Source organism: Rosa rugosa, chromosome 1 (genome assembly GCF_958449725.1).
Source record: "Rosa rugosa chromosome 1, drRosRugo1.1, whole genome shotgun sequence".
In the NCBI taxonomy this organism is placed as follows: domain Eukaryota; kingdom Viridiplantae; phylum Streptophyta; class Magnoliopsida; order Rosales; family Rosaceae; genus Rosa; species Rosa rugosa.
The window spans coordinates 21,764,339-21,836,427 of NC_084820.1; the positions used below are offsets into that span (position 1 = coordinate 21,764,339).

The following is a 72,089-nucleotide window of genomic DNA, read 5'->3' on the forward strand; positions in this document are numbered from 1 at the left end:
TTGAAACCCTTTCACTGTTTCCCGTGCATGGTGAAGACATCTTTGACAACATGAAGACTACTTCCGATGAAGGTGGCGGTCACGGTGGTGGCTCTCACATTTCCCTTGAGCTCAGCCTTTCCTGCGAAGGCAAAGCTGGAAAAAGTTTCCGGAGCCGCTGACACGGCTTAGAAGCTTCGCGAGTGTAGGAACACTTAAAATTGCCCCCTAAGAGTTGTATTTACTTTATTTTATTTTATTATTTTTATTTTATTATTATTATTATTATTTTATTTTTATTTTTAGCCATAATTTTGGAGACAAAAAACTCAACATAGACAATTGAAAGGGCATCCTAAGACTCAAAACAAAATAAAAACAAGAACAACACATAAAATGACGCAACAAACAAGAAAAAACGTTTTGGACTTAGGGATATTTCTCTTCTCCTTTTGGTAACTCCTTTGGAATATGACTAGGTGAAGAGAGGAACGACTTTGGCGGAGCTCAGCTCACTTGATTGACAGGGGACGAGACCCTTTGTCAGCACTTCTCGTATCTAAACTAGACCTTAGACATTACATCCCATTGGATGCGCCTACTATGAAGAAGATATTTACCCAAAATTCATTTTGACTCTAATAATAATAAAAAAACAACCAACGAAATAAAGAACAAAGAAGAACAAAAAACCGAAATATGAATATAAACAAACAATTACTATTGAAGTGTCGCTAGGCTAAATGGGCTTAGTATTGTATAGTGTTGCCCCCCTAGTGTTGCTAGGCATAGCAAAGAAATGATTATGGGCCTCAAAAACAGGCCTTCATGGATGGGCTTTGCGAGTGTAGGAACACTAGAATTGTCCCCCATGTCTTATGCGAATAAACTGTCTACGACTCCTCCGAGTCCCAGACATTGGGAAAGTATTTCTTCAAGTATCTCCCATTGATAGGGTTATGATGGACATCTCCATCCAGGTCCTTGAGATGAAAAGCTCCTTTCTCTAAGATTTTATAGATGATGTACGGGACTTCCCATCTTGGAGTCCATTTGCTGCGACCATTTAATTTTTCGCCAAGCGGGAGAACTGCTTTCCAAACCAACTCTCCTTCGCTGTAACTCCTTCCCCGCGTCCGCTTGTCATAGGCGCGAGCGACTCGTTGCTTTTCCATGACCAAATTATCTAAAGCCTCCAAGCGCTTTTCGCTAAGGTCTTCATGTTCCTGCCACATAGCCTGAACGTAGTCTTCTCCAATGAGATGAAGTTGCTCTCGAACTCGTAATGATTGGACGTTGACTTCCAACGGCAGGACTGCATCATGGCCAAACATCAAAGCATAAGGTGTTGTCGCGGTGGGATTCCGCTTAGAGGTGCGGTAGGCCCAAAGAGTTTCATAAAGTGTCTCATGCCACTGTCGTGGATTAGCTTCCAACATTTTCTTCAGCAAATTGATAATGATCTTGTTGCTGGCCTCCGCTTGACCGTTAGACTGAGCATAATATGGACTGGAATGGATGAACTGTATTCCCCATTCTCTTGCCAGTTTATCAACTTCACCACCCATGAAAGCTGCCCCCTGGTCCGAAACAAAAACTTCTGGGATCCCAAATCTGCAGATGATGTTTCTGAAGAGGAATTGTCGCAACGTGCCACCAGATGCTTCCTTCAAAGGTTCTGCTTCAACCCACTTTGTAAAGAAATCAGTCGCGACGATGATGAACTTGTGTTGAAGTGATGAATGTGGGTGAATGATCCCAATTAAATCCAGCGCCCATCCTCTTGCGGGCCAAGGCTGTATAATGGGTTGCATTGGAATATTAGGAACATGCTGGACCGGCCCATGAGCTTGGCAATCCAAACAACCTTTAGCGAACGCGATACAATCCTTCAAGATACTGGGCCAAAAATATCCATGTCGTCTGAGCAACCATCACATCTTTCGACCTGCTTGGTGAGCTCCACAAATGCCAGAATGAACTTCGCGCATGAGTTGTTTCGCTTCGCGGCCATAAACACATCTGAAATCCACACTATCTTCTCCTCGTCTACGAAGTTCATCACCTCTAAGGAAGTAGTTGAGGGCAAGATAGCGAATCCTTCTATCTGTGGTCTGATCAGGATGCTTGAGATAATTGATCAAAGGGATGCGCCAATCCACGTCAATGGATTCCAGGGTCGCGACTGAGGTATCGTCTGGAGGATCTCTTCTCGCCATCCATGAAGGAAGCGTGCGACGCTCAACTTCAAGGATTCTCTCCTGTACGCCATATCTTAATGTTACCCCTGTTGCCAGTTGGGCCAACTCGTTTGCGGCAAAATTTCGCTCGCAAGGAATGTACTCAAGATGTACGTTATCAAATTGGTCCAACAGTTGTAATGCCCTGTTCCAATAAGGGATCAACGTGAAGCTATTGCATCTGAACTCATTGCACAACTGATTGATAACCAAAAGAGAATCGCCAAGTATTTGTACATCTCTGATTCCCATTTCCATCAGTACTTCTAGGCCTATGATTAAGGCCTCATATTCTGCCTGGTTGTTGGTACATCGAAACTCCAATTGGAATGAGTACGAAAAGTGATCTCCAGCCGGATTCTCCAGTGCAATTCCTGCTCCTACTAGTGTATCCGTTCTTGACCCGTCAAAATATAACACCCAGGGCTGGAGTGAGATTGTGCCTTGATGCAGTACAGCGTACTCTGGTACGCACGCCAAATCTGGGTGATCTAAAGTTGTGGCAGCGACCTCTAAATCTCTAACCGCGGGGACATCCAACATAGGGTGATGTGCCAGAAAGTCTGCGATGGCTTGCCCCTTTACTGCTTTCTGTGGGACATACTGTAGTGAGAATTCTGATAAGGCGAGCACCCACTTGCCAATACGGCCTCTCAGGATAGGTCGCGATAGCATATACTTGACTAGATCGGTTTGAGCAATGATGCAAGTAGTAAAGGACAACATGTAATGCCGCAACTTGCATGCTGAGAAGTATAATGTAAGACACAGCTTTTCCATTGGAGTGTACCTTGTTTCGCAATCTGTGAGTGTCCTACTGAGGTAAAAGATGGCATGTTCGACACCCTTTTCATCATCCTGAGCGAGGAGGCTGCCAATGGAAGCCTCAGCTGCTGAAGCATACAACTTTAATGGAAATCCAGCTCTGGGAGGAACAAGCACTGGTGGGCTCGCCAGATAGGCCTTGATTTTGTCGAAAGCCTCTTGATGTTTAGGTTCCCACACAAACTCGTTCTGTCCTTGCAACTTCAGCAATGGGCAAAACGGATGGATTTTGCCCGCAGAGTTAGAAATGAATCGTCGCAAAAAGTTGATCTTACCCAGTAGTCGCTGTAATTCTTTCTTCGTTCGCGGGGGAGATGCGTTGATGACTGCGTTTGCCTTATCCTCAGGGACCTCAATGCCCCTTTGATGGACAATGAATCCCAGGAAATCGCCTGCCTGAACTCCAAAAATGCACTTGGCGGGATTCATCTTGAGCTTGCGTAGCCGCATGCGCTCGAAAACGTTTTTGAGATCCGTGAAGTGATCTCCACTCTTCTTAGACTTCACGACGACGTCATCAATGTAAACTTCTAAGATCTTCCCAAGTATGTCGTGGAAGATCAGGTTTATGACTCTCTGATATGTTGCTCCGACATTCTTCAATCCAAAAGGCATGACCACATATTCAAAAACTCCAGTGAATCCAGGGCAGCGGAATGCGGTCTTGTGTCTATCTTCTTCCACGACCGGAATCTAGTGATATCCCGCTGTGCCGTCCATGAAAGACAACAGTTCATGCCCTGCAACTGCGTCTACCAACATGTCCGCAACAGGCATGGGGTAGATGTCTTTAGGTGTAGCCAAATTAAGGACTCTGTAATCCACGCAGATCCTCATCTTGCCATTCTTCTTGCGAACATGCACTATATTGGACAGCCACTAATTGTACTTGGCTACCCTGATAATGCCCGACTTGAGCATCTTTTCGACTTCCTCTTTGACCAGAACTTGGGTCTCCGAGTTCATTCTTCGCGGCTCTTGCTTCAAAGGCCTCTTATCAAGCAGCGTCGATAGTTGGTGGCATACCAAGTCTGGTGATAGGCCTGGCATGTCCTCGTATTTTTCCGCGAAGCAGTCCTTGAATTCCAGCAATAATTCGACGAGCCTTTGTTTCTCGCTAGGCTCTAAGTAAGTGTTGATAGCCACTTCTATAGGCTCATCAGTTGTTCCCAGATTGACCTTTTCAGTAGGGTCCCTAACCTTCGGAGGTGTGTCATCCAATGCCACTGGAGCAAGCTGAATCTCTTCTTCCTCCTCTTCTTGGTCCGTGACCTCTTCATTAACAATTTCTAAGGTCGCGACTCGATCATAAGCCTCTTTTTCCACCATGTATGAGGATAGCCTCTCGTACAAGGAATGGAAGGCCTCTACCTCTTCCTCCATGAGTTCGTGATCCATTAATTAACATTTGGAGATGGTACCGCATATCCAGGCCTTTCGAGGTCGTTTTTTGCGACCGCGAGCCCCCATTGTGCCAATTCAGAGGTCGTCACCCCTGTGGGGCGGCCCTTATCATCAATACCACCGACTTGTAAAGGAGAGATTGGTTCTAGGTAATACCTTGCGTCCACGTAGCTGGCGGACACCGAAAAAGGTCGCGGGTCTGCTTTAACAATTTCAGCCTTGTCTGCGAGTCTGTCCCACATGATCATCTCCTGATGAAGGGTGGATGGGACACAATAACTCCTGTGGATCCAGTCGCGGCCCAGAATGGCGCTATATGCCGCATAGCAATCTGTAACAAAGAAAGCGTAAACCCCTTCTACTGGACCCACCTTGACTCGTAGGAAAATCAAACCCAATGTTTTGGTCACAGTCCCTGCGAAGTTCTTTAGTGTAAGGGACGTGGATTGGATCTTCTCTTTCTTGATCCCTAGCAGATGCATGGTTCTGGTAGTAATGACATTCACAGCCGCGCCGGTATCAACCATTATCTTGCTGACCTTAGTCCCATTAATTTCTGTTGTGATATACAAAGGTCGCATGTGTTGCACCATGGCGGGTGTGGGTCTTGTGAAGCTCATGAAGAAACCCTTGCTGTTAGCATCTTTAGTCTCAAGGAACACTGCTTCTTTCACCTGCGTTGTTGCGGCTGAAGTGATCTGCAACTGCTGTTCTCCAATCGCGTCAGCTTCTACGCATTCCTGTGCAGCGACTGGTAAGGCATACTTAGCAGGGAGCACATAAACCATATTGCAAGAGGTATCCACCATTTCTATTTCGTCCATGTCATCATCAAGATTGAGCTTGGGTTCATCTGCTGGGATATCGGCGTTGAACCGTTTAACCATGAAAGCAACCAATGATTCCTCTGCGGGGATCACCGCCTTGGCTTGTTCGTGCTCCTGTACCATGGGAACCTGGTTCAGTGACTCTAAAATTTGTTTTGCCGCTGGCACTTCCTCTAGGAGAGCGACCACCAAGCTTTGAACTTTCTGCACAATTGCTGACCGATTGTCTTTGCCCCCCAGCCTGTCAAAGATGGAAGGCTCGCTATTTCTTCCTTCGCGAGATACTCTCCGCCAAACATTGACTTTACGAGCTGGCGGTGGTTCTTGCCTCGCGGGAACTAGGGACTTCTCCTGAGCGCTGCTCTTGGGGGCACGTGGCTTTTGCTCTTTGTGCGATGCTTTGGGCTGCTGTTTCTGAACTTGCGGGGAAACGAATCTCTTGGAGGCCAGTGCCTCCAATTGTCTCTGATACTCTTCTGGAGGTTTCAGTGACTGCGATGGTTTAATCAACCCCTGATCCAGCGCTTCCAAGGTTCGCTTTGCTTCTCCAAACCTCCGCTGGAGTTTTCTCTTCCTTGAAGAGCTCATTTCCACTGCCTTTCCCTTCTTCTGGGTATACCATCTCCCTTCCTTGATAGTGGACGTCGGCACCGGATGAATATAAGGTCTGGTCATAACGTCTGACCGCTCGTTTGCTCTTTCTTCTTCCCTCGCAACCTTCAATTTCTTGAACAAATTAGAGTCCCTTGGATAAGAAGTTCCTGACCCAGCGTGCATTCTCGGACTACTTGGTTGGAAGCTTCTAGAATGTGCTAGTAACTTTATTGGTGGTAAAGTACCAAAGCGAACGGTCTGTTCTTCCTCTTTGTGCAACGCCTGGATATCACATTCCTCCTTGCACTTTGAACATAGCACGACAGGTGGAGCCGGCTTTGATCTCCGCTTCACGGACTGCTCCATCACCTTTTCTAAGCCCCCAGTGGTACGATTTGGGCTCAGCCTCTGTTGATCCTTTGTGTCCCAAACTACGCCAACCATGTTGACTCCAGTGTCTGGGAAAGGATTCAAATCTACCAGCGTCGCAGTTGCTGCTGGCGCTTCAACCTGTAAGCTACCATTATTCAACCAGATCTGAATCTGATCCTTCAACTTGACACAGTTGGCTGTGTTGTGATTCCACAAATTGTGGAGCTTACAATATTTTTTCCCCCTTAATTGCTCCGGTTTGGGGAATTGTCCGAAGTCGGTCTTCACCATCTTCGCAGCGATCATCTCATCTAGGATCTCATGAGCTTTATTCGGATTATAAGTGTAACTTGCGAATTCAGGTTTGGTGAAGACCACCGACTTGAGTTTCATTGGCTCTTTACACAGCTTCAGCTGCTTTAGCGTTGACGCCTTCTTCCCAGTGAGCTCGAGCGCTGCTACCTCGTCCTCTTCGGACTCTTCAGCCTCTGCCAGGCCGGATTCCTCACACTTATAGTAAGGATCAAAGGAACTTGATTGATGGCTGAGCGCAGCCACTATTCTATGCTTCCCAGGCATGTATGTTCCCTTCGAGGAGTTTTTCATAGCGTCCATCTCCCTGAGCAAGTGCTCGAAACTTCCTACTTCTGTGATAAGTTCCCCCATGGAATTGAACATGCTTCCATGCTGTTTTTTGCGTTGGCGGGGCTCTAAGCCTTTGATTGCCAACTTCACCAGTTCTTTCTCCGGCAGAATCACGTTCAACTTTCCTTTCTGGATCTGAAAGCGCTGAAGGTACATGACAGCGGATTCAGTTGGCTGCTGAGCCATCTGAGTGAGTGAAGCCAGATCTACTTCCGGCTCGATAGTCCCGAAGGTTTCCTTGAACAGCTTCTCTATCGCGGGCCAACTCGCAACTGATCCCGGTTGCAGCTTAGTGAACCAGGTAAAGGCAGACCCCGATAAAGAAGTAGCGAAGATGTTACACTTCAGATTGTCGTCGTTCTGGTACTGGCCACACTGTACTCGAAACCTAACCAAATGGGCCGCGACATTTTTGACTTCCTCTCCCGAGAAAGTAGAGAACGTAATGTTCTTATATCCCCTAGGATAAGGCGTCTGTGTAATATGCGGTGGGAAGGGTCCCTGGTAGGCCTCTGGTTCGCGGCCCTGATCATTGCTTCTACCTCCTCTCTCCTTATATATCTTGGATCAGGAGGAAGTGGGTGAGCCACTGTATCATCAACTGGCCAGCTCAGCGATGGCTCCTGTGAAGCCTGATTAACCAAAGATACGCCGCCTCATTGGGTCATTTTGTGTCTGGTTGACGTCTGTGACGTAAAACCCACTGCTGGCTGACCCTTTGTGACCTTCGTTGGACTTTCAACCTGGTCGATACCATAATGGCTTGCTGGAGGTTGATCGTGGTGCACGTATTCAACCCCGTCGCTATCGTATTGGGGAAACAGGCTATTATATGAAAGGGCCCCTTCATTGATTTTCAAAGTCCTGGCCCCTTGTGTGACTGATGACGCGGCGTTGTTCTTCCCACCCGTTGCCGGAGTAGTCTCTTTACCTTTGACTGATGCGGCAGCAGCGGATGTGGTCGTACTGCCGCTGCTTGCTTTTTCTCGAGCATTTGGTGGTATGTACTTGCCAGATATGGGGGACTGACCTAGAGAGCCCAGAATGGTGCTAGGATCTCCCAGTGTTTTATGTAGAACCTCTCTGGCCTGATCGAGGTCAGTCTTCTGCATGGCCATCTGGGTCGCGACGTTGGATCCTTCTTTGCGAATCGTCGCGACTTCTGAAACGATGTGTTTGCTTACGACCAACAGCTCTTCGTGGTTCTTCTGCATTTTTTGGTTCATGCCATCCAATTGACCTTGTGTTTGTTGTGCCCCTAGCTCAAGCCTCTTGACCGAGATCGTGAACTCATCAAGCTGTCGACGGTCCTCTGCAAGGGCTCTTTCCATCTTCTCATGGTATGCAGCAGAATTCTGTTGAAGGATATTAAGCCGTTCTTCTATGGTCGCATTTTCTGGAACGAGAATAGGCACAAAGTCAATAGTTGTAACTGCGCTCGCGGCTACCTGGGTGATGCTAGACGTATCGCCAGCCTGATTAGGCTGGGCGGCGGGAACTTTCTTGCCTTCAGCAGTAGGATGTTGATTTCCTCCTCGTTCAGTTGACATCTCTGTCGATGGAGGGTGGGGAGAAAATCTTTGGATTACTTGTTCTTCGGAAAGACCACGACAGTCTGCACGCGAGTGCGGTCTGTAACTGGAGGTCTTATGTTTCGGGCAGTTAACGTAAACCTTTTGATAAGGGTTTGCGCTTGACTTCCCAATGGCTTCTGGAAGTCTGAATTGAAAGTAGCTAAATTCAATAAGACACTGTGAATCAAGGTTTAGACGTGCGGCCCAAGTATAGTCGCCTAGACACAAACTTTCTTTCAAATCCTTTGGGCAACCTTACTGAAATGGCCAGGTGGGGGAGGGCGAACAAAAGAGGCAGAATCCATTATGACATGAACTACTCCCACATAGTGGTTTAGGCCCATTTGTACGCACTTCTGGATTCAATAACCTGTTATGAACGTTGTCCATTTTCTAGACACCATTTCACATAGGCTATACTTACTAAGATGAGAAAGATGATAAGTGTGAAGACAGTTAAACAAGTGTTAATAAAAACCTCCCTTAACCTTAAGGGAACTGAACTAGGTACCAATAAGGAGTTTAGGTCAATATTAACAAAAGAGACTTCACCTATTCCGTTATGATTCACAACCCCTTACTAACCTCAACTTCATAATTAATAATGGTGTGATTTACAGCTCACAGTAAGTCCCACTGGGCGTGCCAAAATGTTTGGCTCCAATTTTGCTGCAGCTGGCCAACAGTCTCTTTTCTGCGCGGGCGTGCCAGCACCGTTCGGGTGCGGTCGTCGGGGGTGTCCCTTGACCTGACTTCTTTCAAGCAATTGTAGACGAGGAGAGCACCAACCTCGTCGTGGGATTCTTTATGCCTCGTGGTGAGGACTTTTGCTAATCTTCTTGAAAATCACAATCGATACTCGATGTTATAGATCGAGCAGAGCGAGAACCACTGGGAAGTAGAGAGAACTTGCTAAAGCCTGACTTTAGCTTGGCTGGTTTGCGAGGGCGTTACCCTTTCTTGGCTGGTTCCATAACCGTTGTGGTCGTGGTACTACAATCGGCTCCCGAGGAGACTAGGACCGAAGTACGTTGACAGAGGGTTTGGTGACACTGAAAGTCGGCTTCTGAGAAGACTAGGACTAGGAGTGTGATCACCGGTAAGAGAAAGAGAAGGAGAGGAGTTGCTCTTAGAGAGGTTTTCTCTAGAGAGACTTAGATCATCTTAGAGATGTATTGATGAGTGAATTGTGTGTTTAAGTGTTTCATTGTAACCTCTATTTATAGGCTACCATGCCAAGGTGTTTAGCATTAAACAAATGATAGTGGAGCATTAATTGGAGATAAGAAATGATGAATTTTGGAGATAAGGAAGCATAATTGGAGATAAATCATGATGAATTTCGGAGATAAGGAGATAAGGAGGCATAATTGGAGATAAGGAATGATGAATTTTGGAGATAAGGAAGCACTTTCTGCTCCTTTATTCCTTCAATTTTATCTCCATCAAGCACTCAGATTTTGATTGTGAATTCTTCATAAGAAATGTTCCACTATGAGTGTAGATCACTCTGGTAAAATTGCAGAGCTTTTGATATAGTGGTTGGGCCGAAAACGCTGCTGGACCTCTTACAGGTCCAGTTTTCCAAGCCTCTCTAGACAAGAAAATTGGACTGATTGTTTGAAGGTCTTCCACTCAAAACTAGCTCTGGAACTCTTCATAAGAAATTATCCTTGGGATTTCTAAATTTCATCTGGAAAGTTTCAGCTCATTTGAATTTCGTTTGGTAAGTCTGCCGCCCCTCCTTCCTTGTTTAGCTCGGTTTCTCCTAGCCGAAGTAGGAAAATGTGCTAAAGTTGACTTTTCATGCTTTCATGCTTCCATGCTTCCATAGTAGGCTTTATTTAGCCTCTAAATATATATTTCGAACTTGTCGACAATATATAGCTTGAGCCACTGACATTGGCTCAATTTCTCCAAGACGTGCCTTGTCAGGCCAAAATGCTCATTTTGGGTCCAAACAACAATTATTGCATAAGAAACTAAAGGATTGAATTAGATCTCATACTAGTGTAAAATAGTAAAAATCCTCAAATTCTTAAAATAAGGATGTCCTCTCTAGAAAGGGCCTCTATATAGCAATTTAAGGATGTCCTCTCAAATCCATTTTTTTAGCAATTTAAGGGATAACTTGTTAGACCCACATTTCGATCACATATTCACATCTCCACCGTTCAGTGTTTAGGTCTATATGAGTAGATCACCTCTACAAATTTTCAGCCAAATTGATAATCATTAAGGCATTCAAAAATGTGATTTACAATTATAAACATGAACGGTTCAGGTTAGACAGTTCAGTTCGTCCATTAATTCAAACTAGTTCGATACCCTAACAATCATCAATTTGGCTGAACATTTGCAGATTTGATCTATACATTAGGATAAAAAAACTGAACGGTCGAGATGCTGAAATGCTATCAAAAAGTTGGTCCCACAAGGGATCCCTTAAAATGACTAAAAAAAGAGATCCATTAGTGGAATGGCTCTATATAGGGAACTGTTAAGAACTTTTCTGTGCCTTAGAGCAAACAATCTGGGTAATCTATCTTAAGTAGTGATTTATTGCGCGTTGAGTTGAATATTAAAGAGCATGCTATAGTAGTATAGAATGGTTTATCATCAAGATCTAATCAAAGCCATCGTTTTTTCTCCACAAAACTCGGACCGATCTGCGTCTAGGGTTTGCAAATTTCTTCTTGTCCGGCGGCGCTTATGGTCGGTGTTGGTTCACCTCACCGGTAAGGGGCTACTGTCGAATGGGAAATTGAATACTATATGCCTGGGAGCTCCTTGGAGAGGGTTTGGCTCGGGGTTTGGGCTGGATGGGTTTGGCGACGAGTACTAAACGTAGTCTTAAGTGCGGTGATTGTGTGTACAAGGATGGCGCGCCTTCCAGGTCCGGCGAGGTACTGGGCGGGGATGAAGGATGCTGGATCGGAGGGCACGATAGCGTGGTGAAGCTGGTTAGTAGCGGCGCGGCTCTGTTGTGGGCGATGCGGCTTGGGGCGTGCAGGCGAGGGTTGTGGCTGGGTGGGTCGGGACGGAGTTGGGTCACGGCGGAGGGGACCGATGGAACTACACTGGAATTGTAAATGTGGCCAGAGGAAGATGAAGTTTGGGCTTGGGTCAAGCCAATCTTTGTTGGGCCTGAGTTTGGGCCTCTTTTCTTGGGGCTGCCCTCTTGGGCTGGGTGTTTCTGCTCTAGTCCTTTTTTATATTTTTAGTTAGTCTAATTACAACAATTTCCTTGTATTAGGAAGCTTTGCATTTTTATACACTCTATGTACTTCTAGCGCCTTTGGAGTAGTACCAAATGAGAGTTCTCGCTATGTTTACGTTTTAAATGTCTAATGAGTGGGTCTATAGCTATGTACCACTGTATGTACTACAACTATCTTCTTGTCTACTTAGGGGCTGTGGGAGGCAAGGGCCCACTGAGTCATAATATATATATATATATATATATATATATATATATATAATATTAATATTATATTAATATCAGGTTTATATTATATATTTTTATATTATTTTCTCAACCTGATGAATGTACTCTTTCCATCATCTTCACATGCTCTTCTTTCTTTTCTCGTTTTTTCTTTGATGGGCTTTGATGGGATTGTTTGAGGTCCCATGTTTGACCTTCTATTAATATCATATAATATTTTTTTTGTACGAATCATATAATATTTTTTCTTTCCTAAATCCTTTTGACATCAATATATAATAGAACTTGTTATAATTAACGATTTCTATTTCCTTATTACTTACAGATTTCCAAGTAAGGGTGTTTCTATTCATACCTCCATATTTAGTATGTGGACCTCTCCAAATTTTTGTAAAAATTTATTTCCTATTATCTTTAGAAAACTGTAAAACTATCTATTTAGTTTAGGGGTGGTTCTAGTTGGACCTCCAAATTTGCTATTTAGACCTCACATACTTAGTACACCTCTAATTTACTTTTTAGAATACTTAAAAAGCTAAGTAGACCTCTTTATTTTTACCAAAACGCCCTTGAACATGAGATATAACAATTTGTTACTCTATTTTTTATCTTTCTTCAACCACGAGAAGAAGAATGAATTAAAATCATATTATATTGCTCTCTTATGAGTAAGTCTCTCCTCCACAAAAATTAATCAGAGGGTTGGTTCTCGATCTTGATATGTTGTTGGAATATCTTTGAATTTGCTAAAAGAAGGATTTCAAGGGCTTTGGGTTAGAAGATCGAGTAATAACTATATCATAATATTCAATTAATTTAGTTTTAAAAAATTCCAAATCAGATTGTTTTGAATTTATTTTTGTATTAAATGATGGGCCATGTATAGAAATTATTATTTTTACTTAATTATTTTAGGTAAATTGTAAAACTACATAGGCAATATAAGGAAATTTTGAAGAAAAAAAAAAACAATTTAATTGAATGTTATATTTGATTGGAGGAGGTAAGAAGAGTATTTATTTATTTATTTATTTATTTTTTTTCTCTCTTTGTCCTTATTTTTCTTTTTATATAACTTGACAAAGTCTATTAATAATTGAAAAAAGTTGGAGGTCCAACTAGAATCACCCTTAGTTTAGTTCATCAAAACACAAAATGAAAAGCTGTTTAGACCTCCACATTCCTTGAGACAAAAAAGACCTCCATATTCTAATAGTCTTCTTTCTTTCTCCTCTATTTCTCTGCTCTCTCCCCAGCTCACTCTTTCTCTTTCTTTGTATTTATGTTTGAGTTCAAATGATCTGGAATTGGGTTAATCTTGAACCACATCAATTAATATAGATGATTCATGTATATTCTTCATTCCACAACAAGATGTTACAATTTTACACAAAACTAGAACTCCAACTCGTGAAATCCAGCATCAATCGTTGATAAATATTTCACTCTAGCACAGTTTGAAAGCTTCCCAATTCCTAAATTAAAACGCTCCCACACCTTTATGAAAACCTAAAATCAAAGAAGATGATATCGATGAAGATAGTGAGTGAGAAGTTTTTGTTTAGAAAAGACTATTGGATTCAAAAGTGCTTTGGATATATACCAGGACTTTTGCAAAATTCAATCACCCAATTCTATAGCAGTTAGTAATCACCAAGACACCACCAAGTTCTTACTGAGAATTTTGAGGCAAACTAGTGAAACAACAGAGAGAAAGAGGTCTCGGAGAAAGAAAAAGAATATGAGAGAAAACCAACAAAGAAAGATGAAGAATCATGGACATGAAGATGGTATACATGATTGGTTTTTTTTCTTGTTAATTTTTTTATTTTATTTTTAGATTTTTAGAGGGTAAAATAGGAAACAAATGTTTACAAAAATGTAGGGAGGATAGATACCAAATGTGGACCAAGTAAATAAAAAATGATTAAAAAAATATTCTATTACTTCAATAACATGTGTGTGTGTGTGTCATCAAGTAATGAATCTCAATCAATTCTTTTGTGAAGTGTATTGTTGTAGTTGCTTCTTTTGGTTCTAACTTCTCCTCTATTTTTCATTCAACTATGTTAAGATACTTTAAAAGAAAAGAAAATCCTGGTGTAGAGGAGTTGTCTGGTATAAATTCTAGTATGAGATACTAGTATTTATGGTGAGACTATCATGCAACGATTTCAAAATATGAAATCTCATTGAGGAAAATACCACGCACGGGAACTAGAACAAAAGAAGGAAGGAGATAGGATCCGCCTGCACGTCCGAAAGGAACCAAGACCAGAAGATGCGGCATCAATCAACTCCTTGAGTTGCTTCCTTAGCTCTGATAGGTCAGGGGGCGGCACAAAAGGAGAATAGTCATTTAGTCAGTTCATAAAAATCTCTGTAAAGCAAGGGGCAAAGCTTCGTAGACAGCTTCCCCCCTTCGTCTCTTCTGGTGAAGATGCGAGTTCATGAGAAAGTGAATGAACGAGCCATGTTCCTAAAAAGGGTGAACATCTTTGTGTTTTCTTCCCTTCTCCTATCCCTTCAAAGCCTATAGGTTGACCATTGTAATATATACAAATTACATTTATTGATTTTGTATATTTTTATATTTATATTTTTTTTGTGCCCCAGTAAACCTAAATTCCTGGCTCCGCCACTGTGTCTATTGCGGAAATGTATGTAATGGCCTATTCTGCCTTGTGATGCAATATATTGGCACCCGATTTTGGGTTGATTCAAAAAAAAAAAAAAAAATGGTTTATCATCACGACTAATAGATAAATTTTAGGGGAAATGATCATTTACCCAATTTTAGCTTTAAAATTGCCCACTTACCCAAACAATCTAAGAGATTATTGCCCTAATATCCAATTAAGTATTTTTTTTAGTTATTTTTGGGACAATTTTGCCCTCTCCTTCTTTGTCACTTAGAGAGAGAAGTGATCGGAGACCTTGCCGAACTCCGGTGACGGGACTCCGGCGACTGGTGACCGGAATCCCGAATCCAGCTACCGGACCGGTGACCGGATTCCGGCGTCTGATTTTATTACCCCCCAATAATACCCAGTAATCATATTATTGCCCCCCAATAAACATATTATTGCCCCCAATAAACTTGTTATTGGGGATCAATAATTAGTGAAAAATGAAGATGTTTTGAATTTTGAAAGCTTTCGGAGGTTTATCCAAATAAATAATTTTATTATTGTCCCAATAAACATTTTATTGCCCCTCAGTAATCTTATTATTGCCCTCAAGTGAATTGCATAAACTCCCAAAACCAAAATGAATACACTACAGACACAATTGATCAATTTATATGTTCAATTGTACACGTTCACTTTTTTTTTTTTTCCTTCCTCATTCTCGGAGCTCAAAGTATACCAAAAAAAAAAAAAGTGCTCTGGGCACCCATCGGAGTGTGAGGCGGGCTGGTTTTTTCGCCGATGCTTCCCCAGCGGCGGTTTGGAGGTCGTGACTGGATTGGGCGGCGGAAGATGCGACCGGGTTGGGTTGGAGAACTAGCCGGTGATTGGCTTATCTCAGGCCGGGAGATTGGAGTCGGGTCGTGTTCGTCTTTCTAGGTTGGAAGGAGTGGTCGGGGCGTGGTTGTGTAAAGGGAGCGGAGTTGAATCGGGCTGGGATCGGAATCGGATCCCTGTTGGGGCTAAGTTGTGGCAATGGGCTTTGGATCGGTGGTTTGGGTGACGGCGGCGCTTGGAGGTTCAATTCGGATCCGGATGCAGTGCTCCGATCTTGGGGCTGGCTTGGGGTGGGACCCATGACGGTTGAGATCGTCTCTGATGGCGGTGGAGACTTGATGGATGTGTTGGCCCGAAGCCGGTGGTGGGGCGCTGGAGCTGCCATGGCAGAGAGAGAGAGAGAGAGAGGACCGTGCAGATCGGAGGGATGAGAGAGAGAGTCTGAGAGAGAGATATGAGTGTAATTTATAAATTAAAATGAGGGCAATACTGTCAAACACTGTTAGATTGGGTAAATGAGGTTAAAAAACTCTTGGTGGAGTAAGTGTGCAATTTTTAAGCTAAAATTGGTCACGGCTAAAATTGGATATGATCATCCTTATAAATGTATAGTCTTTGTTCCAGGATTCGATCTTTATGTTAGACAACATCACACATAACTCACCATCTAACAAAATAATAATTATACACTGAAATCTCAAGAAGAAATTGGTGGATGCTCCTTCTTCTTCTGAAATAGTTTGGTAAGATTTGCCTCAGCTTCCCATAAAATTGATGAATGATTAATTGGACTTCCTTGAGTTCATAATTATAAAACTATACTTTTCTTTTTCTTTAACACAAAGAAATGTTCTATATATGATTTTTACATGAATTAAGATGGGTCAGAGAGATATTGAAATGAGTCGAAGCAAATCGATATAGCACTGAGGTATGTATAGAAAGACTAAAGACGAGATTGATGATCAAGATATCTATCGTCTTTTTTTTCTTTTTTTCAATGAAAGAAATCTTATTTTGATGAATTGTAATTACATTTGTGGGGGTTCTTATTTTGATGAATTGTAATTACATCTGCGTCTCCCTTCTTATAGGGATTGGAAGATCTTCGATGGAGGCATAGGAATGGTAGCAGAGTCATTGTTGAATGGAGCCGGAGCCTTGCTTTAGTGGAAGGTCATAATACTGTGGCTGTTGTGGGTGCAGATCGACGGCGGCGACGGGATTGGTCAAGCACTGAGTCTGGGTGCCTTGTTCTTGGGTGTCCAGATCAGTGTGATGGGGTACTCACGAGATCTCTAGAAGATCTGGGTTTGGGACCCAGGAATTAATGATATGCCCTTTTGTTTTGCCGGATTTTGGTGGTGTTCCTCCACTGGGAGAGTAGTCTCAGGTCATATTCAAGGGCGAGGAGGAGAGGATCGAGCTTAGGTCGTTTGGGCCTTAGTTCGAATGTGGTGGTTTACTCAAGTGCAGGCTCAGGACAGTGGACTGGTGGCTTGGACTTGTCTTCATCAAATCATATCTCGTGACCTGCTGGATCTTACATTTGTGGGAGGCACTTTGCAATCTATTAGTATTTTTGTACACCAATTGAGGTCTTTAGGCGAACTTACTTGTTGTTCAGTTGCTTCGAGTCATGTATCTTCTACTAGGTTGCGATTTTCTCTTGTTTGTCGCTTGTCTAATTGTGCGCATTTGTTTACATTCAATGAGGTTTACTTGTTATTTGTTCAGCGGCTTGTGCCATCTAAAACTTTTGGTATGAAACAACTTATGATGTACGTGCCTTTTAGCCATAGATAAGTAATGAAGTTATCTATTTCTTAAAAAAAAAAATAGAATTAGTTTTGATGAAATTAATTTAGTCATTTTTGCAACTAATTAGTTACTGCCAATCAACAGGCATTTGAACATAAGACCAATATGAAACCATATTATCTGTCCACGTATTGTATCTTAAACATTACAGTTAATTAATACCTTCAGGTTTGTCCAGTGGCGGAGCTATGTGAGGACCTACTGGGTCCTGTGCCCCAGTCAAATTTTGGTTTCTAACTATATATGTGGTTCTGCTATATATCACAGCCACTAAACTATTAATTGTTATTTGTTAGTGAATTTTGTCTTATGCACCTACCTAAAGAACTAGTTATCTTTATTGTTTCTTCTTTTTTCCTGCTAAGTAAAATATTTTGCGTGTTAGCTAACTAGAGTTCTATTGTATGCATGTATTTGTATAATTGCGGAGAGTTCTTATTTCCATAAAAGTGGTTAAGAGTGTTGATGAACTAAAATAGAATGATGAAACTATTTTATTTAATAATATAAGTTTAATGAAAATAAAAATTTAAGTGCCCCACCTATACTAAATTTCTGGCTCCGCCTCTGGGTTTGTCCTCTACCAAGTTTGCTAATCCTCCACGAAATTCCAGCTAGTAGGAAACAAGCGGGAGCATATTGAGAGTTGAATTAGTTTCCAAATCATTGATTAAGATTCTACTTAATTGACTTCTTTGTCTTAACCAAAACTTCAACTTGTACCTACATCTATATCCTACATAACCAAACAAATCTCCAAGCCATTTAATTTGAACACATATATAGCATAAATTTGACCACTGCAGACTAGTTTAATTAGGGTCCTTTTAAACTCTCAACTTCAATTTAGACAGCTAGGTACCTAGACCCTTCCAAGTTCAAAGTTCTACCCTTTTCTTTACGCATTGTGCCATAACCTGGAGACAGGCATATAATTAATTAAACTCACTAATTCACAGTGTTCACATACAAATTGCTGGCGTAGGACATTATTATGTACAGTAAATTTGATTCTGGTTTAGGAGAATAACTTGTGCACTTAACATATATATATATATATATATATATATATATATATATATATATATATATATATACAGCGCTTCTCCGGTGCGGACGTCCGCACTTTTTGCTTAGGTGCGGATTTCCGGTTTTGACTCACTTTCCGATCACATTTTCACATCTTAGCCGTTCAGTTTTTAGGTCATAATGTATAGATCACCTCTACAAAATTTCAGCCAATTTGGTGATCGTTAAGGCATCCAAAACTGCAATTTACCATTATAGATACGAACGGTTCCGGTTCGACAGATTCGGTCCGTTCGTGTAAATTGCAATTTTGGATGCGTTAACGATCATCAAATTGGCTGAAATTTTGCAGAGATGATCTATACATTAGGATCTAAAAACTGAACGGCTAAGATGTAAAAATGTGATCGGAAAGTGGGTCAAAACTGAAAATCCGCACCTTTTTCTTCGGTGCGGATATCCGCACCTGAGCAAACTTATATATATATATATATATATATAGTACAACGCGTCCTTGAGAAAAGTCCAGATCAGAGGAATGGAAATAGATATCTAATAAATTGTAGCTTCTTTAAGACGTAAATTAATGATAACATTATCTCATTAACAATCAATCATTGAAGTTAAACATGCACTTGAGAGAAGCAAATTATATATGTCCCTATATTAATTATTCTTTAATGATCATTGTACTACTATTTGTGAGTCACAAAAAAACACCTCATATTCCGGTTGTTGCAATTAATCATCCAAATCGAAATTTTTAGAGAATGACAACTGACGTAGACCTAGATAATCATTTTGAAGATGAAATCTCGTACTTAAACTCCGTAAGATAGTTAATATCACCCTAAATATATGATGTGCATTGTGCAAGGGAGACCGGCAGAATTTTTGTAGGGAACATCGTGTTTAACTTTGATTAAAAATAAAAATCTTATATTCCAGCTAACGCTTCAATTTTCAAATGAGTGCTTCTCTTCATACCTCCCATATGGTTATTTGGACCTCCTCTTATTTTTAAACATTTTAAAATCCTATTTTGCCCTCCTAGTAAACTGAAGGGAAAAAAAAAACTATGAACCTCAGGATCCACTGTACTCGGATCAAAACATATTCTAACATGTTAGTTTGGATGATAGAGGAGGTTTTGGTGACTGCATATGTTTCTAATATATTTCGATGAGATTTGATGTTTGTTGTTGACATGTTTTTGAAGGGATTGGAGTGGAATTCTTGTGGTTGCACTTAGTTTTCTTCCTCCTCTTCTTCTAAAGCTTCGATCTTAAAACCTCGTTGTTTCATTTTTGGTTTGACTTTTGTTCAATTTCTAATATAACAAGAAGAAGATGCATCCAATTTAGCAAAGGTCTCTCTCTAGCTGGGTGCGAAGAGGTGAGACTCCAGAGGAGTTGCAGAGTTGGGAAGTAAGGGATGTGTAAAAAATAAAAAATAAAAAAAAATACAAAGGACAAAAGTGGAAGTTTGATGATAAAAATTATTATCGGAGGTCTAAATATTGATATGAGAGGTATGAATAAAATCATTCTTTTCAAATTTCATTACATCTTTGAGTAAAAAATAAATAAAAATAAAAATTCATTACATCTTTACACATCTTTTCAATATGCAAATCTTATAAAATAAAAAAATAAAAAAGAAGAAGATGAAATACCTAAAAAGGAAACGTGAATATACACAATTTGTAAGAACATATATCACACTATCACATCCTTACAAAAACATACACATCAGGAAGAAATAGATAATGTTTTAGCTCTTACTAAAATATACTCCTAATAACAACAGCATAATTTAAGTTTTATGACATATAACTTACCTAGCTTGTATCTATTTATTTATGTAGCAGTATCAAAACACATCCATGATCATACTTATTACCTTACATGATTTGTTACATCAGGACTTTTGTCCCCCCTCTCTTTCATGACCTTGTCTTTACCAAATATGCAAATCTAACCAAATCCAATTTAATATTTTTCACACAAGAAAACATATTGTCAGCCGTTATAGTCGTAAGTTTAGTTTAGTTTAGTTATTTCTTCTACCAGTTTAAAGATTACGATCAGCTAGTGGTGGGTGGGTAATGAGTAGGCAAGCTTGTTGAGCACTCATAAGTATCATAGAATGGAAACGCACCATTAATGTGTCTTGTTTCTTCCTGACAGGCTCACTCGATTAACTCGCAAGGAGGAGGGAGAGGAATGTCATCTGGGAAGGCAAAGTTTAAGAATATAAAGCCGCGTCTAGATCAGCTGAGAAATGTTCTTTCGACGTCAGAACAGTATATATATGTTTTCATTGTCAATCTGGCTAAAAGACTGCAACATGGACATGCATACAGGATCCACGAGATTTTTGTATTTATTGAAGTTTATTAGAGGAGGGGAATTTTAATTTGAGACACGAGTTTAAGTCGATTTTCGATCGAGTGCAGCCATGGTAAATTTCTAAATATTCTTCATCTAAAAAATGGTAAAAGTTTTAGTAATTATTCATGAAGATCGACCAAAGACAAAGTAAAATTTTGATGAATAAATCCACATGTGCACCCACGATTGTATGTTGAAAAATTATTAGAAACTCAGGATAATATCGGTGCAAGCTAGGTGGGCGGTGGAATATATGTGGTGGTGAGTTAAAAGACACTAGTTCATAAAATGAGGTGATCGAGGAAACATACTTAGAATGAGAGGGCGGGAATGATTACGGGGTAAAAATATTCCTGCGTTTACTAACACATAAAGAAATTGGAATGATTCCGGGTAAAAGTATTCATGCGTTTACTAACACATGAAGGAATCAGAATTGATGTAGGTCCCACCTCCTTATCAGGAATCGATTCCTGAATACTCAGGAATTTGATTACCCCTTCGTAGATGGGTTTAGGAATCAAATTCTCCCATTCCACTTGTCTCCGATTCATGATTATTTTCCATTCCAAGTAAGTAAATGTGCCAGAATTCATTCTTTGGGTAATCATGTTTCGCTTACTGAAACTCTTGATGGTAATTTTGATATGTAATACTTGCTTGAACATTATAATTACCTTGAACCTGACCATCTATGAAGTTTTATCCTTTCCATTGAAACCATACACGGAGCATTTTGATTGATTGTTTAGTTAGAAGTTTATGGTGATAAAGTAATCTGGGGTTCACATCCAAAACCAATTGACAATGGATGGAGAGGCTCAAACCCTTGTAAACTCATAGGCAAGGTCCAATTTTTCCCATGTGGGATCTATATATTCTCAACACGCCCCCGCACGTGTGGCGAATTTTCAAGCCATACACGTGGACAACTTTGTGTGACATGGAACCCGTGTGGCCATGAGGCCCCGTTCTGATACCATGATAAAGTAATCTGGGGTTCACATCCAAAACCAATTGACAATGGATGGATACACGGAGCATTTTGATTGATTGTTTAGTTAGAAGTTTATGGTGATAAAGTAATCTGGGGTTCACATCCAAAACCAATTGACAATGGATAGTGTTAACGTTAGTGACCGAGGGGGTCTCTAGTTAGCTTAAATGAGAGAGAGAGAGAAAGATTGACACGAGATGTATAGTGGTTCGCCTCCGCATGAGCGGGAGACTACGTCCAATTGAAAGCTATACTAGTGTGTCGAGCCTTGCGGCCTAACAAGATTACAAAGTATGTAATGGAATCTGTTGAGTTGTGGGAGGAGGCATTCCTTTTATAGATGAAGGAATGCTTCTCCTTTACTTGTTCTTCGATGTGGGACAAGTTTCCACATATTTCTAGTCTATTTAACATGTAAAAAGCTATGTTATGGAGGCATGTTGGCAAGGGCGGGAAGGTGGCTTCCCGGTGGCGGATTTGCGACTTCCGGATACCGCCGCGTAGCCTGAACATAGGGCTACACGATGTATGTCTCGGTTGGGCCTTGCCATGTCTTGTGGATGTCCCAAAGTGGGTGTTACTTATGCTTGGTGAGATAGCAAATACTCCATATTATTGGAGGTATGTACAAGTCCCCAAAGTCCCCAAGTAAGAGGAGCTTCTTGGTTGGGGAGTTCAAATCACGAAGTCATCAAGCATAAGTAACCGGGCGGTACGGAGCCCCTACAAGTCCCCGAACTCCGTAAGCAAGAAGGGACTCGGGAACCTGCACAATAAAAACAAAAAGCAGGCATACGTAGAATGCTCGTTGCATTGGGCAACAAAATGTGAGTTGCATTGATATGTGTTGGCATATATAAACGTATGAGGTGCGTGATACATGTTTGATGTATACACGCGAATGGCGTCGAGGACGATCGATTATGATGTACAATCTCGAGAGCGCGTATGGCCGTGTGAGCATATGGATTGCATATGATAAATGTAAGTTGTATGAGCGCTGCGAAGGTAAGCGGTTGTAACGTGTAAATGATGAGCACGTGAACGCTTGTGTTGGTTTGGTTGTCGCTCGTATTAATGGAACGCGAAAAGAATTCAATTTGTCGGGAGCGACAAATGGTAGAAGAATTCCATGTTCCATTAACGTGTGGTGGCGCTAGAAAGCCGGGAAGGCGTGAGCGGGAAGCTCAAGGGGGATGAGCGGAAGCTCAATGGGATGCCGGGAAGGCATGAGCGAGAAGCTCGTGAGCGGAAGCTCAAGGGGTGCCGGGAAGGCATGAGCGGGAAGCTCGTGAGCGGAAGCTCAAGGGGGTGCCGGGAAGGCATGAGCGGGAAGCTCGTGTGCGGAAGCTCAAGGGGGTGCCGGGAAGGCATGAGCGGGAAGCTCGTGAGCGGAAGCTCAAGGGGTGCCGGGAAGGCATGAGCGGGAAGCTCGTGAGCGGAAGCTCAAGGGGGTGCCGGGAAGGCATGAGCGGGAAGCTCGTGAGCGGAAGCTCAAGGGGTGCCGGGAAGGCATGAGCGGGAAGCTCGTGAGCGGAAGCTCAAGGGGTGCCGGGAAGGCATGAGCGGGAAGCTCGTGAGCGGAAGCTCAAGGGGTGCCGGGAAGGCATGAGCGGGAAGCTCGTGAGCGGAAGCTCAAGGGCTTGGGCCCCTGCTAGGCCCGCTAGAGAGTCCCCGACTCCCCAGCCATGTTTGTTGAGGGGGAGCTGCACAGAGCAGAGGGTGTTGGGAAGCGATCCCAATCTTTGGTACCCAAGCGTCGGGGTTAACTGCCGGATCAATGGCTGCCGTAGGCCGTGTTAACTAGTCCCTTGCTGCCGGATCAATGGCTATTATGAGGCGTTGCCTGACCGCTTGGCGGTTTTTGGTCGTAGACCGTGGACTCGTAAAGTTTGTATGTGCACGAAAAAATGACAAAACACACAGGGCAAGCATGTATAGACATGGCATGTGCGGTAGCTCAAATTGCAAGAGCGTAAGAGATAAGATGAAGCTACTTATCTTGTGCCGATTTGGAGCGAGTTGAAGGTTGGCCGAGTGTGACGCTCCATTGCATTGTGGCGGAGAAAGTACTCCGATAATGTCCGTCAACTCGTAGATGCGGTTGAATGCTGGATGGAAATAGTTGAATTTCCTTGAAACAAAATAGATGACTAACATGTGGATTTGTAAAATCAACACTAGTACTTTGCATATGTACTTTGATGAGATTTTAAGCAAAGTGTATATATGCAAAATTGTAGTTGGCAACAAAGTTCATGCTATTTTGAAATGTGAGAGTGCCATTCGGGATGTAGAGCCATATATGCAAGATTGAGGTGACCTAACCACAGTGCAAATATGTGGGCTGTAGGACAAAATATGTGGGTGAAATTTTGACCCGTCTGTTTGTGGCCATGCCTTGTGTAATCAAGTTGGAGCATAAGAATATAGATATAGCTATATATACATATAGCTCATGCTATGACATGCAATTGTGGATAGGACAAGACTAGTCATTAAGACTTGTGACACACTAGATGTCAAGTGGAAAGGTACATGCACGGTGTACATCTCTCGAGGAGATAAATGGCAAATAATTTAAGCAGATAACAGTTCATTTGATAATTAGCTTAACAAGAAGTGTATGCGTCCATATGTGATGGGAACGGTACAAGCGGCCCACAGACAGATATAAATATATGTGAAATGTAGGGGCAGGCAGGTGTCTTGCAAATGATGCAAAAGGCAGAAGCACGTGGTGCTTGAATAGTAAGGAGGAGACCATAAATCGAAAAAGGGAACTTAGCTTATCAACGTACGGAGCAAACCGCTAGATGATGAACACCCAGCCCAGATTTGTTGAGCATCACGGTGATGAACGAGTGAGCAGTCTAGGTCGGGTCGAATGCAGATGCAGGTGTGGTGATGAGTTGACGATCACTGTTCGGCGCTGATGGTCAGCGGAGGAAAAGGTCAGCGGAGGAAAGCTCGTGGTGCTTTGACCTGCGGTAGCGGCTGTTAGTCAGCTGTGGTTGTGTGCTCAGCGGTGCTTGGCCCCCTGCATCAGTTGGCGGAACGGAGTTTTGGTTGTGAAGTTTTCGTTTAGCGGAGGCGGTAGATTGCAGATATGATGCAGTGGCGGTAAGTGACCGCCGATGGGTGCACTGATCAATTTCAGGATACCCAGTGACCGATAAACGACGATGTTGGGCACTTGTCGTTGGCGAGCCGGTGCCAGCGGTGCTTCTTGACGTCGATAGCCAGTGGTGGCTCTTGGTCAGCGGAGGTGAAGTTATCCGGCGGTAATGGCCAGAGGGAGAGGCTAGCGGAAGCGGAGTGCACTGGGCTTTGCTCGCCGGCGGTTGGCGGCTAGCGGTGGTGTTCTGGTGCTCAGTGGTTGAGTTCAGCGGAGCTGGGCTTGAGGTGATGCCAGCGGAGGCTTGGAGCAGCAGTGCAGTCCCCGACCCGGCAGTTGGGCGGAGGAGTTTGGGCGGAGGAGTTTGGGCGGAGGATCTACGGCTAGCGGAGCGGAGGATTAGGTGCCCGGCGGAGGCTCCGAGTGCGGCGGTACTTGGAACTCAGCAGTTTGCAGTAGCGGGGCCGCTGGAGGACAGGCCTAGCGGCGGCGTTGGTTTTCGCTACAGTGGTATGCAGGCGGTGTTTTGCTGCGATCGATCAAAGTATTCCGGCGGAGCAGAGGCTCGGCGGAGAATGCAGTATGGTCAGCGGAGGTGATGAACTGCAGAACTGGGGTCCGGCGGAACCGGAGCTCAGCGGAGCGGAGAAGAAGAGTTGCTTTGGAGGTGGCCGGTGTCCAGAGCAAATCTCTGGGTGTCCAGAGAAGATTTGCCGCCAACATTTCTTTGTCTTTTTTTTTTTTTGAAAAGTTCAGCGTTGACTTTGTTGTTTGGGCGTTGACCATCCATGCTCGGCGTTGACCGAGAATGGCCAGCGTTGACCAAGCTTTGACCAACCCCTATGTTGGCGTTTCTGCGAGTTTTGACCACTCCATGGGCGTTGACTAACTCCGCTGGGCGTTGACCACGTGTTGACCAGCCCGCAAGGTGCAAATTTCTGCACACTCTGCTCTAGTTGCCGCCAAGAAACATTAATTCAAACATAAACTCAAAGAAGGAAGGAATTTCTTCAAGCTCCGCTGAGCAGACTTAGCCCATGGAAGGTGACGAAGCCAAAGTGTTGGCTTCCCACAGACGGCGCCAATGTTAACGTTAGTGACCGAGGGGGTCTCTAGTTAGCTTAAATGAGAGAGAGAGAGAAAGATTGACACGAGATGTATAGTGGTTCGCCTCCGCATGAGCGGGAGACTACGTCCACTTGAAAGCTATACTAGTGTGTCGAGCCTTGCGGCCTAACAAGATTACAAAGTATGTAATGGAATCTGTTGAGTTGTGGGAGGAGGCATTCCTTTTATAGATGAAGGAATGCTTCTCCTTTACTTGTTCTTCGATGTGGGACAAGTTTCCACATATTTCTAGTCTATTTAACATGTAAAAAGCTATGTTATGGAGGCATGTTGGCAAGGGCGGGAAGGTGGCTTCCCGGTGGCGGATTTGCGACTTCCGGATACCGCCGCGTAGCCTGAACATAGGGCTACACGATGTATGTCTCGGTTGGGCCTTGCCATGTCTTGTGGATGTCCCAAAGTGGGTGTTACTTATGCTTGGTGAGATAACAAATACTCCATATTATTGGAGGTATGTACAGATAGAGTGGCTCAAACCCTTGTAAACTCATAGGCAAGGTCCAATTTTTCCCATGTGGGATCTATATATTCTCAACATGCCCCCGCACGTGTGGCGAATTTTCAAGCCATACACGTGGACAACTTTGGGTGACATGGAACCCGTGTGGCCATGAGGCCCCGTTCTGATACCATGATAAAGTAATCCGGGGTTCACATCCAAAACCACCGTTCTGATACCATGATAAAGTAATCTGGGGTTCACATCCAAAACCAATTGACAATGGATGGAGTGGCCCAAACCCTTGCAAACTCATAAGCAAGGTCTAATTTTTCCTATGTGAGATCTATATATTCTCAACACGCCCCCGCACGTGTGGCGAATTTTCAAGCCATACACGTGGACAACTTTGGGTGACGTGAAACCTGTGTGGCCATGAGGCCCCGCTCTGATACCATGATAAAATAATCTGGGGTTCACATCCAAAACCAATTGGCAATGGATGAAGTGACCCAAACCCTTATAAACTCATAGGCAATGTCTCATTTTTTCCATGTGGGATCTATATATTCTCAATATATGGTAGTACTAAGAAGATTAATGTTTGTCAATAATTTACTTCGTGGGAGTCTTCATAATGATTTCACTTCTCCTTAATCTATCACATTATCAACGTTTTTCGGAAAAAAAAAAAAAAAAAAGGAGCACCCTACTCAGTAATTGAGAACTTTTTTTTGATAAGCACCCTAATTGAGAACTTATCAACGAATCTATGCACTAATATTGATTTAGGAGAGAGCTAGTTACGGAGAGTAAAACCTAAGAGGACATTGAATCAGTCAAATGGAAAGAAAGGGTCTTTGTCATGGATGATTGCTTCTTGCAGACTCTGTCCCTCCTTTATCTCTGTATGCATGGTCACTCCCTATGGATTCTTTCCCTGACAACAAACTACTACTGTGGCACAGTCACTGACCCCTCCCTGCCTCTGCTCTTGCTTCTTTGGGTAATCAAGCCGCCCCGTGTACTTCCGGCCAGACTCAGTCTTACGTCAACCAACAGTCTCCGATCATGATGGAGTACTCATGTCTATATAGGCACCCTCCCGATGAGTCGCGACTGGCATTTAGAGAATTCATTAGAGTAATTAAATATTGAGAAAATAGTTCGTACGGTATCCGTATTTTTCCTCCTTATAACTTTTGGCACCTGAACTTAAAAAAATATCAATTCGGTACCTGAGGTTCTTTGTCCGACCAAGAATTGATACATATGGCCGTTACCTCAGTTACAGAGCTTGCCAGCTGGCAAATTTACAAGGGTACTCTCATCCATTCACATATCAATTAATTTTTTTTTCTCTAAGCATTTTTCCTCTCTCTCTCTCTCTCTCTCTCTCTCTCTCTCTCTCTCTCTCTCTCTCTCTCTCTCTCTCTCTCTCTCTCTCTCTCTCCATAATCGAAACTCATAAATCAATCACAATTAAACAAAACCCATTTTCATTTTCATCTACTCCAGACAACACCCATAGATGCCAGTGGAATTGGTCCCTCATTGTAGACCCAGATCTCCTGCTTACCCATTAAAGCTTTTAGTTTTGGACACGGATTCTCTGCTATGATTGCACCAAATTACTACACCTCTCCTCCCCTCTTCTGTTGATCAAAATCCAAATAGAGTTGTAAGATCACACAAGCCAGATGAAATACAGAACCCACATGAACTTAAACAAAACCCACATGAGATTATTTAAGTATTTATCAGAAATGGAATACATAAAGAGCAAATCGGTGAGTGATAAGCTTGGACATTGAGGCTCTTGCGGCTCTTTATGGAGGCCAAGTTAGCTCAAGTTCCTCTTCTTCTCTGTAATTTTTGACCTCTTCTTCATATGCGTAATTGTTATTCTTCTTTGTTAATTATCAAAGATGAGCCATTATCCCCAAAGATGCACCACCGTCAGACACCATTTTAGCTATGTGGATAGCTTCAGTTGAGACGCTATAGAGAGAGAGAGAGATGGGTGTTTCAGACACCCTTTCTTCTTTTGCATTCACCGTTAGAAAAAAAAAAAAACTTTCTTTTGATTTTTTTTTATTATATGAAGAATAACAATTAAGAAAAAAAATAAAATAAAGGGTAAATTGGTCATTTTAAGTTCAAAAGTGTCAGCTGGCAAATTCCATAACGGAGGTAATTAACGACAATATGTACCAATCCTCGGTCGGGCAAAGAACCTCAGGTATCGAATTGATATTTTTTTAAGTTCAGATACTAAAAGTTATAAGGCGGAAAAATTCGGGTACCATACGGATTATTTTCCCTTAAATATTTAAATTGAATTTAGTTAAGAATTAAATAAGGGAAAATTTCGCAAACAGTATACCAAGTAAATGCCACTAATAATTCTTATACATAAAGTTCCAAACCAAACATTTCGGTACACGAAATTTGAAACTCGACCCACTATTAGTACACGACGTCAATTTTTAACACCAAAATGTCCATTATGCCCTCAGTTTTTTTTTTTTCTGTTATTTTTTTCTATTATTTTTTTTTCCTTCTTTTTTTCTGTTATTTTTTTTCCTTCGTTTTTTCTGTTATTTTTTTTCCTTCGTTTTTATCACTTTCTTCTTCCTTCTTCCTTCTTCCGCGCTCACTCCCTCGCTTCCAAAGCCGCCTTCCTCACCTCCACGCTCACTCCCTCGCTTCCAACGCCGCCCTTGCCCTCCAATTGGTGAGATTTATGGTCCTACAGCTTATATTTGTAACTCAGCCAATATTTAGTCATGTGAAAAGAAAGAAAGAGATAAAAACGAAGGAAAAAAAAACAATGGAAGAAAAAAAAATAACAGAAAAAATGAAGGAAAAAAAATAATAGAAAAAAATAACAGAAAAAACGAAGGAAAAAAAATAATAGAAAAAAATAACAGAAAAAATGAAGGAAAAAAAAATAACTGAAAAAACGAAGGAAAAAAATTAATAGAAAAAAATAACAGAAAAAACGAAGAAAAAAAAAATAACAGAAAAAAAAATTTATTAAAAAAAAAAAGAACTGTGGGCATAATGGACATTTTGATGTCAAAAATTGACGTCGTGTACTGATAGTGGGTCGAGTTTCAGATTTCGTGTACCTAAATATTTGGTTTGAAACTTTATGTATAAGAATTATTAGTGGCCTTTACTTGATGTACTGTTTGCGAAATTTTCCCATTAAATAACGACGAGATTATTAAAGAACGAAATGAAATCGCACAATAACACACGCGCTCTCTCGCTCTCTCTCTCACCCCAAGTTGGCTCTGCAACTTGATAATGATATATATAATATTTTGAGTATCACTGCAACTTGCTAAGCCAATCGGTGATCAGTTTAGTCTTTGTGTGTCTGTTGGAGGATTATATATTCAAGCCCTTTAAATTATAGCGAGAGATCAGATCTCCATAAACACAGAAGCAAAAGTTTTGCACTTGTTCTTTGCATCTCCCATATTGGAATAATATTGACCATCTTGAGTTTCATATAGTCCGTGGAGAGAGAAAGAGAGAGAGAGAGTATGACGTTAGAAGCTGTGGTGTTCCAGCCAGACCCATTTAGCTGTGGAAATTGTCTGGAAGGAAGTAGATCTTGGGACCATGGCTTTGGTTTCGGAGGAGATGATGATCAACAAGAAAAAGGCTACGCTCAACATGATATTCTCAACAATGGTAATATTGTAGGGCAAGGCCTTATGGGGTACTGTTCACCGTCTCAGGTGAGAATCCAAAGTGTCAACACCGGCAATTCTTTCTCTAGCCCGATGGCCACCACAGGCCAGAGAAAGAGGCGGCGCACGAGAAACATCAAGAACAAGGAAGAGGTGGAGACTCAGAGGATCACCCACATTGCTGTTGAACGCAATCGGAGGAAGCTCATGAATGACTATCTGGCCGCACTGCGCTCTATGATGCCTGCTTCCTATGCCCAAAGGGTAAGTACTAGATGTTTGCGCTGTTATGCTTTCCGGTTATGAATAAGAACACAACACATTCGAATATGCTTCAGTGTGTCTAAAACCTGAACATGTGAGACTCTCTAGTGAGAGAAATTATCTTTGATCTCTCTGTAAGCACTGATTGGTTTTGGCTGTTTTGGCTCTAGGGTGACCAAGCATCAATCATAGGAGGAGCCATAAATTTTGTGAAGGAGCTTGAACAACTTCTGCAATCTTTAGAAGCCAGTACAAAAACCAAACAATCACACTTGGATTTGGCCTCCATATTCTCCAACTTCTTTACCTTCCCTCAGTACTCGACCTGTTCGAATACTAACACCCACGGCCATGGCCATAGCGAGTACATGAACAACAACTTGGTGCATCCCCACGAGATAATGGGGGAGAAGCGGTCGGGGGCAATTGCAGATGTGGAAGTAACAATGGTAGAAAGTCATGCGAACATTAAAGTGCTTTTGAAAAGACACCCAAGACAGCTCTTAAAGATGGTGGTTGGGTTGCACTCTCTGCGTCTTATGATCCTTCACCTTAATGTCACAACTATGGATAGCATGATCCTCTACTCTTTCAGCGTCAAGGTTAGTTAAAAAAGAAAAAAAGAAAAAAGGAGCAAAATCATTTAAGTAGTTGTTTCATTCTATTTACTTGTTATTGATTGATTACATCATCATTTGAAGGTTGAAATCAAAATCTCTTACTGAAAGAAGCATATTTATATACATACATACATATTCAACACCATCCCATCACTTTTCAGTAGAATATTATATATATTGTTGTCATTTCTTATAAAAGTTGAACCGATTCTTAATTAATTGAATGGTTTGAAATGATGATGAACAGGTTGAAGATAATTCTCAGTTGACCTCAATGAATGATATTGCAGCTGATGTGTATGAAATGGTGGGAAGGATTCAGGAAGAGGCCCAGTTTTTACTTCAATAACACTCATCTATTAATTTGTTTAAGTAGCACTGTTGGCATTATGATTTATGCATGCTTTCTGCTTTTATGTAACTCGTTATAAATTAGACCAACTTTGGTTATATATGTTTCTTTAATATATATTTGCCAACTATTGCTTGTACGAACTATGAATTGGCCTAAAAATTGTAATGATCAGTTGCTTTCTGCTACAAATATGCTTGCTTATTATTAATATATGGTGATAAAGTAATAACAAATTACATATAAATTACCGACAAAAGATTACTTAACAGATACATCCTTCAAAGATTGAATTAAACATATAAGGACTAAATGTGTGCTTATCATCAAAGTGTGTTAATAGGCAAAACTATTATTGTCCCAAAAATGGAGAAAACCCTATTCTCGCTACCAGCGCCTCCCCTCGCGCTGACTCTAACCCCGTCTCCTCCTGCTGGCGAGGGGCATAGCGACTCCGGCCTGTTTCCAATCTCCGGGCGTCTCTGCCCTTCCATTAATGTTCTTTTGCCAAATCTGATCCCTATTGTTGATGGTTATGGTGGTGGTGGTTCTGAGGCCCTGGTGATTTGGGCTAGCGAAAGCCATGGCGGCAATGAAAGGGCGGAACGCTTCATCCACGATGGTGACCCAATTTCCTTGTTCGAGTTGCCTCTTCAAATGGCTGGGATTGGTGTGACGCTCATGTGGCTGCAATTCCCCGAGGCTGCTAGGGGTTCGCGACTATGGTACGACAGCGCAATCGCCGATATAAGACCGGGTTTTATTGAAGAACATAGTGATGCAGTCGTTGCCACTGGTTATGGCGGCGATGTGGATCTTGGGTCCTTGGGTTTTGATATGTTTGGACCAGAAATCAATATGAAGGATGGAGGCGCGCCACTACGTGCTGGCGGGGTGGAGCTGCTGATATCGGCAAAGCGGGTTGCTAGATGCCTGGTTGATCGGCCGTCGGCAACTCCGATGGCAGGGATAGTATGTTGGTGGTTTCTTGGGCTCCTTGGGTCGTGGGTTGTGACTGCGGCACTGAAATCAAGTTCTGGGCCGGGATCTCTTGGGTCCAGAATGAGCAGTGGGTTTTTATACCCTTTTTTTTAATTAGTTTTGTTTTAACTTGCCTATTACTATGCGAGATTAGTTCATAGTTATAGGCTCACTTTAAATAAGTGAGCGATAAGTTCGAATATAGTTGGTCTATCCTACGTACCACTGTGGCTCCTCCACGAATTCTTGTCTGGCCATTGTTATGTGTCAGCGGATGGGTATGTAATTAATGGCCTTCTTGGCATAAGTTTTATATCAATGAAATTTCATTAGTTCAAAAAAAAAAAAAAAACATATAAGGACTAAATCTTTGTAAGAAGGACAATCTGCTCTTCGTTTGCCACATGTCATGAGTTAATTTATTTTTTTACCCTTAACTACTTCTTTAAAGATTGAATTAAACATATAGTGATCTTACAAATAAGGACAATCTGCTCTCCACTTGCCACATGTCATGAGTTACTCTACTTTTTTACCCGTAACTACTTCTTTTAACTTCTAATCCCTTTATGTTACTTTTCAAAGAAATATATATATATATATATATATATATATATATATATATATATATATATATATATATATATATATATATCTTTTACACGTTGCTAGGAGAGAGAATCTCAAAGCTCTTCATCAAACTTCTTTTTCTTCTTTATTGCTGAACGTGTCCTTGGTTCAGTAACAACTTCATTTGCAGTAGCAGTAGCAGGATTTTTTCTTCTTCTTTATTGCTGAAAGTGTCCTTGGTTCAGTAGCAGCTTCATTTGCAATAGCAGGAGCAGTAGCAGGAGTAGGAGCAGTAGCAGAATTTTTCTTCTTCTTTATTGCTGAACGTGTCATTGGTTCAGTAGGAGCTTCAGGAGCAGTAGCAAGATTTTTTTTCTTCTTTATTGCTGAACTTGTCCTTGGTTCAGTAGCAGCTTCATTTGTAATAGCAGCAGCAGTAGCAGGAGCAGGAGCAAGAGCAAGAGCAGGAGCAGTAGCAGGAGCAGGAGCAGGAGCAGTAGTAAGATTTTTTTCTTCTTCTTTATTGCTAAACGTGTCCTTGGTTCAGTAACAGCTTCATTTGCAATAGTAGTAGCAGGAGCAGGAGCAGAACAGTAGCAGTAGCAGGATTTTTTTTCTTCTTTATTGCTGAACGTGTCCTTGGTTCAGTAGTAGCTCCATTTGCACTAGCAATAGCAGGAGCAGGAACAGTAGCAGTAGCAGGATTTTTCTTCTTCTTTATTGTAGTAGCAGTAGCAATTAGATTTGTCAATCCATGAATGAAATTAAAAACATAAAAAATCGCATTATTCCCACAGCAAGATTACCAAACCAGTAGCAAGTTCACCCTTTTCCACCTACACAAGTTGCCAAATTGTACACAGATAAAACAAAAACTATCTTCAATTATTGGTTTTCAAGCAAATATTTACATGAGACTGGATCTACAATTAAAACAGAGAACCTCCTAACAATAGTTATCAAACAGTTAAGCTTGAACAAGTATAAAACAATTGAAATTGAATTAACAACCTACTAAATATTAAACAAAGCTACATAGCTAATAGACTATGCAATGAATATATATATATATATATATACGCACACACAAAACGTAGCTAATATCTAAGCATGAAACTGTGGATCTAATCAGCCTAAAACAAACACTCATCAGATCTAAATCACAAAATAATTCTAGAACAATTCAGATCTAAAAACCCAAAATAAATGCAAGGCCAGATCTAAGAGGCATACCTTGCTCTTGGTAATAGAGTCATTGACATTGATACCAGGGAACAACAATGTGCCATTGGCCTGCATCTGGTAGAGCCTCTTGACTCCGGTGGTGGTCTCCTCCGAAACACCGACCAACCTGTCCTTCATCTTGTGGTACCTCTTGGGGTCGGTCTTCAAGCCATCTCTGATGATGGTGAGAACCAGCTGGAACTCTTGGTTATCGGTGGAAGACGGGTTGGGCAGCTGCTAAATGAAGACGAACCTATAATGAAGACGAGAAATTGAACATTGTTGAGCTAGGGAAAAGCCCAATCAGATGTAGAGACTCACCGGAATGTGAGATATGTCAACCTTAATTCCACCAGGTCTTCCTTCTGCCGATCCAATTGAAGCTCAGATCCAATACCAAGGTCTCCAATTTCTGAGCCGCCCTCTCGATCTAGAGAGAGAAAGAGAGAAATCAAATAGCTTGGACGAGGCGAACTTCTTTAACGCCTTGAGGGGACGACACGGGAGCTCATCGCCGGCTTACGATACTATGCATATTAGACCTCTGTTTTGGGGTTATTTTATCCTACAGTGGCATCATTGTAATTGCAATGAAAAATTATTCCAATTTGTAATTGCACATGAAACATCAGGGATTAAGTCTGCTTAATTTTTTTTGGGCCTGGGCTTCTTGTCCTTATTTGTATAAAACTTACACAGGGTGGATTTTCTGTTTTTCAATCTTTGGTCTGTTACTTATATGTAATTTTCTAATAAAGTAATGCTATTGATTAGATATATATAGTACTTTTGTTGAGTATCTTTGCTCTTTGCTTAAAAAAACAGAGAGACATAAAATACGTATTTAACTCCGACAAGTAAGGTATGATTAGATAATCAGGACATGATTGAAATGAATAACTCATTATGATACCTTGATAAATAACATAATACGGTAGTTCACTACTATTGGCCAATCATTGATATTGTGTCTAACGTAACTGCTTGCATAGCACCGGATGTAACGTTTCTTCCCAAAATATTTTGATGCTAGCAGTGAAACAAATTTGTATTAATTATAGACTATTATGTCACATTTTCAATGTAAAAAATTAATTTTTCCCACACGAAGTACTTTAGGAAAACAATTTATAAGATTTTCCATTTTGTTATTAAGACCAGACTTTTTTTTTGAGTTGAAGGAGGTCAGACATTTTTATTCAATATGGAAATAGCAATATTACACAGTGACCCGCCCCTGTGGGACCGTCAGAAAGAGACACCGGTAAACGCAATATCACTCCACTTATTGAGTGAAGCTCAGAGGGGAGTAAACTAATAAGAAACTGACAATAAAATTTTTCCGCAGAATCCATAAGTAGACTCGCTGACAACCTCAGACCAATAATCCCTGCAGTTCCTCGCGGGCATTGATTCCAATAAAAAATTAGGTACCGAGGAGAAAATCGTCCTGGATCCCAAATTTTTATAGAAAACCCACCAGGATCCCAAATCCGGATCCAAAACAGAGAGAGCCCACATGTTGCAGCCCTAGTCAGCCCAATATGGCCCAAGCTCAAGTCTGGAACACATTTCAAAGCTTGTGGAGTTGGCTCCAATTAGAGTCTGCCCTTGTAGCCAACTTAATGGAGCTTGTGATCTTGCCGCCATCCCACCAACTCGCCACCAAGCCTCCAGCCGTTCGGCACTGTGGAACCAGTGAAACTGCCCTGCCTCTGTACCAACAGGCGACCCAGACGGAGAGATGTCTACTATAGCAACACCTCGGGAAGCCACATAGCCCTCGAAAAAGGAAGCCTCCGGCAGACCTGCAGTCTGGCAACCTTGCTGCTTCTTCTCCACAACCTGGTCCATTTGAAAACGCCCTGGCTGCCATTTGTGGAGGACGGACGCCAGTGAACCCGATCCAATCCCGGTTCAGTCGAATCCATGAAACGCCTTGGATCCCAAATCTTCCAAACACCAGCAACCACCAGTTCAGTTGGCAGCCGAACGGAGCTTAGCCTCAAACCTCGATGCGAATCAAGTTGAGAGGGAGAAAAAGCCCCCGATCTCGACTTCAAGGAGAGAAACGAAAAGACAGGAAGGACAGATAGAACCGTACTCGATAGCTGCGACCCCATGGGAAGGGCCAGAATTTTTCTCCATCGAAGATGGAGGCAGGTACAGAGGCGCATGGCCATGGCCGGCGCTCTCTCAAACCCTTGTGGATGTTTGAATAGAAGCACTCATATAGTACCCTACTTTAATGAAATAATAGAAGGAAATACTATATATTAAGACCGAACTTGATACCAGGCTAAAAAGGCAAACGCCTCAATTCTATCAACTTATCCAGTCCCAAATTCTAATGATTTCAACAATAAAAGGTTCATAAAGGAGTAGCGGAAGTAGTTTTCTCTTTATAACACGCCACATTAATATTGTGGTGTGAGTTGGAAAACCCCGTTGCAGCTAAGGTTTTAAAAAACGCTAGGCGCTAGTCGGGCGGTGATCCAGGGACTAGCGCCTAGGAGCCTAGGCGGGGACTAGGCGGTTTTTATTTTTTTAAATTTTAAATTATTTTTATGACCTATAATAATATAAATAAAAATATTTAAGTCTAAAAATTAATTATAAATATAAAAATAGTCAAAATATAGAATAAATTAGGGTTTAGGGCCGCCTAGCACCGCCTAGTCCCCGCCTAGCCCGCTTAGTAGCCCAGCGCCTAAGGGCAACGCCTAGGCCAAAATCCGATCGGTTCCTTACCGCCTAGGCCGATTTTTAGAACATTGGTTGCAGCAAATTGGCAGGGTTGATATTTCTTTTGCATAACTTGTGGATAGATTGATCACAATTTCAAGTGTATCACCTCAGTTTCTGTATAATGTGATCGAAACTTGCTCATTATCAATTAAAATAATTAGAACATAATAGCTAACCGTATTATACAAATACCTGACTCCACGATCAAATATACTCTCCTGTCACCCAATATACATGCACGTACTTGGCTAAAATCACCTTACATGAGTTACATCATCTATTACCGATTCGTTTTAGATGGAACTCCAATATTTATTGCCCAAAGCGTAAAAACTATAAACTTAACGTGGGGAGTCCTAGACAAATCGTACGTCTTTGTCAAATGAGGAGAACTAAAATCATGTCAGAGAGCTTTGGGACCCTATTATATATTTCAAGTCCGAGTTACATTGCATTAGTGAGCAAGAAATAATTAAATTATTAAATTAAATTCCAGATTTAAAAATCATTTTACCAAAGACTTCCAGTCCTTACATCTGCACTTTTTTTTCTTCTTTTTTTGATATTTTCTGTTTTTAGAAATGGCCTAAACTTGCCTATTTAAGTTGATGTGATTTAACTACAATTTGATAGTCATGTTTGCAATATTAGCAGCTAATTAATTAACGAAAAAGTCTTGGGTAGGGGCTGCCACGTGGTGGGGCCGTGCGGCCCTCCAATCAAAATTCTCAAACTTTTCTCTCTTTTTCGAAACTGCCCCTGATTTTTAATATGCAATACCCAAAATACCCCCCTGCTTGGGGTATGATTGGCCCGCCCCACTGCCACGTGGTGCGGGTGCCGTACGTAAGACCTTCTCTTAATTAAGTGACTCATAGATAGACCTCATTGGCTGGCTACGGACTTGAACATCCAGCCATACGTAACCCACATTCCACAGTGTTCATGCATGCACTCATTTTGAATGGCTGATAAGATGTTGGCTTGTTTTTTTCTTTGTTTCTTTCGGTTTTTAACTTACTTTAGTAGGCACACCTTGTTGCTAAAACAAAGATTAAACTTGATCTATTGTGAGAATTATTATCAACTTTTTTTTGGGGGTGAGTGGTGATTGTCAACTTCACTATTCTTGTACTATCTAACTAAATACTATTAATCATATATATATATATTCCTATCTGATAGAAAAGGATCCCATGATCCTGACCCAAACTTATTTGGGATCGCAAATCTCAAGTTTGTCTATGAAGAGAAGATCTAATTATATTAGTGTCTATAATTAATTTCTTCTATGTAATACTAATCGATAGGGCCTCATTGGTAAGTGCTACAAGATCTCGTACATTGGAACCCATGGTTATGGACCCGAATCCATTAGTATAGAACATTTTCTTGTCCAAGTGAAATCCCCTGGTATATGAAAGAGTGAAAAAGTGCTTTCGCTGTTGTGGAGTAAGAAGCCTTCATATCTTAATGCATGTATTTAATTTATTCGGAGCTATTAGAGCGGGATCCACTTTTTTGGGAATATGAGTCGAAGCAATATCAAGAATATTTCTAGTGAAACATCTTTCACAATCCCTGGAGAGATAGTTCACTAATAAACCGAGGGATAAGTAATTCGACTCATTCACATCCAGATCATGAATGTTTGGAATCCATATTATGCAAGGAGACATTGCTTTTGCTAATTCGAATTGAAGGGTGATATAAAATCGGTCTATTTCCGGCATCATATCCGTAGTTAGCGCATTCATCATAGTTAGAAGCTTCAGCTCCGTATCAAGGTCACGACCGATATTGTCACTATCATCAATATCGTCACTATCATCAACAAGAAAACCTTTGGGATTGTTATCCAGGAACTTGTTCAGAAATACTGTAATGAAAGGATCATAGGAGTTTAATTTGTCACTAGGTATTTGACCAAATAGGATCGTCCAGTTCCTATAGAACCTATCACTAAAATACCCCTAGAGAGGGATAGGGCTAAACGAAGCGAAAACGGTTTTCCATGAGATGGGAAATGAAAACTATTAGCCCCACAGGAGGTTTGTGTATAAGTGATTGTCTGATAATTAATGAGCAAGGAATATCCGCCTTTCTGCTAAACAGGATGTATTGAACTCATAATTCATTAGATACTTTTTATGAATGTCAACTAAGTATCTTAAGTAAATTGCTCCCGGTTGTTCAATCATTTGATAACCAGAGTCATTCTTTGATAAATGATTACTATGAGTCAGACTCAATAGAATTTGATCAATCCTTTTTTCTGTCGTTAAGGTGGAGAACTGAACCAAGAATTCTCTTTCTTTATCACCAATCGAATCACTGTTCGAGACCCACGATTCTATTTTATAATCAATCCAATCACCGTTCACGTTTTTTCCTTTTCTCATCAATGAATAGATCTCTTTACTTGTATGACTTAGATGTCTCGTATTTCTCGAAAAAGAGATTCGATTGATGGGATTTGGTATGATACTTATGAAATCAATGATATCAATGAGAATTATATTCAAATATTTCTTCTTAAAACGTATTGATTTGACCCCATAAGCGGGACCACCACCCCATAGCATGTTGCTGCCAGAAGCAAAACCCCGTATTTCTTCTAGAGAATCTCCTAATTGTTCCATAGAAACTAGAAAGAGATTCTTTAATCAGAAAGAATTCAATTCAGATGGAGGATACCTATCCAGAAGTTTTCGCAACTCAATCATGTATGATGGAATCATCAAAGATTTGACTCTTTCAAACTCTGTCTGTAACTCACTATAGGCTCGAGAAACAAAGAGAAGATGTGTACGAACAAGATATCCAGCAATAAGAAGAAGGAAAAGGATTGAATAGAGGAACTTCCTAACATTTGGCGATCTCAGATGTATCAATGATGACTCATTATTTCGATGAATCATTTCTTCGGAGTTCGGACAGAAGAAGATTATGTAAACACTTACTCAAAATATCACTTATCATATTCCATTGTGGAAGACACAATTTTTTCTGAAGAATTTGCTATGATATTATGCATGGATTAGATATATCATGAAAAATGGATAAAAATTTTTGGCTACTACTTAGTATCGGCAATAGGTCTGAAAAAGTATCTAAAAATATCAAATTTAGATATTTGTATCCTGTCGAAGTAAGGAACCATGGCATATATGTTTGGAATATATTTCATTTTGAGAGAGTTGAAAAAGCACTATCTCGTTGAAAGGTTCTATACATCTGCCATTTCTCAAAACATTTCTTTAGACAACGACCCCGCTTTTTCCTCTTTTCGAATGGTAAATATTTCTCAGAACATGGAGTGTGAATCAAACCCATGTTTGAATTGAAATTGAGATACTAATGCAAGTTCTTCTCTTCTCAATCAGACAGATTCATATCTGAAAGGGGTTGACAATAAGTTCTTTCAAAACTGACTATTTGTCATTCTATTAGAAGTGTTCCAGAAATGTCTGCGATCGAGTAAATAGCTCTACGAACAAATGGATCTGATCGAATAGGAAAATGAAAAGATTTGTATAAGTTATACCTTTTGTCACCATTTTGTGGAAAATCGTTAGGTATGAATATGTTAGACACCTGTAACTCAATTGGTGAAATAGTATCTCTCTCCAAAAAAGCTTCTGTTTTTTTTACCGCCGCACAAAGAAAATATTTTGTTGCGAATGAACAAGATATTGAGGAATTGTCCATACGTAAAATCATAATTATTGATACAGGCCTTTTCCACAAAAAAAGGGAATCCTTTGTTACAATAGAAGCAGAAGTGATGTGGATTATTCAAGAATCGAAGTCGATTTGCTTTATAAAAAGAAGATATCAATGAACTTCTATGAAATGGTTTCACAGGATTCAACCAATTGTCTTGATCGTGGGATATCATTGAGAAATAGGAATCCATGTTATCAAAAGATTTCCTGCCACTACTAGAAAAAACGGATATAAGGACTGCAAACAAGGACACATAAAGTTTGTGGAGTCCTTGAAGGTTTGTAAGCACACTCATCCGGGTAAATGAAATTTTTTAGTGGAGGGGGAGTCTTTCAACGACACATGATGACGTGATGTCCATTATGTCCTAATTAATTGGGCTCCAATTGAAAAACTAAAATCCAATTGAAAATAACAAAACCACGCAGCTCTCTCCCCAAATTTCACTTCCCTCCTCCCTCAATTTTCGACTTCCCTCTTCAATTGAAACCCACCATAAGAGAAAAGTTGTTGTTTCATTCCCTCTATTTATACTTTTCAGTTGTAATAGAAAGAAAAAAACAAACTCGAGCTGAAAACACAGTCGATCTGATTCTACTTGGCGGAGAAGGCGGCGACTCGTAACAATCATTAGATTTGAGAGATTCTGGGTTCAACTCGTAGTAAGGTGTGAGACATATTCTGGGTTGAGACAAATTGGTTTCCTGATTTTTCGTGTTATGCTCTCCCTGACCTAATTTTGTTCTATCAACCCAGATAGAAGGTTGAGGAGTCAATAACTCTAAAATCAGAACTATAGAAGATGCGGACTTTCAGGTATTGTTATCTCCTAATTTTCAATGGGTGGGTACTCAGATTTATGGGTTTATGGTTGGGGATTACATTGTTTATTTTCATTTCATGGATACTCTTAGCTTGAAGAGTAATTGATTCTTTGAATCCTTTTGTAGTTGGAGGATAGATCTGGGGTTTTGGTTTTTCTGATGAGTTCTATGTTTTCATTTGTTCTTAGGAAGGGCAGGGATGATGAGTTTTGGATTTTGTTAGATCAAAAAGGTGTTGGGGTGATTAGCATGATCTTCTCTGTTTCTTTCTGTGTTCGTTCTTGGCTGGGCTCTTCGCATCTAGAGGTATGCAGTTGTTGGGTGATGGGTTCTGCATGTTGTTGTTTTGTGCATTGTTGTTCGGTTCGCCACGTATTTGTTGGGTTTTTGTGAGATTTTGTTTGGTGTGTGTCTAATTTGATGTTTTCGTGACAAATTCTTCGGTGTGTGATTGATTTGGGGTAGGAGAGGCAGTGATTGTGGAGGAGATGGAAGAAGAATTGACAACAAAAGATTAACGGGTGGGTGAGCTATTGATTTTGGACTGATCAAATTGATTTGGTTTGTGAATAATCCAATTGATTTGTGAGGTAATCGTTTATTGTTTAGGTTGCTTCATACTTTTTTTGTGGATAGAGATATTCTTTGGAGGCTCTATAAAGAATACGGCTTTAGGTGAGATTTTATTTTTTTTTTTGGTTTTTGTCGGAAAGTTTATATGGGTTTTGATGGGTTTATTTCGATTTGTTCATAATCTTGAGATTGTGAAGTTTAATTATGGATCAAAGGTTTATGGAGTTAGAGTTTGTTTTGATAGTCTTTTCATTTGTACTTGAGGTTCTGTTATTTGTCAAACAGAGAGGAGAGGAATCCTTCTTGCTTGAAAGAAGGAGAAGGGAGAAGAGAGGAGCTTTTGCTTGCTTGAAAGAAAAGAAGTGGAAGGTATTTGATCTGATTTGTTGGTTTTTTTTTCCTTATTTTTTATTTATTTTAGATTCTGTGGTTCATCTTTCAAATTTTTCTTTTTATTGTAGTAACATAATATTGTTTGCATTTGGTAGGGATTTGAATAAACAAAAATGGGAGGTGGTAGTATTTCTCTGTTCTCTGATTTTTGGACTGTTGTTCTTTGCTTGCTTGATGCAGTTGCCTTTCTCCTGAGGTATGGTTTGTCATGATTGTTATTTCTTCCTTTTTTTACTTTCTATGGAGACAGATTATTTTACAATATTTTATGGTCATTAATCAATGATCAGATTATCATTCTTAGTTAATCTATCCTTCTTTGTGATTTCTAGGTAATTAAGGGTTTCAATCTTTCCAGGTAGTGCATTAGTCTTTTTATATTCGGCCTGGATATCATATTTGTTCCTTTTCATTAGTGTTTTTATTTGAAGGGTGAAGTTTGTTTTGAAAGGAAAATGGTGATTCAATGCAATATGATAATGGTTGCAAATCTTGGCTACCCAAGTCACAACCCACAGCCTTCCAATAAAATTTGACAACTAACTTGGTGAAGTTTGAGCTTTGTTTAAATGGATATCAACTTCAGTTTGTGGACAGTCTGAGTTTGCATTATATATGAAACTTCTCATTGTCATTAAAGAATTAAATACAAGTGCGTACCCATGTAGTTAAAATAGAAAGCTGTCATGGGACAGCTAACAATTAATCTCCTACCTTTCCTCTATAGCAAACAAAACTAATAAAAACCACTGTCTATCTAGCTATACCCTAAGTCTTCCAAGTATGCTTCAGTTGCTTATTCTATACATACTTATGTAATGTAATCTATCTAAGCAACACTAATATGGATATTAACATTAATATTATTGAACAGTGATTGCAGATTGGGCAAAAGTGAAGATTATTGTCAATCATATTTTAATACGAGGACATGTGTGACATTGATCATTGTATGGAATTGATCATTAGCATTATTGTATGGACTTGATCATTGTTTTTGCTTTATTTTGATCATGTCAGGTTAGAAATTTTTTCCTAAAAAGAAAATTCTTTTTGTTTTTCTCTGTTTTATGTTATGCTTAGGGGTTTGAAAAAAATCTTATTCTGCAAATATGGTTGGTTAAAGTGGCTAATGTGGTATTGGTATTGGTATTGTAGAAATTGGCATAATATGCTCCTCTTTGTTTATTAGATCGATTCTTTACTTCCAGTTTTATATCCTCTTTTAAATCTACAGTTTTGGTGTTTAATTAATTGTGATTAAATGTATGCTTTGTTAATGTATTTGAAAATATATGTTAAAGTGTTAGCACGTTTTCAGTGTTAAGATGTTTTAAGATTATAATGTGGATTATTTGTAGCTACCAGCAAACAATGATTATAAGACAATATTTTTTATAAGACAATATTTATAGCTTCCCCCTTTGTAATAGATTAAGGAAAGTAATTAAGGATTAATCATCATGGCACTTTTAGGTATAAGACAAGATTCTGTGGCCAATTATGTTGCTTAAAATGAGACGTTGTAATACAGACTAATTTGAATTATATATTGTTGGTTGGAAGACCTGTTGATAAGCCCTGTGGTTGGATTCTAGACTTGGCTCAATATAATTGTTGAATTTCAAGAGTGTTAATAACTTAATATGTACTTGATATTGGTTTGTGCTATATTTATCAGGTTATATATGATTGAAGATATTGGGAAGCAGATTAAGCAACTATAAACCTACAAGGTGCAGGACATTGATTTACTTGACTATAATTGTTGAACTGTAATTTGTTATAGTTTATAAATTTGTTTGCATATGGTGTATTTTGATTCAGTTAATATTGCATTTGGTGGTGTATTTTGAGAGGTGTACAATTGGAGAAAGCTTCCTTTTATTATTAATCAATTAAATTTTTTTTTTTGGGTTTTTTACAAGTTTTAAGGACACGTTTTGAACGTCCTCTGTGACTCTTTTAAGTGTCTTGTTTTAGTTTTAAGGACACATATGAGTGTATTTTTTGTGTCCTCTTATGGTTTTAAGGACTCCATTTTCAAAGCTTTAAGGACACAGTTTGTGTGTCCTAGTATAGAATAGAGGACACATATTAGAAGATATAAGGATGCAATTTAGGTGTCCTCTTATGGATTTAAGGACACTGCATCCAGAGCTTTAAGGACACACAAACTGTGTCCTCGTATAGAAAAGAGGACACGTTTTCAGTGTCCTTGTTTGAGACTTATAATGACTGCTGGATAGAGGACTCTTTTTTAAAGAGTCCTTGTATGTATTTAAGGACACAGTTTCAGTGTCCTTAAATGGTGTTTTTCTAGTAGTGTGCGATTATTTCTAGTCTGGAATGCATCAATCACCCACTTTGGTATCTTAATCTTCTTGAACAAAAACGGTGATATTGTTCATCCATTGATCAAGAATTTTGATTTTTGGGAAGTATCATGATCATCTAATAAGAAGGGTTTCAATTTTTTCAAATGAACGATTTGAAGACCTATTGAGTCTAACAACTGATTGCAGAGTTGATCATTCAGACCTTTCAATTCATATATGTGGATCAAAGACCTATATATGGGGATATTGCCGAAACTCATAAAGAAAAAAGGAAGTGAGTTAGACAAAAAGAGAAGAAACTTGGACAAAAAGAAAGGAAGTGACGTAGACAAATCTTTTTTGTCAATGTACCTACATGTACATTTGCAAGCATAATTAGCTATAATGAGCTACGCTCATTGTACCGCCAGAAATACCAACTCCCACCAAAGCAATGTCCTACGGATAGACAGCCAGGCGGGCTACGATCTGAGCACAGGATCACCCCCAGATCACCGCCGACGCGCCGCCACGCGCTGCGCCAAGACAGCATCAGAAGCTACTGAAACTGAGAACTGAAGCACTTCAGTCCCACATCGAAAACAAAGAGAAGATCAGACCTCTCCTCACCTATAAAAAGGTCCTCTCCTCTCTCCTCATTGATTACGCATTCAATACTTACCTACTGTTACTTTGTCAACATAAATACATTGACTAACTTAGGCATCGGAGAGTTGAAGACCGCCCAGCGCGGTCTCCCTCTGACGCCATTTGTATTTTACTTGACAGGTAGCGGAGGCTTTGAGTACATCACAAGCATCGATCCGCCCACCAGATCAGCGTTAACAAAGGTTCAGCTACCGCCGAACTTTTAGACATTAACATTGGCACCGTCTGTGGGAAACCTTGAATAGAAGGTCATCCCATCACAACTACCATGACTAGGGGTAGCGGGGGAAACGCTGAAGAGCAGGCAGACCAATCCGCCATCCCCCAACCCTCCAACCCGGCGGTAGGTGTTAACCGCGCACTATTCAACACCCCAGCCAACCCCGGCGGTGAGGCAAATCCAAGCAGCAGCCGCCCACCAGGCCAGGACCTCGCCGCCATGTACGAGCTGGCATGGGCAGACCTTCACAAGGCAAGCAGAGAGCGGGAAGAGGAGCGCAGAGAGAAGGCTGAGGCCCAAAAACAGGTGGCTACGCTGATGTCACGGTTTGATGACCTGAAAAGGACGCTGGAAAGAACCGCCAATCCAGCGCAGAGCGAGCAATCACGCAGCACCAAGCGTAGTCAACCCAACACTGGCACATTGGCACCGGGACCAGTCATACAGATGCAGGTTCCGCTGGACCCACCTGAACTATTGGGGATGGGACAACCGCCCATCCCCCAACTAATGTTAGAGCAGGAGGCGGAGTCAGTACCGCGCACCAACCACTCGGAAGCTAGGGCAAGGACTGAGGGCAATCCGCCTGCGCCAAGGCGTAGGCAGGCCTAGCGGAGTACCCAGGCCGGATCCGCCGGCGACGCAACAGCCCAAATTCTGGAAAGGATGCAACAGTTGGAACAGAGGTTAGTCCGGGCGGAGTCGGGCCCCCCGGCGCCAACTCAAAGTCCACTTTTCACGTCCAGACCAGGGCCCTTTATCGCTGCAATTCTGCAAGCTATCAGACCGGCGTACGCAAAAACTCCAAAGATGTCACACTATAGCGGCACGTCCGACCCCTTCGTCCACATGGACACCTTCAAGAAGGTCACCAACAACAAGGGATTTGACGACCCCAGCCTCCGCCACTGGTAAAACTCCTTTTTGTATGATGTTCGGAACTGAGGCTGTCCTGCCTATTGAGGTAACTCAACCTACCGCTAGGATCGAAGGCTACCGCCGAGAAACCAACAGCCACGGCATCAACCTGGACAAGGACCTCCTAGAGGAAAAACGACACAAGGCCCATTTGCACAACCTGCAAAACAAGCAGCGGGTATCGCGTTTCTATAACGCCAGGGTCAAGGCCCGGAACCTCCAACTGGGGGACTGGTTAATGAAGGAAGTCATTCCACCACCAACAAAACTCCGCTCAACTTGGGAAGGTCCATACAAAATCGTAGAAGTCGTTAGCCCAGGCACCTTCTACTTAATGGACAAGGATGGCGTCACCACGACCCACCCTTGGAATACCGAACATCTTCGGTATTACTACAAATAGTCATGTCGCTACCCAGGAGCATCTTGACTTAGCTAAATTTTTGTTCAATATTTAGCTAAGGGAAGCTACGTCCAACGGGTACATCCCCACTTTTGTAAACACTGATCCGTCAGTTATCAATGAAACGAGGAATTATTCAAACCATTGTTACCAAGTCTAGCACTGAGGGCAACTGGCAACGCCAGTAATCGTCAGCGGACTACGTCCGCTACGCACTTGGATCAATATTAATTCCTTTAATGTTTCATTGATTGCAAAAGAAAATTCCAAGTCAAAACCCTAGCGGTACAAGCACATCATGACAAACCAAAATTCCAAATTTCATTCCGTATATTGAGGGCTGAGACTCCCCACCCAAAAATATTCTTTACATCCAATAAAATTCTGCCTCAGCGGCTACACAAAAAAAAAAGGGGGAAGTTCAGCATCTCAGGGGTTGGCTTCCGCGTCGTCTTCTGCGGCATGCAGCGGCGGCTGTTCGCGGCTTGTTTGTTCAGACCCGCGGGCAGTGGGACTTGGAGTCTCTATGGTCCCATCCGCCCGTGTGTGAGCCGCCATGAAACCGGCACGGGACACCTCCGACTGGGTAGGAGGAGTCCGCTGGGAATCATCCGTCGGCCGCTAAACATTCTCTCCGCTGCCCGAGCCAGCGCCTTCAACTTGGACATTCTGCACTGGCGGGGCACTCTTCGTCGGCGGTACATTCTTCGCTTGCGGCACGGTGGGTTGGGATGCCTTTGCCCAGTCAATGGCACCCTTTTGGGTCAGCATCTCCACATTGGCTAAGGCGCCAGCCTTCGCCGCTTCAGTCATCGCTTTTTTGTACTTCGCCGACTGTTTAAATTTCCCCACGGCGGCGGCCGCGGCACGGCTCCCTTCGTCCCTCAAGCGGGCCACCTCAGCCTCCAGTTTCTTCACCTCCCCTTGCCTGGCGGCAGACTCCCGCTGCAGGATATCAATCTTCTTTTCCTTAGCGGCCACCCGTTCCTGCAGCAGGGCCCTGTCTTGCTCCACCTTGGAGACGTGCTCATTTCGCTCCACATCCCGCTGGACGGCCACTTCCAGCTTGCCACGAGCGTCCGCAGCATCGCAGTCCGCCTTCATCAGGCGCCGCTCCACACCCGCCAGCTTGTCCTTGGCATCCGCCAGCTCCCCCTCGAGTCTCTTGATCTCCTCCGTCAGCTGCACCTCAATCCGGGGCTGCTTCGACGCCGCCAGGAACATTTCATTCAGCCCAACTGCCAGGTGACCAAAGGCCGAGCTAAAGGGCGAGTTGTCAATCGCCGTTGGGCGCGAAATCCCCGCTAAGCCGCCAAAGCCCAACCGCTCGCAGAGATGGAAGAGAAACTCCAGCTCACTGTCGGTCATGAACTCGGCGTATTCGGCGAAGGAGTCCAGATCGCTCACAGGCGCCTCTCTCTCGACAGCCGCCGGTGCCTTTGGCGGAGCTTGTCGAACCTTCTTTTGCTGACGGACCCGGATGATCTCCGCGTCATCCTCATCCTCCTCGGCGGAGTCGTTCTGCCGGCGCTTCCGCAGGAGCACCCGTGTGTTTCCAGCGGGCGCAGGCCTTGGCCCCCTTTGCGGCTGCTCCAGCCCGGCCGCCGTGGTAATCCCCACCTCTGTGACCCACGCCTAAGGGCAACCACCCTCTCTTTCTGCGGAGCGGGAGTAGCGTACCCCTTCTTCCCGCCTTCCACATTGGCCCCCGCCTGAACAACCGGCAGGCCGTCGGCGCCAAGGTGGGAGTGGTGCGGCATGGCCAGCACCACCGGAACCTCGGATGGGCTCAGCGCCAGCGTCTCCGGGTTCACAACCGTCTTCTGGGCCTCCTGCCCTGAGGCGTACATGGCCTCCAAGAAATTGTCAATCTCAGCATGGTCCATGGCCTTCTCAAAAGCTTCGCGGCTAGCTTTGTTGCCTGGCGGAGTCTCTAAAAAAAAAAAAAAAACAAAAAAAAAAGTGTACACGTCAGCCCCAGACAAACTAGCAAGAGGTACTGTATGGCGGAGGTTTCTTACCAACGGCGCGAGTCAGTTGTTGATCGACCAACAACTCCCAACCGGTCAGGAGACGAAAATCCAGCAAATTGCGATTTCGCCAACAGCCTCTGATGCGCGCCACGCGGCACTCTTCCTCACGAGTCAGGTTATACCGCAAGCCCGCTACAAAACAAGAATTATGATCAGCATACGGTACAAGGCTATACATAACGTAAAACACCAGACGTGTTCAGCGGAGACCGCCAGACAACCTCGGATGGGCTAAAACTCCGACTTAATCCTAAACGTCGGCTCCCCCTCGTTGGACTCAGATTGGTACTCCCACCCCGCCGTGGCAACGCAGAAGGTCCCCCGCCAGTAGGACATCGAATCCCTCAAGTTCTCGATCACCTTGGGCGCTCCCTGGCGGCGACTCAAATTCACCTGCCCTTTGCAACCTTGGCGCTTCACGTACACCAGTTCGTAGAAGTGCAATACCTCCGCCACAGTTGGCCCCTCGCAGCCGGACAGCCGCCACAGTGAGTTCATCGCCAACATCAACCGCCACATGTTGGGGCAGATCTGCCCAAAGGCAACGCCGAACTCGCACACCAAGATTTGTAGATTGGGCACGAGCGGGAGCGTCACCCCTTGACGGAATATTGCCTCGTGCACAGTGGCGAACCCTGCTGGGAGAATGGAAGCCTTCTCATCCACTGTCGGCGGACGCAGTTTCACCGCACCAGGCAACCGAAACATCCGCTTCAACCAGTTGACGGCGACGGAAGTCATTCTCCCTCCAGCCTCGTCAACGGGGGTCCCATCCTGGAGAACCCAAGCCGACTCTGTATCCTCCCCCGTCGCATCTCTCCCATCAGCGGAACCATTGGCGGCGCTGTTACTTGCCAGCCGCTCCTTACGTCTATTCTGAGCAGCGGCAGCCTCCCCCGCCCTAGAACTCTCCGGACGAGAAGCACGACCCATGACTACTTCCCAGGGTATGGTTTGTAGCGGCTCGACCTTTAGCGGTTCTGGCAGTGAGGTTCCTGCACGGGCAGACGGACGCAACAAGTCAATAAAAATTCTATCCGCCGCGCTGAACGACACGTCAGACCCGGAGTCCTCACTGCTCGAAATCTCTACGACGTTAGCCATCCCAAACCCTAAAACCCAAATCGGTTAGCTCAAAAACGGATCTAACCTATCCCCATACCAGTTATAGCCAAGAACACCAAGAACAGATACCCAGAAAATACCGAAACACGAACAAACACACTCAACCCAGATTCGACCATCTAGCAAAACCCTAAATACCAACTCTCTGTCAAGCACCATAACCCACCCCCAAATCACACTCTACACCCTCCCAGAACAACAAAGAAGACACCAATCCCAGAAATAGCGAAAACAAACCCAGAAATTGCCAAAACCAATAAAACAGGACAGAGAACCAGAATACTAACCTCCGCGGTGAAACTTTCTGGAGTCGTGGTGCGCGCTAGTCTCCGACGACAGAAACTTTCGTCTTTCCGGGCACGTGAACTCCGCAAAATCACAGCAGCCTCTTTCTTGAATCTCGGACACACAGAGCTTGAAGACGAGTAGGGTTTGAAGTTTTGGCAAACTGACAAATCTCGCTACGATCCCCCCCTTTTATGTCCACATCAAGGGCTTCTGGGCCGTCGAGTAAAAAACGACATCACGTACCAGCCGTACACGTGTCCCACGTCTACAATAACTCTCCGGGTTAACCGAGGCGACGCCTCGGTTACGAAATCCATCATTGCTCGCATTAATGGCGAGAAGACGGCCAGGCTGAGGGGATCACGCCTCCGGACGCTAACCCTCTAGCAGTTTGCCACGTGTCAGCCACCATCAGACAAAGCGTCTAAGGGAAGCAACCACTTAGGGCAACGTCGCCAAGTGACGAAGTCTCCGCTGAGCGAAACCCCGCCAGCGGAACTTCTCACTTCATCTCGTGACGGTCTCGGCTGAGCGAAACCCCGCCAGCGGAACTTCTCACTTCATCTCGTGACGGTCTCGGCTGAGCGAAACCCCGCCAGCGGAACTTCTCACTTCATCTCGTGACGGTCTCCGCTGAGTGAAACCCCGCGAGCGAAACTTCTCACTTCATCTCGTGACGGTCTCCGCTGAGCGAAACCCCGCCAGCGGACCTTCTCACTTCTTCTCGTGACGAAGTCTCCGCTGAGCCCTGCCAGCGGAACTTCCCACTTGTCTCGTCACCGTCGAGGTCTCCGACAGTGGAGCTTCTCCCTTGTCATCCTGTAAATGAGGCGTCTTCCGCTGCACCACACACCGCTAGCGGAACCCACTTTCGTCTGACAAGTCGTACTTTATTCAGCGCAGCACCGCTCAATAAAGTACCGCCAAGCACGTCTACTAGACGCTGTTTCCTGCTTCAACCAGCGGGGGGACATCCGCCAACGGCGGATCCCGAGGCCACGCCTCACTCTGACAACGACCGCCACGCGGCGTTACAGTCAGATTGTCCCTACGGGACACGGGGACTAGTCAACAGTCTACGACGGCCCTGATCAGGTACCTTTACCCCCGTCACTTGGGTACTAAGATTGGGCTCGCTACCCAACACCCTCTGCTCCGTGCAGCACCCCCTCAACAAACAAATTACCGCCCATCCGGAGGTCCATCTTAGCCGGGGAGTGTGGGACTCCCTGGGGGGCCTAGCAGGGGCCCACCCGAAAGGGTATAAAGCGTTTGCTCAGTAAATCCATGGCTGACAACGCACTGACGCTAATTATGCTTTTGCAAAGTCTAGCGGAAGAAACGCTTCAAACCGCCGATCAACTCCCCAACCAAGATTGCCCTCCTTGACTGGGGACTTGGGGGACTTGTACCTACATGTACATTTGCAAGCATAATTAGCTATAATTAGCTACGCTCATTGTACCGCCAGAAATACCAACTTCCACCAAAGCAATGTCCTACGGATAGACAGCCAGGCGGGCTACGGTCTGAGCACAGGATCGCCCCCAGATCACCGCCGACGCGCCGCCACGCGCTGCGCCAAGACAGCATCAGAAGCTACTGAAACTGAGAACTGAAGCACTTCAGTCGAAAACAAAGAGAAGATCAGACCTCTCCTCACCTATAAAATGGTCCTCTCCTCTCTCCTCATTGATTACGCATTCAATACTTACCTACTGTTACTTTGTCAACATAAATACATTGACTAACTTAGGCATCGGAGAGTTGAAGACCGCCCAGCGCGGTCTCCCTCTGACGCCCTTTGTATTTTACTTGACAGGTAGCGGAGGCTTTGAGTACATCACAAGCATCAATCCTCCCACCGGATCAGCGTTAACAAAGGTTCAGCTACCGCTGAACTTTTAGACATTAACAGTCAATAACCTCAGACCAATCAATCGAATATTGATTAATACGTAATCGATCAACTACTTGAAAATGAAAATGGCTATTCTGCTCAGAAATGAAATGTTCCAAATATTCCTGTAACTTCTTGCTCCCATTGGACCATTTTTATCTATATGCATTAGGATCCCGATTCATGGATCACTCGGTTAGGGAAATAAAAATAAGAGGACCGAACCATTTCTTCTTACTCTTTTTCAAATTTGATAAATGTTGGTTGATCGTATATTTCATTATAGTTCTATGATTCAGAGTATCATTTTCTATTTGATCCCTTTGAATTCCATAGTTGAAGTTGCAATCGGATCTATTCATTAAAAAGAATCGATTCAATACGTTTCTTATGTACCCATAGGTGCTATATTGGATTTGAATCAGATTTTGGATCAATCTATATTGATTGACTGCCTCCATTATGTTGTTGCTAGCAAATACCACTATTTTTGGTTTTGGATCTTCCAAATCATTCCCACAGGAGGTCCGTACCCTTTTTTTTTTTATCCTTCGATAAAAAGATTCATTCTCTTCATAAAAAATAGGAGGTATAACCAATAAAGATTTCTTTTTCGATTCATCCCTGGAGTTGAATACCTCATTCAAGAATTGTTTTTGATCCAATCTATAGGAATCAATAGAAAAGGCAAATCCCTTATGATATAACGGATTTGGCTCGATTATTGATAGAGTGAATATATAGATCTGCCATTTCTTGAAATCTCTCTTCTGATTCAAAATTGTGGTGTAACGTGTATCCCCCCTGTTCCGGTCATGGAATAGATGAAATAAATCACAAAATAGATTTTGTTCAAGAATGAAATCTTATTGGAATTGTCCAGTACATCCTTTGGAACCATATCACATCCTGGATCTGATGAAATAGGATGAATTGAGACGGTATTTTGTAAATACGTAATTATCTTGAATATATAATTTTCCGATCGCCTGGAAGCGACAAAAGAAACATCTTGTTCTTTCTTCAACAATTTCTGATCTCTAGTGGACCTCTCAGTAGGATTCGAACTCAGATGAAGTTCTAACCATTTGTCAGAGAAAAAAGAATGAAGGGATCTTGTAGGATTCCCAAGAAATTCTTCGATTTCTTCTGGAAGCAGGCTAGGGTTATGAACGTATAATCTATAATCTGATGATTGAGTCGATTCCATGATTATAAGTTCATTCCATACCGGAATAAGGTTATATACATTCTAATTATGAGAAGGGTCATTCGAGCGTATCTAAATAGGTACTATGTTTACATATGTTTACATATGTATCCCTACGTCGTTACACTCCATTTAGGATTAGGAATAGGTGTAATCAGACCTTCTTTTTACATATCTCTCATTATTTTGGATGGGACCCTATTCACCTCATCTCTTTTGGCTTCTATTGAATCGAGAAATCGGTTTGATTATCCATTCTGACATGACTGATCAATAGAAATACTCTAACACTCGACCCTTGTCATATATTACATACACCGCACTGGATAGATATCATATTCATGGAATACGATTCACTTTCAAGATGCCATAGTGGTGAAATGGTAGACACGCGAGACTCAAAATCTCGTGCTAAAAAGCGTGGAGGTTCGAGTCCTCTTCAAGGCATATCAAATATTGAGAATGCTCATTGACTTGGAATAAATTCGGCAGCGGATCACAAAATCTTGGTGATCTTCTCTATCTAATGAATGGGGAGTCTGGTTTGAAATCATCCACCCTGCACCTAAACCCCGAGTATTTGCTTCATCAGGAATCACACAAGGGTAGATTGATACAATAGAAACCTCTGGTAAAATGCCCACCCGTAACCCTGCAGATAAAGTACATTACATAGTCCATTTTAGGGATTGGGGACTTACCCACTCAGTGACTTTTGCACTGGACGTTCCCAAAATGGGTACTATCGGGTCAGGTGAATTCAATAATTCAATAATAGACGCCCGTTGGCATTCCAGCCTTCCTTCTCCTTTCAGGGCCTACCCGAAAGAGAATCCAGAGTACTTCTTGGTCATGAATATCTGAATAGGATGAACCGCCCCGCGGATATCTTTGCTTCGGAACAAAACAATTTGAATTAGTCAGTCAACTGGAATGTGTATTATCCATATAGGGGGTCTTTCAATTGAGAAGATCCGTCGATCTGAGACGAAGAGAAATGTCTATCTATTTTATTTAGTTATTCAGTTAAACCAACGAGTCGTTATTGTAGCAGATAGCAATAACCATTTCATCCAACATGCCTATTTTTGATTTTCCAATGGATTTATATCTTTCATTAATGGAATTTTTTTGATGTAGTGAGTAATTGCTCCATAGATCCTATATCTATCTATATGAAGAAGAAATCATGTAACGAAGGGGGTTCTTATTTGTACAAATAATTAACGATACTTCTTTATCTTTTGAGTTGTTCTGCCGGATTGGTCGCTCAAGACCTTTGGTCTCTACCCGAACCCGATGAAAAAAGGGGATTACTTCTTATGGACTTGTTGAGAATGATTCTGATCTAGTTCATGGCCTATTAGAAGTAGAAGTAGAAGGCGCTCCGGTGGGATCCTCCCGGACATAAAAAGATTGCAGTGAGTTTGATAATGATTGAGTGACATTGCTTCTTCAGCCCTAACCAAGGAATCCCTTAGATATGATGAAAAATGGATCTTCTTCTATTGTTGATCAGAGACTTTTCTATGAAAAATACGAATCGGAGTTTGAAGAAGGGGAAGGGGAAGGGGAAGGAGAAGGAGTCCTCGACCTGCAACGGATAGAGGAGGATTTATTCAATCACATAGTTTGGGCTCCTAGAATATGGCACCCTTGGGGCTTTCTATTTGATTGTATCGAAAGGCCCAATGAATTGGGATTTTCCTATTGGGTCAGGTCATTTCAGGGCAAGCGGATCATTTATGATGAAAAGGATAGGATTCAAGAGAATGATTCGGAGTTCTTGCAGAGTCAGTACCAGACACGAGATAGATCTTCCAAAGAACAAGGCTTTTTTCGAATAAGCCAATTCATTTGGGACCCTGTGGATCTACTCTTTTTCCTATTCAAAGATCCGTCTTTTATCTCTGTGTTTTCACATCGAGAATTCTTTGCAGATGAAGAGATGCCAAAGGGGCTTCTTACTTCCCAAACAGACCTTCCTACAACTCTATATAAACGTTGGTTTATCAAGAATATGCAAGAAAGGCACTTTGAATTGTTGATTCATTGCCAGAGATAGCTTAGAACCAACTGTTCATTATCTAATGGATTTTTCCGTTCTAATACTCCATCAAAGAGTTATCAGTATTTATCAAAGCTGTTCCTATCTAACGAAACGCTATTGGATCAAATGACAAAGAAATTGTTGAGAAAAAGATGGCTTTTCCCATATGAAATGAAAATTGGATTCATGTAACAAGAGAAAGGTTTCCCATTCCTTAGCCGGAAAGGTATGTGGCCATGAAACAGGGATTAAGTGGAACAGAATTGACTGGGCGGTGGAGTCGTGGAAACACCTGTTTCTTCCATATTTTGGACCTTAGCTCCATGGAACAGACACTAACTACTGCTGAAACATGGAAGAATTGAAATCTTAGATAAAAACATTATGTATGGATGGATGGTATGAACTGCCTAAACAAGAATTCTTGAACAGTGAACAACCAGAGCTATTACTCACTACATCAAAAAATTTCCATTAATGAAAGATGTAAATCCATTGGAAAATCAAAAATACACATGTTGGATGAAATGGTTGTTATTAATGGTATTTAGTTAGATAGTACAAGAATATATAGTGAAGTTGACAATCACCACTCACCCCCAAAAAAAAGTTGATAATAATTCTCACTATATATATATATATATATATATATATATATATATATATATATATATATATATATATATATATATATAGGGCTCTTCTAGTGAGGGATTCCTTTTTTTTGGTATTTTCTAGGGATAGGGCATTAGACCAACTTTTCGATTATATTTTGGCATCTCAACCGTTCAGTTTTTAGGGCCTAATATGTAGATCACTTATGCAAATTTTCGGCCAAATCGGTGATCGTTAAGTTATCAAATTAGATTAAATCAATGGACGAACCAAAAATGTCAAAGTTGAACTGTTCATACTTATAACCTTAAATCGTCGTTTTGAAGGTGTTAACGATAATCAATTTGGCAGAAGTGATCTACACATTAAGACCTAAAAACTAAACGGTTGAGATGCCAAAAATATAATTGAAAAGTTGGTCTAAAGCCCTATCCCTAGAAAAGACAAAAAAAAAAGGATCCCTCACTAAAAGGGCCCTGTATATATATATATACACACACACACGGAGCCGTTCAGAAACGGACGTCCACAAACCTGAAAAAGTGAGGATTTGGCACCGTCGTCCATCCTCTGCCTCAATCAAGCACTGACGGCGTCGCTGCTCTTGCCAGACAGACACCAATCCTCGATTTGGAGCTTCTTCTTCCCCGTTGACTTGTCGGCTACGAGTTTACAGTCGCCTTGATGGTGCGTGAAGTTTTGCCACCCAGCGCCTTCGACCTCGATCATCTTAGCCTTCATCTTCATGCTGACGCCATCCGGGATTCCCATGGTCTCCGTCCGGGAAGAGCAGCGCCGCCGTCGGCCACTTATGGAGCTGTGAGGATGGACGTCGGCACTTTTGTTGCACTGCGGACGTCCTCTTCTGATCGGGCCTATATGTGTGTGTGTGTGTGTGTGTGTGTGTGTGTGTGTGTGTGTGTGTGTGTCTGTATATATATACATATTGCTGGTATACATATACCTCCCAGGCACAAGTACCAGAAGCACAAGGCTCGTCTAACCATCACAAAATAAGGAAAGAGCTCCCAGCTGAGGGTCCCGATACCCCTTGGGGCGATATCGGGAACCCCAAACATCCCACACCGAAAGGAAGGAAACCAAGCTCCCACGAACCTACTATATTCAAGGTCATCTCCAACGACCTAAAGAGGGTAACTGTTAACTATACTTTCCATTATCATTATCTTATAACAATACTGCTTTAGGCATTGGAGCGTTGAAGGCCGGCACACCCGGTCTTCCCTCTGACCTTTGTTTGTCTTTCAGATAAGCGAGACCGATAGCGACAGTAGCAGGTCGAGACATCCCATGATTTAGCTGGATCAGACCCTTTCCGAGACAGCTGAAACATTTGGCGATAGAAGGAGTCCCCTCGCTCCTTGCTGGCAGAACGACACACTCTACTAATGTCTACCAGCACTCTCGATACCAACAACGACTATCAGCCCCACGAGGTAGCGACCCGCGAGGTCCATCACACGCTTGAATTCCTGAGCCTGAATACCGAGGCGCGCTCAGTCATTTCGACAGATGCAACCACCGCACTCGAGATTGCGATGGGCGACCTCATGGAGACACGTGCATAGGCCAAAACCGAGCGCGCCGCGGCTGCAGCAGCTCGCCGAGAGATTGAGAACATGGCAAACCAGAATCGCATCCTCCAAGAAGTACTCTAGCGGAAAGTCGCGAACAACGAGGCACTAGACATAGCCCGTCAGTAAGAGACCCCGATACCGACCATCGGTGGCGTCCCGACACCTGGGGCCGTCCTCACCACGGACCCGGGCACCGGCCTCGCTGGCACATTCGTGCCGCCAACAGCAGAAACTTCTGGAAGCCTCACGAGCCCCACTTCAGGAAACACCAGCACAGGACCATAAGTGATCTATTTGAACTCCCCTCTTTTACCCCACCCCAGCCCATGCCCGATATAGCGGGAGCGTCAGGCACTAACACAGCGGCAACCACTAACATACCTCCACCTGATCCCAACACGCGGTTGCTACTTCAGATGAGCGAGACCATTGCCGCCCTGCAGGCGCGGATCGAGAGTGCAGAGAATAGGTCCGGTTGGCAACCGATCATAGCGGGATTCCAAGGGAAGATGGGACCATTCACACCCCGGATACAAGCCGAGAAGCACCCACAGGAGGCAAAACCCTTCAAGATCGAAAAATATAATGGCACCCGAGACCCATACCACCACCTAGAGGTCTTCCAGTCCCTCACGCATGGAACCCGATACACGGATGCAATGGCATGCCATGCATTCAAGGAAACCCTGATAGAGAAGGCCTTACGCTGGTTCCTTAACCTCCCCGCTAATTCCATTGACAGCTTCCAGGAGCTCGGGGACAAATTCCTCCTTCGGTTCATTCTGTGCGGCAGCGGTTATCGCACAATGCCTGACTTGTGTAGGCTCAAGCAAAGGCCAAATGAGCGATTGCGGGACTTTGTCCGCCAATGGCAAAAGCAAGCTACACAATGCCGCTCCCTTGACCCAACCCTAACAGCATCAACATTCAAACAAGCCCTCCAGCCGGGATACTTCCTATTGCAATCAATACCAACCCTCCCGCGACATATGATGATCTACTAGATGTCGCCACCGCTTTCGCGCAAGCTGAGTACGATACCTTTGGTCATGATACCAGTACCAACACACACCCAGTCAATGTACTCCAGCTCAACAACCCCATCGGGACCGCCGACAACCGGAACAAAGATGGCAACAGAGACAAGTCTATCCAACACAATGACAGGACCCCATGAGAGCGCCTAAGTTACAACGATATAAGGGACAAATAGTATGGGAAGAGCCCCGAGAAGCCAAAGAACAAGTCATCGGGTGGTCGGTATCGCGATGCACCATATGGCAGTACCCGATATAGGGAAAACCCGAAATACGATGCACCCCAATACGAGATCTACACCACACTCACCGCCTCATACGAGGACATTTGGAACAACCACAAAGACATTATCCCACGCCCGCCACGGCGCAAACCTGGTCAGGAAAAACCATGGGACAATGGCAAGTACTGTACATACCACGAAGAAGCCGGCCACCCCACCAACATATGCTGGGCACTGAAAAATGCTATCGAGCACCTCATTCAAAATGGCAAGCTCTCGCAGTATCGTACTCCCACAACGAGAGCCAACGCCATTGAAGTCTACAGACAGATACTAACGATACACGGAGGCGCCTCAAGGGGATCCGAGACTCTTCACTTGCCAAAGTGGTAATGCCCTCAAGGACAGGAGATATTGGGACTCAGTCATAGATGCCACAGCCCGTAGGTGGAATGGGACTCGATTGATTTTAATCGCCAGGAAGACACGATAAGGAAACACCATAACGACCCCTTCCTGATCACTATGGTCATCGACCACTATCGATGCCATAGAGTCCTGGTCGATAGTGGCGCAGCGGTCAGTGTCATGTTCGGCAGCTGCTACGAAGGTTTGAACCGAGACAAGAATAAACTCACCCAGGATCATGAGCCCCTAATCATCTTTGCAGGAGAAATCACACAGTCCTTGGGATCCGACAACTTGCGGATAACACTAGGTGGAGGCAACACTATCGCCACAAAGACAACACACTTTATCGTTGTCGACTGCCCCTCTTCCTACAATGTCATCCTAGGGCGAGACGCCATTTAGGGACTTCAATGCTTCGTTGCAGGGCACATGCTAATAATGAAGATACCTACCCCGGGGGGCACCCTTACCATCCGAGGCAATCAGGAGCTAGCAAGACAGTGTAACTCCTTGACTGTCGTGAGAGGGCATGGCAGACGAGAAGTACTCCTAACCACAGACTTGCCCTCCCCATCCGACAAGCCTGACGATCCAAGGGAGGACCTCGAGGCCCCAGACGATTGCGATACACGCAGTAAAAAGAATGAAGATGAGCGGAAACTCAAGCACCCGAGACCAGATGCCTTGGAAGACTTGATATCGGTCTCAATATCCGATACGAAACCAGAAAGAAAGGTCAAGATTGGCTCCAAGACGGACCCACTTTTCCAAGCAGAATTAATTGGCTTCCTCAAGACCAGACAGGAGGTGTTTGCATGGTCATACGCTAACATGCCAGGGATATCACCAGAATTGCTGACCCAAAAACTCACCATCTCACCCGACGTCCCCCCAATCCGGCAGAAGAGAAAGGCCTTCACGGAGGAAAAATACAAAGTCATCCAGGCCGAAGTCAAGCAACTCCAGGATATCGGGTTCGTTAAGGAAGTATCCTACCCGACATGGCTATCAAATTTTGTGATGGTAAAGAAACCCAATGGCAAATGACGCATGTGTGTCGATTACACAAGTCTAAACAAGGCTTGCCCGAAAGACAGTTTCCCTCTGCCAAGAATTGACCAGCTAGTCGACTCCACCGCAGGCCACAAGCTCCTCAGCTTCATGGAAGCCTTATGGGGATACAACCAGATCTCTATGGACCCCTCTGATCAAGAACACACATCCTTCACCACTGACAAAGGCCTATATTGCTACAAGGTAATGCCATTTGGCCTGAAAAACGTCGGGGCCACATACTAGAGACTAGTCAACGCCATGTTCGCAGATCACATCCGGAAGATAATGGAGGTATATGTCGACGACATGCTTGTCAAGAGCATCACCATCGAAGATCACATCAAAAACCTGGGTATCGTCTTCGATATCTTACTCCAGTACGGTATGCGACTCAACCCAGACAAGTGCGTGTTCGGCGTCCTTGGCAGAAAATTCCTGGGTTTTGTGGTTAGCGAGAGAGGCATTGAAGCAAATCCAGAGAAGGTTCAAGCCATCCTCGACATGGCACCGCCAAAGACGAGGAATAAGGTACAATCCCTCACGGGAAAGGTTGTAGCTCTCGCCCGGTTCATATCGCGCCTAACCGACAAATGCGCTCCCTTTTTCAAGCTCTTTAAAACTCACCACACCGAGAAAATCAACTGGGGACCCGAGCATGACAAGGCTTTCAGAGGAATCCGAGACTACCTGGCATCAATGCCCACTCTTTCCAAACCCATCCTCGCGGAAGTCCTATACATCTATCTCACAGTGTCAATCACAGCGGTTAGCGCTGCCCTGGTCAGACGCGAGAGCAATGACGAATTGCCAGTCTCCTATACCTGCAAAGGGTTCAACAATGCCGAGTCTAGGTATTCCGATATAGAAAAGTTCACCCTCGCACTCCTCACCGCTACTTGACGACTGCGACAATACTTCCAGGCACACACCATACATGTCTTGACCAACCAACCCTTGAAGCAGGTCCTCCAGATACTAGAATCCTCGGGACGGTTGGTAAAGTGGTCCATCGAGCTAGGCGAGTTCAACATCCACTACATGTCACGCACAGCCATCAAAGGACAGGCTGCTACAGACTTCATTGCAGAATTCTTACCTCCAGAGGACAGTGAGCCCCCAAATGAGATGGTATGGGGAATAAACACCAGCCCGACATGGACACTTCACGTAGACGTATCCTCCAATAGCAAGCTCAGTAGAGCCGGAGTGGTCTTGACTAACCCAGAAGGGCACACATATGAGTACGCACTACGGTTCAAGTTCAAAGCCTCAAACAATGCGGCCGAGTACGAAGCACTGATAGCTGGCATCCAATTGGCAAAGAAATTGGGAGTGACAAGCCTGGACATCTTTAGCGACTCCCAACTTGTCGTAAACCAGGTCGGTGGCGATTTCCAGGCCAAGGAACCACATTTATCCCATTATCAATTACTCACAAAAGCTCTACTCTAGCAATGCCTTACCAGCCACACCATCGCCCTGATCCCACGGGCACAGAACACCAAGGCAAACGCTGTCGCCCGGTTGGCGACATCGCCACCGGACACCGATATCAGGAACCTCAAAATGGAAGTCCTGGAAAAACCATGTATCGACAGACCATTCTCAGAGATATTTGTTACAGAGAGCCAACGCCCACCCTCATGGATAGACCCATTCATTGATTACCTTTCCAAGGGTATCGAGCCACCAGACAGAGCCATCGCCACCAGTCCGAGAGGGCAAGTTATACAGAAAAGGAAGGTCGTTCCCCCTACTGAAATGCATCTCCCTCGAGGAAGGACAGTGAGTTCTCCTGTCGTTGCACAGTGGGGTCTGTGGCAACCATGCAGGGGCACGAAACCTAGCATTCAAGGCACTACGCACTGGGTACTACTGGCCCACGATTGAAGAAGACGCAAAACGTATCGCCGGCGCTTGCCTCAAATGCCATCAATTCGCCAACTCCCCTCTCGCACCATCAGTGCCACTTTCAATCATCCTTGCCCCTTGGGCATACTGCCAGTGGGGACTCGATTTCATAGGCAAATTTCCCACAGCACCAGGACAGCTAAAGTTCGCCATTATCGTCGTGGAGTACAACACAAAGTGGGTAGAAGCCGAGGCCCTAGCCACTATCACGGTCGCCAAGGTGATCAACTTCTTATGGAAAAACATCAACTGCCGGTTTGGAATCCCGGAAACGATCGTCACCGATAACGGGGCACAGTTCGATAACGATACATTGAGGGAGTTTGTCGGCCAGTACGACACAAAGATCCGATACGCTTCACCCGCCCACCCACAGACAAACGGCCAGGTCAAGGCAGTCAACAAGATCATCAAGCAAAACCTGAAGAAAAGGCTGGATGACGCCAAGGGCTTGTGGGCAGAAAAGCTGCCCGAGGTCCTCTGGGCGATCAGGACAACCCCAACGAAGGCCAATGGCGAGTCCCCCTTCTGCATGTCGTTCAGCACCGAGGCAGTGATCCCTGTTGAGCAGGAAGTCCAAAGCGATAGAGTGGCATGTTTTGATGCACTCACCAACTCAGAGGGACTGAACTTCAACTCTGACCTCCTAGAAGAGCACCGAGAGTGAGCACACTTTCGCAACATCAACAACAAGCAACGTATCGCCTGATACTACAATGCAAGGGTAATCCCTCGCCTCCTATCTGTAGGATATTGGGTGATGAAAGAGAAGATGCCAACTCCAACGAGGCTGAAGGCCACATGGGAAGGGCCATACGAAATCATCGAGGCCATTGGACCCGCTACCTTCTACCTGAGGGGAGAAGACGGTATAACTCTCCCACACCCATGGACCGCCCAGCACCTTCGCTACTATCCGAAGTAGAGACAAAGGCACCCAGGCCACACGCGCACTACCTCGCTATCGCCTAGCCCCATGGCACCAAGAACACCGTCACCACCTCCGTTCTATTTCGTCATTTTAATCAAATGTACCTTGCAGCTGCCTTAGCGCAAGAATGAATGAAATGATTTAGCAATGAATACAATGTTTTTATCTTTATCATACCTCTTTTCAATCACATTTAACGAATGATAAACGACTATCGCCATCACGCCCCTAAATGGTCAATATCACATCCCCATATCGCCTATCACGATCAGGCCCTAAGCCGGCCACTCAATGTTTCAACACACAACAGGCAAGGGCACGCTGTATAGAAATCCCAACTTACTGCCTCCGCGTTCCCACTAATGTAAATGTGATATCGCTTACGGCCGGTTCTGCTGACACAGCAAGACACTGTCATTCGCAAACCCTTGCGTTGCCGATTGCGATCACCAACGATAATAAAGTAAAGGTCAACGATATGTGATACATCATAGCAAACGACTAAAGAATAAAACGTGATACTAGTAAAGTAATGACCAAGGTTCAAAAGTAAAGCCAAACGATAGAATGCCCAAAATCAACAACACGCTCTCGCCCATAGTTCTGATACAGTCAAACGTCATGATATCGAATGCTAACGAAACATTGTTACTGCAGCATGGAATGCATAACGATACACATCGACAACCAAGCAACGCCTAACACTTAAAAATACAACCCCAACGATAGCGGGTAACATATTGCAAGGTGATACACCCATCGATAAAGAATGAATGATATACAAAAAGGAAATATATTACAAAGGCTTAGCGGCCAATAGCGATACATCAAATTTTACTCCACACAAATGCGATATACATCTTAGCACACAAATTCGATATACATCTTAGCACACAAATGCGATATACATCCTATCACACAAATGCGATGCACATGCCTATCCTCGTCAGCCCCCTCACCAAGTCTGATTCTTTGGAATATGAGGAGCTCCAGAAGAAGATCACTTCCACCGGCGCTGACGGGCTGGTCAAATTCTGGTGGGAAAGACTGGGGGGCAGAGTCACTCTTTGCCCCATCGCCGGCCGATCTCCACCGTTGTAGCCCCGCCGTACCACCAGCAATTAGTGCCCTTGGGTCTCTCACTTGGACAGAGACTTATTTCCCCAGGAGCACCGATTGCTTAACCCCCCAAGTGGTGACGGAGCCGAGCTCGTCTAAGATTAGGCTATAAAGCCTATAACCCCGGAATGAGATTAAGCTATAAAGCCCAGAAGTCTGGCAAAGAAAACCAACAAAAGGGAGAAAAGATTTCATGAGCAGAAGCACAATGAAAAACAAGGAGGATGCCATGTTGAGAATGTGCTCCACCCCACACTCACCTTGCCTATTTATAGGGAAAAGTCACCGCCAAGACAGCCCCCAGGTGGCAAACGGTCGCACCGCTTTGATGACCTACAATAATGAAAATATTGAAAGTTGCAAAGAGTAAATACATTCAACGCATGAGGGACTATCGCCCAACAAAATGTCTCTTCGCAATAAATTTCTTATATTTCCAAAGCAAAAAGAGAGAACTCCAGAAACAAGCCAACCAACCAATGTCCCAACAAAATCCAAGAGATATACATGTCAGCAGGCCTATCGCCAGCGACAAAAAATAAAAAAAAACAAGCAAAAGAAAAGCTATGTCTCGCCCTCGACACTATGCGCCTGCTCCCCTGTCACGTCTCGCTCTCCAACATTCTCGTCCTCGGGCTCTATCTCGGCACCCGCCACAGGAGTGTCTCCCCGCTCACCCGTGCTAGCACTCCCAGCCTCGCGATCGCCAACTTGGCTCGCGCTGCACTCCACGACAACTGATGGTTCTTGGATAAGAATCCCTCCGCTGCGACCAACTCTTGCAGCACTGTCCTGCGATCTCGCGGCCTTTTTCGCCTGCGTATCGCGGACCATCTTGTCTTGGTCAATCCATCCAGCATCGATACCATCGCGAATCGAATGCAGCGCCCCGTCCGAGAAGACTTGTCGATGCTATCATTACCTTTCTGAATTTTCTGCATAGAGTTCTGGAGGTCGAAAGCTTTGAACTTTGAAAGTTTAGCATATCTCTCCTCAAGCAAAAGCCAAACTTCTTTTGAGGTCTTACTCCCAACAATGAATGAATGAGCATCTGATGACAAAGTAGCAGCTAGTAAAGTAATCAAGGTAGAGTTAGTCTTCCTCTAATCCTTATACTCTTGTGTAAACTCAGCGGTAGTACCAGTCTCTGTGATTTTGTATTTTGGAGGACAAGGCATAGACCCATCAATATATCCCATTAGATCACACCCTACCAACATTGACTCTAGCATGAATCTCCAAGTGACATAGTGAGTATCATCTAACTGCAAAGTGATGAGATTGCAGAAGTTGGAAAGGAGACAATCATCCAATCGACTGGTATTCATGATTATGAGAGTAGAGGTAATAAGAAACACAGAACCGAATACTATTATAAGATACTTCTTCACAAGAAAACCAAACAGAGAAATCTAGAGATACCCAATTTCCAAGCCTTCAACTTCTTCACAAGAAAACCAATAAAACTGAGTTGCTTCAATTATCCCCAAAATTTCAAAGTTCATAGACATTCTTCTAAATTTTCACACTACTAATCAAACTCCCCAAATTTCTGAAGATCAGAGTACACAAGAGCAAGTAGAGACTGAAAATGAACCAAAAGACAGTATGCTAGAGATGAGTAGCTTCAAGTAAACACAAAATCAAACATAGGTAATAAAATGATGGCTTAAATAGTATATGAATGTATGTCACATCGATTATCTTTCACACAGAGAAGAGAGCAACAAATCTGAGTCTTGAATTTCCTCAATCGAAAAAGCTAGGGTTTCGATTCTTCACTTTCAACTTTCTAAATCAAATCACTAGAAATAACTTGCTTCAATCACTAAAAGTATGCTTTTGTACTAGAATTCTTCAACAAATCATTGATATATTTCACCAAATCCTGACAAAATCAAATCGCAGAACTATGAAATTGAGCTTATCTCAAGAACGAGCACACAAAATCTCTGAAAAGGCCAATGACGGACATCGAGAAAGTAAGCTATGCCTGAGTAGCTAGAGCTCTGACGAAGATTCTGGTGCTCTGATGATGAAACTCGGTCCCGATCAGATTTGGCTCTTGATGCCATGTTAGCTTTACAGAGAAACTTGAAGAAGAAGGAAAAGAGAGAAGAGGAAGGAAGAAGAAAACAGAGCTATATTACCAAAAATGAATATGTCGAATACAATTGTGCCTATAGCTACAGTATTCCTTGTATTTATACCTATTTGGCTAATTACATTTTTAACCGTTAACATGTAGCAGTAAGTGCGGCAATCATTACATCAGTAAGTACGTTAATCATTGCAACATTGAGTATGGCAATAATCGTAGCCATAAGTGGTGATAATTACTAGAATAACTACAATTTTAATCGTGACTTGCCGCCCAAGTTATCAGCGACTTGACATGCAAGTTTACTAGCAGCCCAAGCCATGATGCACCTATAAATAAGGGGCAAGACGACCAGGTATGACATCGAACGCTAGTTGAGACTTATACACTCAACTCAAAAATATACTGACTTGGGCATCAGAGGGTCTTTTGCAGGTACCCCCCCCCCCCCTCCTCGCACCGACGACGAAGACTAGTCTCCGCTTCCTCATCGACTACACCAAGAGAGGTTACAAAGCTGAGAGAGATTACGGAGTGGAGAAAGGATAGAAGAGACAAAGCGAAGGGATGTTACGGACCGAAGGGAGGTTACGGAGCTAAGAGAGGTTGCGAAGCTGAGAAAGATTGTGTAGCGAAGAAAGGTTACGGAGAGAGGTGACGAAGCGAAGGGCGGTTACGGAGAGAATAGAGGTTACAGAAATAAGAGACGAAGTAAAGGGAGGTTACGGAGCGGAAAGAGGTTACAAAGAGATGTGACGAAGCGTAGAGAGGATATAGAGCGGAGAGAGGTTACGGAGTGAAAGGTGGTTACGGAGCGGAGTGAGGTTACGGAGAGAGGAGATGAAGCGAATAGAGGTTATGGAGCAGAGAGAGGTGACGAAGCGAAGGGAGATTACGGAGCGGAGAGAGATTACGGAGCGAAGACAAGTCAGAAGCGAAGAGAGGTCTCCGCTTTGTCATCGTCAGGTCAACGACGAATCGAAACTTCTCAATTGTCCCCGGTTCAGCTCCCGCTCCAGTCCACATTAATTGTTGGGTCAAATTCCTAATCGGAATTTTTCACCACTAACAAGTGGCGCCGTTTGTGGGAACACTTTTCCCTAAAAATTAATGGTGGTAGTAGCACCTGACGGGATTCCCTTTTTGTCACTAAGGACTGGGAGTGACGAAAACCAACCAGCAAATGGACCTCCCCCAATCCCAATCGGAGACCTGAACTTGCCACTCCAAAAGGAAAAATAGGATTGGGAGGTCCGCTGAAGCCGAAAGCTCGAAAAAATTCTGTAGCTAAACAGCGACTCGTCTAACGTCAGGCCAGCGGCGACGCCCTCAACATTGTCACAAGTGCAGGCGTCAGCGGAGCAACCGATGGAGGCTTTAGAGGATCTATCGTCGAGGGGGTGGTAGGCACTCTTAATGTAGCACTAAATGAAGGAACCAGTGTGAGGAAATCCATGAGGGCACGTAATGAATTATGGCACGAGAAAATGGAGAAAATGATAGACAAATGCAAACAGGCCGGCCCTCGAGAGCTTGCCGCTGAGATCGTACGAGATGTTGGTAAATCCCCATTCACCGATGACATCTTGAATATAGCAAAACCGTGAAGATTCACCATCCCTATGTTCCGATTATACGATGGAACCACCGACCCGGTAGATCACATTAAGGGATATAAACAGCAGATGTCAATTGAGACAACCAATGAGAAGTTAATGTGAAAAGTCTTCCCGTCAAGCCTCACGGGGCCGGCGTAGACGTGGTTCCAAGATCTCAAGGCTCACTTCATCCCGAACTTTGACATGTTGAGCCGCGTTTTCATTTCTCAATACTTTTATAGCCGTAAGCAGAAGAAGGATATGGCAACTTTATTCTGCACGAAGCAAAACACAAGAGAAAAGATAGGACAATTTTTCAAGGCTGAGATGCAACACGTTAATTGTGAGCCTTAATTTGCCGCAATTGCATTTAGAGATGGACTCCTCCCAGGCACACCCTTATACGAGAGTTTGTTGCGCGAACCCCCAAGAGACATGGATGACATCGTTACAAGAGTCGAGGGTGAAATACGAATCGAGAGGGCAAAGGAGGCACAAGAGTCCCGGGTTACTGCTGTCATCGCCTCGAGAGAGGTCGAATGGAATAACACTAAGAAGGAAATCCAAAGTGAAAGCGGGGGGTTACATCGAGATTGTCCCCCTGAAGAATGGTTCACGATTCACCCCGTGACCATATACAAAAGACATAGCCACAAAGGAATATTTGAGAAGCCACCTCCTCAATCAGAGGCTAGTGACGAGGATGAGAGAAGTTGATATTGCCCTCTCCACGAGGCAAGGGGGCATGGAATATATAAGTGCGAGGGAGTGAGACCAGCGATCCTTGCAGCAATGAAGACTGGTAAACTCCTTCAATATAAAATGACATAAATCAAGGCAACTAGAGGGGTGATGGAAAAGTTCATGTGCTAAAATTCGTCTTGAATAATGGAGAATGTACAATAATATTGCGGCTTCCTTTTGACAAAAAGATTGGTGCGACTCGTAAAAATTAGATAAGAAAAATAAAGTGCTTAGTGATTTTTGATCATGTTAGTATCATTTAGGAGACTATTGAAAGTATGTATTTTATGTTTCTCGCATGAATAATATCATTGGGACTGGTTCGTCGAGTAGGACATCGCCTTTAATTTGTATGATTGGTTCCTCGAGTAGGACAGTTGTGTTTGATTTGTAGAAACTGGTTCCTCGAGTAGGACAATTGCATTTGAGATGTAGGAGCTGGTTCCTTGAGTAGGACAGTTGCCTCATTGCTTCGGAACTGGTTCCTCAAGTAGGACAATTGTTTTGATTGATAGGAGCTAGTTCCTCGAGTAGGACAGTTGCATTTGACACGGAGAAGCTGGTTCCTCGAGTAGGACAATTGCTTTGATTCATAGGAGTTGGTTCCTCGAGTAGGAAAGTTGCCTTAAATGCTTCGAAACTGGTTCCTCGAGTAGGACAGTTGCTTTGATTCATAGGAGCTGGTTCCTCAAGTAGGACAGTTGTTTTAATGCTTCAGAACTGGTTCCTCGAGTAGGATAATTGCTTTGATTCGTAGGATCTGGTTCCTCAAGTAGGATAATTACCTTAATGCTTCAAGACTGGTTCCTCGAGGTTCGAGGAGAAAACCCCATTGAGGCTAAAGGAAGAAGGAGATCGTACAGCGTTAGAAGAGAGGAAAACTCCGAGACGAGCCCAAGACAGAGCTAGGCTTTGCAAAATTTCTCTTAGGACAAGTGTCTAAAGAGAAAATTTTGGGGCATTGTGGGAGTGGTCAAATAATTAAGACAAATATAAATGTGGAAATGAATGTAGCGGTAAGTGCAGCAATTATTACAGTAGTAAGTGCGGCAATCATTACAGCAGTAAGTACGTTAATCATTACAACATTGAGTATGGCAATGATCGTAGTCATAAGTGGTGATAATTACTGGAATAACTACAATATTAATTGTGACTTGCCGCCCAAGTTATCACCCAAGTTATCAGCTACTTGCCATGCAAGTTTACTTATAGCCCAAGCCGTGATGCACCTATAAATAGAGGGCAAGACGACCAAGTATGACATCAAACGCTAGTTGAGACTTATACACTCAACTCAAAAATATACTGACTTAGGCATCGGAGGGTCTTTTGTAGGTACCCCCCCCCCCCCCCCCCACTCCTCGCACCGACGACGAAGAGGAGACTCCATTTCCTCATTAGAGCTTTGGAGCAAGGAGAGGTTACAAAGTGGAGAGAGGTTATGGAGCAGAGAGAGGCTAGGGAGAGAGGAGACGAAGCGAAGGGAGGTTACGGAGCGGAGAGAGGTTGCGGAGCAAAGAGAGGTTATGGATAGAGGTGATGAAGTGAAGGGCGGTTACGGAGTGGAGAGAGGTTACAGAGAGAGGAAACGAAGCGAAGGGAGGTTACGGAGCTGAGAGAGGTTACGAAGTGTAGAGAGGATACAGAGCGGACAGAGATTGGGAGGAAAGAGAGGTTACAGAGAGAGGTGACGAAGCGAATGGCGGTTACGGAGCGGAGAGAGGTTACAGAGCAGAGAGAGATTACGGAGAGAGGAGACAATGCGAAGAGAGGTTACGGAGCGGAGAGAGGTGATGAAGCGAAGGGAGATTACAGAGCGGAGGGAGGTTACGAAGCGAAAACAGGTCACGAAGCGAAGAGAGGTCTTCGCTTCGTCATCGACAGGTCAACGACGAGTCAAAACTTCTCGATTGTCCCCGGTTCAGCTCCCGCTCCAGTCTGCATTAATTGTTGGGTCAAATTCCTAATCAGAATTTTTCACCACCAGCACCAGTCAGGCGGAGTCGTCCACAAATTTGTAATGATAGGAGGTGGCCAAATGATAGGAGCATTTTAATGCGACATTTTAATATTTAACTCCCCATGTTTTGCTTAGTTATTTCCTTTACTTAATCATTTTTAATTTAGTTTCTATTTTCTAGGTACACCGGAGAAAATGACAAGGAAATGAGCTTAAAGACACATGAGAAGGATGTGAGACGTTGGAGATGACAAAGGCAAGGCACAAGGGATGCAGAAATGAGCTGAAATGAAGAAATGGAGTATTCCTGGTCCGACTAGGAATCCCAGTCAAAGTAGGAATCCTGATGAGGCTAGGAAACCTGAGAGCACTAGGAGACCATGTGGTTTCAAGATGACTCAAAACTCAAGATTCTTCTAGAATACTTGGGAATTTTCGGTAAAATGAAGAACCCTAGATATTATAGGGGTCTTGGAGGTAAAAGGAGTAATTTTGGGGGATAAAAACATGATTTGTCATGAAAATAAAAGAAGATTCAAGAAGGTGACGTTTTGAACTTATCTTGGAGAAATTCAAGGGATTACAACAAGCAGAAAGGTTGAAAACAGGTCCAGATACATTCTTTGATGTCCACACTCCATCCTTGGCCGAAATTAAGGAGATAAATCAAAAAATAATCATGTAATTAATGCAAAAATAATCTCCCTAGAATCAAGGTGATAATTTGAAGACTTCTGATTGGTTGGATGACATAGCAGAGCTGACGTGGCATAATTATTTGATTGGTTGAAGCTGTGTGGCATAAGCAGATAATTCCTAGGAAATTAATAGAAGATTCATGAAGACTTGGAGACTAAGTTGCCATCCTCCTATAAATAGGAGCATCAACACACCACCTCTCGCCCTCAGAAAATAAACATCAGAAAAATTCTCTCCATTATCTAGTCTTCAGAAGCTCTGCGTCTCAAGCAAGGAGGAGAAGAAGTCATGCAATACATCAAGATCCTAGCCGCCATCCACCCTTGTGTCGTCCCTAGAAAATTGCTTGCTTTCAAGGATCTTCAAGTTCTTCGTCTTAAGGCTTTGTCATTCATCTTTCACGGTGTATTTCATACTTTCTTTTGTTTTCCTTTGTTTGATTCGTAGAGTTATGAATTCTAGTTAACATGACGTTAAGGGCAAAGTTTAAAGCCCGTTTATATGTTTTGAAATAAAGTTGTGATTTCTATATGCTGATTCCTATGTTGCTTATATGAGATTGCTTGATTGATTTTGGATTACATAAAACTTTTGCATGTTTGTGTTCTTTGGTGGCTAAGTTAGGATATATGCATGTAATTGGAGCTAGATTTAGGTTAACAA

General features: G+C 43.1%; 2 protein-coding genes, 1 long non-coding RNA gene and 1 pseudogene across 7 annotated transcripts; 3 read left to right on the forward strand and 1 right to left on the reverse strand.

The window, feature by feature from the left end:
- Positions 1-29,653: 29,653 nt before the first annotated feature.
- Positions 29,654-31,382, forward strand: LOC133735266 (transcription factor bHLH94-like). Its single transcript, XM_062162939.1, has 3 exons — positions 29,654-30,271; positions 30,442-30,873; positions 31,139-31,382. Exons 1-3 carry the CDS (start codon positions 29,858-29,860, stop codon positions 31,238-31,240), a joined length of 948 nt encoding a protein of 315 aa, XP_062018923.1. The 5' UTR covers positions 29,654-29,857; the 3' UTR covers positions 31,241-31,382.
- Positions 31,383-37,908: 6,526 nt separating this feature from the next.
- Positions 37,909-53,369, reverse strand: LOC133724520 (protein Ycf2-like; annotated as a pseudogene).
- On the forward strand, positions 40,919-44,141 carry LOC133736066 (uncharacterized). Of its 5 annotated transcripts, none has more exons than XR_009859846.1 (7): positions 40,919-41,311; positions 41,508-41,625; positions 41,785-41,840; positions 41,929-41,994; positions 42,178-42,261; positions 42,381-42,481; positions 42,618-44,141. It is a non-coding gene; the product is annotated as an uncharacterized LOC133736066 (long non-coding RNA). The 5 variants fall into 5 exon arrangements; XR_009859767.1 differs by having other exon boundaries at positions 43,967-44,141; XR_009859622.1 differs by having other exon boundaries at positions 40,919-41,162; positions 41,252-41,311; positions 42,381-44,141.
- A 1,483-nt stretch (positions 53,370-54,852) lies between the features above and the next one.
- On the forward strand, positions 54,853-55,434 carry LOC133724528 (protein Ycf2-like). The gene has a single exon (XM_062151287.1). The coding sequence runs from the start codon at positions 54,853-54,855 to the stop codon at positions 55,432-55,434; it is 582 nt and encodes a 193-aa protein (XP_062007271.1).
- The last annotated feature ends 16,655 nt before the right edge of the window (positions 55,435-72,089 follow it).

Excerpts from the sequence above, each read along its gene's own strand:
- LOC133724528 (XM_062151287.1), top strand. The coding sequence starts at position 54,853 with ATGATGAAAAATGGATCTTCTTCTATTGTTGATCAGAGACTTTTCTAT.
- LOC133735266 (XM_062162939.1), top strand. The coding sequence starts at position 29,858 with ATGACGTTAGAAGCTGTGGTGTTCCAGCCAGACCCATTTAGCTGTGGA. Across the intron at positions 30,272-30,441 it reads CTGCTTCCTATGCCCAAAGG|GGTGACCAAGCATCAATCAT; the intron begins GTAAGTACTAGA and ends TTTTGGCTCTAG. Across the intron at positions 30,874-31,138 it reads TCTACTCTTTCAGCGTCAAG|GTTGAAGATAATTCTCAGTT; the intron begins GTTAGTTAAAAA and ends GATGATGAACAG.